Source organism: Mercenaria mercenaria, unplaced genomic scaffold, assembly GCF_021730395.1.
Source record: "Mercenaria mercenaria strain notata unplaced genomic scaffold, MADL_Memer_1 contig_4963, whole genome shotgun sequence".
NCBI lineage: Eukaryota > Metazoa > Mollusca > Bivalvia > Venerida > Veneridae > Mercenaria > Mercenaria mercenaria.
Genome location: NW_026463235.1, coordinates 1 through 70,997, shown reverse-complemented (window position 1 = coordinate 70,997; position 70,997 = coordinate 1). Strand labels below are relative to the sequence as shown.

General features: G+C 33.9%; 2 protein-coding genes across 2 annotated transcripts; both read left to right on the top strand.

The window, feature by feature from the left end:
- The first annotated feature begins 27,615 nt into the window (after nt 1-27,615).
- LOC128554352 (tyrosine-protein kinase receptor Tie-1-like) lies at nt 27,616-45,698 on the top strand. Its single transcript, XM_053535634.1, has 8 exons — nt 27,616-28,190; nt 37,510-37,731; nt 38,241-38,447; nt 40,639-40,776; nt 42,109-42,243; nt 42,432-42,566; nt 45,111-45,231; nt 45,626-45,698. The coding sequence occupies exons 1-7, from the start codon at nt 28,115-28,117 to the stop codon at nt 45,194-45,196; spliced, it is 999 nt and encodes a 332-aa protein (XP_053391609.1). The 5' UTR covers nt 27,616-28,114; the 3' UTR covers nt 45,197-45,231; nt 45,626-45,698.
- Nucleotides 45,699-46,553: 855 nt separating this feature from the next.
- LOC123535050 (ephexin-1-like) lies at nt 46,554-64,617 on the top strand. Its single transcript, XM_053535636.1, has 13 exons — nt 46,554-46,674; nt 47,270-47,464; nt 48,373-48,536; nt 49,724-49,780; nt 50,332-50,510; nt 51,244-51,396; nt 53,546-53,759; nt 54,461-54,550; nt 55,104-55,267; nt 56,393-56,596; nt 59,143-59,222; nt 59,485-59,592; nt 62,732-64,617. The coding sequence occupies exons 1-13, from the start codon at nt 46,587-46,589 to the stop codon at nt 62,875-62,877; spliced, it is 1,842 nt and encodes a 613-aa protein (XP_053391611.1). The 5' UTR covers nt 46,554-46,586; the 3' UTR covers nt 62,878-64,617.
- The last annotated feature ends 6,380 nt before the right edge of the window (nt 64,618-70,997 follow it).

The following is a 70,997-nucleotide window of genomic DNA, read 5'->3' as shown; positions in this document are numbered from 1 at the left end:
CACCCTCTTTCTTTGCTTACATTTAGAACTCCTATAGTTCCGGTAATTAAAGCGCTGCTGGCACCATTGGGATATCATTAACTCTTTTCTTCAACTCACCTCCAAAAAGATTTATACTATTGAATAAAGTTCGTAGCGAAAAGTCTGTGATTCTCGTCAAGGATCCAAAAGCCTTTGCCTTACATTTAGTCTGAAAAAGGAAAATTTATGTACTGGTCTAAAGGAGGTAAATCACAAGGGTAAGAACTATCTATTATTTAGTAAAGAATAACCACGTGACTGGGGACAAGTTCTTGCTTGGGGAATCCTTAAAGGTATACGTGTGTGTTCATTGCGAATGCTTTTAACATTTTGGTAGAAACGCATTAATAGATGTTCTAAGGTAAGAATTAAAATTACACTGTAGTATGAAAAATAGTTCCAAGTCACAGCATTTTAATTTTAATCCAAGAAAAAGTTTCTCGAAAATGGCTTTCTCGCCATTGTGCTTATAACTTGAAATTGGTCAAGCTATCTGTACATAATTTTTTTTCTTTACAACATAATATATTATAGAAAAGGAATTAGTAAATGCATGCCTTTTTCTGTTTAAAACATTATGACTACAGTGCGACCGAATTCCTGCCCTTAAATCAATACACAGGGGTTCATCAGAAGAATGATTAACTATATCAAAAAAAAAAAAAAACAAAAAAAAAAAAAAAACAAACAACAATGAATTGCTGTTCAGACTAGAAAGTTATCAGGAGACAATATTTATTGCAGTTTCTGACAGACAAACTAAGTGAAAAAAGGTACGTTTACCTTGGATATTGATGAAAACGAACACAGAAGAAAAATCCGAAGCTCCTGCGTTACTGCATTTTGCAGCCGCCGATACTTTGGCTTCTGCGTTACTGATCAGTTCAGTCATGAATCACCTTATATCGGCCTTCCAAGTAATTTAATAAATCTTTTGTAGCACTAATGTGATACATGAATGTATCAGACTGAGTGACAGTACGGAGTTGGTTATATTGTATGTTTATCAGAAAACGTGCTGGAAATAACGGATTTTCTGAGTCATGGCATTGTTTACCTGCTATTTTGGCATGGTTTCCCGAAGTATTTGGAAAAAAGGTCTTAGATTTGCTGAAAAACAAATTGCAACGTCTATTCCATAATGTTCAAAGCACACCTTGCGCTATATGCCGTCTCTGACAATAATTTCTAAATAACTGGAAACAATAATTTTATAACCAAAACCGCTCCATTTGATCCGGAGTCATACGTTGCTGATCCGATTTTTCAAAGTAACGATTGGATACTGTGGGATGACAACTGTAAAATATCAGATAATAAAATAAGTTATCCCGATAAGCTAAATGAGTAAGGCTAAGGGGAGTGAGATAGCTTTAATCCAGGACATGCCTCAAGAGGGTCCGAAAATGTTATATTAAACAGATAGGCCTACTACATAGATGAGGCCCTTAAAAGGGGGAAATTGTTTTAAAATCTCATTTATAGAATGACTTTATTTTTAAGTATAAATATCATATCATTTATATAGGCTAAACAAAAATAATTTTAGTATTTAATAACATCAAAACATCATTTATTAATTCCTTATATTTTGAGGTTCATTAAGGGTATTTTATAAAACAAGTTCACCTATACGTACATACTATAATCCTTGTAATAGTCTCACACCCCATAAACGACTGTACTCCCTCTTTTCCAGTTACGACTGATCAAAACAATAAACAGAGAGGCCGAAGGTAAGAGGTCGTCTTAAAATAAATTATTTTGCTTTACACGGTATGTATATTTAAGTTTAACGATAAGTCTAACATAAATATGTGTATATGATGATATAATAGGTAACACAGACAATGATAAAGTAATGTTTACAAAATGCTGACAAAATGTTGACTGATCATGCACTCATTGCATGAAAATTCACTCGACCAAGTCACGAAACTGATGAATAGCACGTCAAATTTATTTGCAATCCAATGATCCATGATGTTTTCTGAAATAAGCATGCATACTCCATAAAAAACATGTAAATAAAATGTTGCATATATGTTGTGTTTTTTGAAAGAAATTACGTTTTATTTAGTCGGTAAAAAAGCAGTCACTGTATGTCGACTTGCCAATTTTGGTATTTGATCTGAACTCGTATTTGCAACTGACACTGTATTCCATTTTGCAAATACAGAAGGCGATTTATGTCCTTTAAGGGAGTAAATAAAATATGTATATAATGTCATTTGATGTCGTGCCAATCATGGACTAATCCATGTTTTGATCTGTGCCTCGCTATCCTAGCTAATTATATTATGAATTGAATGCTTCAGAATCGTTTAAATTCAAGTATTCCTTATGTTTTACAGACATATACTAACATAAAATACGGAATTAGAAAATGAAACAGGGTCTCTACTATGTCAGGCAAGAAATTACAGTCTGTCTATTCCCTATGGAAGTCACGCGAACAAATTTTACCTGACAACTTCAAAATGTCGATGAGATGAGACAGGAGGGAACTATAGGTTGACCCCCGTCCGTCTGTCCGTGTGTCTGTCTGTCTGTCCGTCTGCCAACAAAATGATCCTCCGATTTTTAAAAAACTATTACACACACAAATACTTTGCGGCTGGAAATACAGCCATCATGTTTACTACCTGTCGTGATTTGACCGTTATTTCCAATGTTTGAAATAATTGACATCTGACAGTGATATAACGCTTGCAAACGCCGGGAATCTGTCCTTGCGGATTTAGTTGTTTTCATTGCTAAGCCTGACTCAATCCACTTCCGTTGGTTTAAAAATGACGTGAGTTCTGCCTCGTCTTTGTTTTAATATCATCGGCAAATTCAGAATAGTTTAAAGAAACTTTAAATCGAAAGCTATGTGTTATTTGGTAAGTATAAATGTATGAGAAATAACGGTCAAATCGCGGCGGGTAGTCAACACGACGGCTGTATGTCAAGGTGCAGCTAGGCCAGGGTACCTGTGATTGCACCTACCTTGACACTTCACACACATATAGAGGGCAATATGTATTAAACGCATGTATACTAATTTTTCGGGTGGGATTCAAGATGGCCTACTGGCAGCCATTTTGGATAAAAAATGTGTTCCTGTGATTTCTTGAAAACTATTGCACCTACCTCTTAAACGTCACGCACACATAGATGGTAGTATGTTGTTAATGTTCGTGTAATTCTTATCTGGATCAGATCCAAGATGTCCGACTGTAAAGCACATTCGCAGCATGTATTTTAGTAAAATAAGACAAGTTTCATGTTAAATTTCGTGTGTTTATATATATGACAAATACAAAGACAAAACTTAAATAGAGGAATTTACTTTGCGACGCTGTCAAGAAAGCAATCCGCTAAGGGTGTGTAGATTCAATCTGGCGCCGTTTCACTACAAATCACCCCATTTACTGTTCATGTTTGGACTGCTTATTAATTGTAGTTTGCGATGATATATCGGTTTCAACGGTTAAAATTCTAGAAAATATAGTCTTGTGCACGACACATCGTCTCATGATGGTGAACATTTGTGCAAAGTTATTTCAGAATCCCTTAATGCATAAAGACATTATGGCTAGGACACGAAATAATAGACCATGTTTTACCTATAAGTGTCACATTAAAGAGAAACGGAAAAGGATAAGACAGGCACTAACTACATATTGCTTACGTTTGTGTGTAAAGTTTGAGAGAGGTAGGTGTAATAGTATCCAAGTAATTGCACGACCAAATTTATGAGGACACACATACAAACAGACCAAACAGACAGACCTCATGGTGACTCCTATATATCACCTTCCTTCAAACTTCGTTTGCGGGTTATAATTATGAAGAAATACTACAGGAGCATGGGAACAGCCGTTATTGTATAAATAAGTCAGTTGCTAACATGCATACAGTTTCTTTTACGAAAGTCGCAAACATTTGTACAGTACTCAAACAAACATGCATACAGTCAGGAATTCACACCGAATCTTCTTACATTGACGGTTATAAACAAATTGGAGATTTTAGCAATGATTTTATTTTATTTTATTTTACCAAACTATTATTGATTGAAACAATGGGATTTACTTGTAAATCATTTTTCAAGCAAGAAAATTTGTACTTTTGACGCCGACAATGTACATTTTTTTTGACAAAATCAGTGATCAGTCGAGTGTTTTGCTATAATTTTACCTGTAATCAGACTAAATGTATATACAGAAACAAATCATGTCAGCTTCCAATAACATTTAAATATACATACCATCAAACAAATCAGTCACTTTAAAATTGTGATTTTCACTTTTAGCTGTCAGTTTATTGTTTTCATCGGTCGAAACAGGAAGAGGGGGAATACAGTCGTTTATAGGCTGTGAGTCTGCATTCCTGTTACGTACGATTTTCATTCTCACATCGATTTGACAGTACTAATACTGTACATGGGATAGCAATAGTTATGTTTCCCTATGAATATAATTATAAGCAAAATACATTTACTTTCAAAAGAGAGGCGAAATAAGGGGTGTTTTCTTTTATTGCAGCATCTAATTTAAATCTCTGTAAAACATATTACATAAAGCACAGTTTTATAAGTTTTTCAAGACAATTAATAACTTCAAGCTAAACCATACCCTCATCCTAATGCTTTCTTAATTACAAAAGAAAATGGGATGTGTACTAAATGTATTATTGTAATTATTACTGCTATTTTATACCATATTTAATAATACTAATTTATATAAAGATTCAAATTTCAAGCTCAAGAATAAGTCTAAATGCTGCTTTCTTGAAAAGAGCACTGGTATTGTATGACAGATTGACATTTGTACAATTTGAACCAACGACCTTTGTATTGATCTGGCAACACTGCCTCTCCCACTGAACCCCTCCACAGAGCCCTAGGTTTATGTTAATAATTACACTCGTTTCTAAAGTGCAGTGATTTTCTGCAGACACCCTAAGAACGCAAATACTTACATGTAAAATTTGCTACAGATGAATATGTAATACAGACATAATAAGCCATGCCAAGTAGATTTAGATGTAAATCTTTGAAAATAAAGATTACGGTAATCGATTAGTTTATAAACAATGTCTTCTTAAAATAACTGAGCCACAGTTATCCTACATAAGCCTTTGGGACAAATAACAAAACAGAGTATTTCATCTTAGGTTCCAAATCACCTTATATATTACTGCCATGTCGCAGATCATTGTACGAGCGGGTCAGCTCTACATCTTTGTGTAGCCGATGGAACTCATTCAAAACGGGTAAAATAACTATTGCAGGCCGTCCAAGTTAATTTCATAGCTGAGATGTGCTCTAGTATGTCCAATATAGTGTAAGGAATACCACTCAACAGCGCAATTATAAGGTCTAGAATAATTGCTTGTTTGATATAACGCCCCAAAAATTAATTGGAATGACAGGTAGGCTTTCTATTATTTTCTAGGACATCAGAAAAAAATCATATGCCAGACCCCAAAATTGTTATTGTTATATATTTTTTACTTTCTCAATAGAAAATATTAAGTGATTTTATTAGCAACTTAAGCGTCTATTTGCTTTTATTCCCCTTTAAAATTCGTGAACTTACAAAAGTTGAAGAAAATCTTAGGTAGGAATTTTCGCTAATTAGGACCAGGCTATCGTAAAGTTTAGGCGTATCAACCCTTTCAATATTCTGCAATAGGTTTGCTGGTATTTAACTCTCTAGCACAAGGTCTTCACAATGTTATGTCTCAGTGTATACATAAAATTTGCTTGATATATTTATATCTGTCTATGCATGTATTCTTATAGCTACATTGATGGGTTCCTCCAAATGATATTAGCTATATAGAGTGTATAACATAACTGAAGCCAAGTGCCAATCTCTTAGGGGGTTGCTTTCAATATGTCTAATTGCATAAGTTTTAGAACGCTAAATTTTTCCATCATTCAGTTTTAGCAGTACCACTTATTATTGGAAGGGGTGTTCACTTAAAAGTTACTGTCTGCAGTGGTCACTTGCCGCCTAAGAAAATATATTCTCTGTATTCATTGCGATAGTTTGTTGCATGATAGAACAATCAATCCTTCCAGCTGTCACGTGCGCTTGTCCAACATTTAAACGAGGCATAGCCGTAAATAAAGATAGCCTATGCCTACAAACGTGATTAGAAAGTACCACAACCAGACAATTCATAAAGAATTTTAGCGGTAACTGTTGTATAGGTGGCTGCATTCTTGATGTGTCTCTCCCTGTTGGATTTTTGCCCTTCATTTTATGCATCCCCCCAACCACCAGTGTGTCTGTTGTACGTAACATTATCCCTTTGCGGTTTTGCCTAAATACATCTGCGGAAAACAAATGCATACCATATACAGCTTTGCCATGTGTGTTTATGAAGTACTGCATGTATCGTAGGGCATTATGTTATTTCATGTATTATATGCAGGCATTAGCATGAAGAAAGCCTTTCTTTATTGCATTGCTTCATCGAATAGTGCACCACATGTTGTAACAGCCTTACACATTTAGAATAATACATTGTCATGTTATTAAAAAACCATCAAACTTTAAATAAATATATAGAGCCTGTCAAAATTCTAGTTTCTCAAGGAAATCATCTAAACTACCTAATGTTCACGTTTCTAATTTATCCACAGAACGATTTAATAATGGGGTCATGTTTGGGGAGAGACATTAACACTTGTACATACTAAATAGCTGGCTTTTTATGTTCTATATAAATTGACAAATTTAAAATGCTGCAGCACACAGCAGTGTCCATTTTAAATGTGTGTAACTTAAATTATCCTGAAAAATGTTGTCAGTGCTGAAAAAAAATCAAAAGAAAAGTCGGGGTCAAACACACAAACTGCAAAATCAGCTAAATATGATAACCAAAATTGTAGTGGTGGTGTATGACGTAATTTTCGATGATAAAATCTGTCATGCTATCATTTCGTTAAATGTTAAGGATATATCTGTTATGTGATTTCAGCAAAAAAAAAAAAGAAAATGCAAAGAAAGAAAGAAAACCAGCTCTACAAAGCAAAACATGGGAACTATTTGAATCCGCCACTATGTAACTACCATTTATTTTGCGCCAGTTTGATATTTAGTGTCTGTATTACCTTAACTGTGACTCTGGGTGGACCAGTAATGACACTTGAGTTCCATTATAATGTACACTTCATAGAACAATTTCAATGACAGAACAATAACACACTCATGTACACGGAATATAAATTTGTCAAACAATAATACCGGAACGCTATTACAGTTGAAATGGTGCAAATGTCAGTTTCATTTTTTTTTTATGAGTAATTTGATTTTGAAAACATGATTATGACATATACTTAACAAATAATCAAGGCCTTTGCGTTGTTTATCGTCTGATTTACCACGGTTCAGAGTTTAGATGCGTAAGAATTGAACCACGAGGGCGTTAGCCCGAGTGGTTAAATACTGAAGCATCTGAACGATGGACCGTGGTAAATGCTCATTGATATATTTTAATAAATATTATACCGGACATAAACTAAGCGAGGAGTCATAAATCGGACCGTGGTAAAATAGACGATGAATCACAAGAAGGCCTAGATTATTTTCATTCTGACATGCTCATTGATATATTTTAATAAATATTATGCTGGACTTCATTTACGCGAGGAGTAATGTATCAGACGTCATGCGGCAATTTGACGTCATAATTGACGTCATAATGCTCTCGCGCGTCAACCGTTGTTTATCGCAGAATATACAGAGCTTGATTTCCTTCTTTGTTTAACTGGAAATCAAACCGAGTCATGTTAGAATGTTTTGTAACAGACAAAAGATTAAGGGAGTTAATTTTGATGTCCCCTACAAAAACATACAAAAATTAATCGTTTAGTGGCCTCTTTTTATCCCCCGACGAAAGTCGGAGGAATATAGTTTTGGCGTTGTCCGTCCGTCCGTCCGTCCTTCCGTCCGTCTTTCCGTCCTTCCGTCCGTCCGGAGCCATATCTAGGAAATGGTTGGGAATATTTATTTAAAACTTCATATACTTGTTCATCACTATGAGTTCTTGCGGCCCGTCAAGTTTCAGTCAGATTGCCCAAGTAACACCAGAGTTATGGCCCTTAGAAGTTTCTAGTGTTAACTATATAGGGTACTATAAATATGGCAATTTCTGCATCATAACTTTTGATCTATTTGACCTAGAACTATGAAACTTAAACAGAATTTAGATCACCATAATGTGGTTGTGTACACACAATTTCGTTCGGATTTATTTGTAAATTAAGAGTTATTGCCCTTTTAAATTGTATAAAATCCACATATTTGTACATAACAAACTTACCATTTGGCAGAATTTCATTAAATTTCTTTCATTCTTTTCCATGAACATTTATTGTAACATGTGAAGTTGTGTACCCACACCTGGTCACCCCCTTACCTTGATCACACCCCTCCCCCTCCCGACCCCCCCTCCCACAAAAAAAAAAATAATTAAAAAATTCCTTATTTTAGATTTTTTTCAAACAAACTTCATATATATGTTCACCACTATGAGGTTATGGGACCCATCATGTTTCAGACAGATTGCCCCAGTAACACCAGATTTATGGCCCTTAGAAGTTTCTAGTGTTAACTATATAGGGTACTATAGATATGGCAATTTCTGCATCATAACTTTTGATATATTTGGCCTTGAACTATGAAACTTTAACAGAATTTAGAGCTCTATAATGTGGTTGTGCACACACAATTTCGTACGGATTTCTTTTGTAACCAGAGTTATTGCCCTTTAATTGTCTAAAAATCCACATATTTGTACATAACAAACTTACCATTTGGCAGAATTTCATTAAATTTCTTTCATTCTTTTCTGTGAACATTTATTATAAACATGTGAAGTTGCACACCCACACCTGGTCACCCACTTGCCCTGGTCACACACCCTCCCCCCCCCCCCCCCCCCCCCCAAAAAAAAAAACAAAAAAAAAATATTTTTTTTCATTTCTTATTTTAGATTTTTTCAAACCTTCCATGATTATTTATTAACATGCAAGTTGTACCATTCCCCCACCTCACTCCTCCACCCAGTCATGCCCACCACCATGGCATCCTCTGCTCCCCCCTCACCTTCACCCTTTTACTTCTTTTTTTTTTTCATTTTTAATTTTCCATCAATATTTATAATCAACATGTGAAAGTTTGTTTCCTCTCCCGTTTCCCCGCTCCCCCACCCTCTAAAAAAATATATATATATACATATATCTATTTCCATTCCTTTTTTATTTTTTTTACAATGTTCAAACCTTCAACATGTTAAGTTGTGACTGCACAAACCATGCCCTCAGCCATGTTCAAGATATCTTACCTGTGTTCTCTTAAGGACATCTATTCTTTTAAGTTCAAAGGTACATGTTAAACAGCAACACCTGGTGCCAAACCACTCAAAGACAATATTTCGTTCCAGTTAAACTTCAAGCTCACATTTCAGTTAACTGCATTTAATTTTAAAAGCTAAGCTTATTACAGTAAGCATATCCCATTCAAAATAAATTCTTTAGTCAGGATCAAAGTAACATACATTTATTATGTACTCTTTAATTAAACATTTGTTTTCTGTTAAAATTGATTTTGACTAATGAAAATTATTTGCTTCTTATTAACATCCTTAACTTTTTGCCGGATATATTTTTTTTGCCATTCCTCACCACAAACCCTTTCGGCGGGGGATACCAATTTATCAAATTTGCTTGTTTTAATATAATATAAATCTATTGCCCCAGTAAGTTAATATTTCTACCAAATAAAAGGTTATTATTTTTGAATAGATGTTGGAATGAAACTAGTACTGAACAAATTATAATTGAATACCCAAGAATTCATGTACATATAAGATACCGTGTGGCCCTGAAATACATTTTGATATCGTATACATGATTAACTTGATTTCAGGTTATTTATTTATGTTTCGTTCAGTTATATGATATTTAAACTATTAAAATGAATTAATTTGGCCTTTAAATGAGATTTATTTTACAACTTTCCCTTTAAGAACCTCGTATCATTTTCTTTCAGCCATGTATATTGAAAGTGTGTTAAATGTAATTTAATAAAATTTGTGTCAAGGTTTATAATTGATTTAGGCTGTGAATTAACCTTTTGGAAATTGTTTTGAAATATTTGATTCAAGCCAACAAATCGAACATGTAATCCTGTTCTGATTCACTGGCACCAGAACAGAAAGAAAATGACTCTGTACATGTTATACCTTACCCCTAGGTGTACTATAAGAACCATGGTCATGAAGGGGAAAATATACTCAAGTCTTTTAACCATCTAAAGATTATACCTCTAATGTTTATAGATTTAAGATAACTGAGAGCTCCCCCGTTCCATAATTCATCAAATGCATTACTTAGATCAAGGAAGACATCCAGTAAGTACATTTGTATTTACCCTCAATCAATGTTTTTTAAAAGTCTGCTTCTAATCTAGCTAGATTCTCTTCGCAGGAGTGATTGGCCCTAAAACCCTATTGATAAGGTTATAGAAGGTTTTCATTTTCTAGTAACGCACATTGACGCGGTATAATCATATTTTGCATTAATTTTGTAAATGTAGAAGTTGAAGGTATGGTCTATCAGAGGATAGGTCAGATAGATCTTTATTTGGGTTAAGTAGTGGGATAATGATGGCCTCATTCTAGCTACTGGGTGTTTTTCCGTCTTTCAAATATTTGTTAAATAGCTGTAGTAGTGTAACTTTCGATTCTGTTGGGAGATTATTTAGTATTTTATAGTGAATTAAATTTTTCACGGGCGCATCCGATTTGCAGTTTGAGAGAGCCCATTCTAGTTGAAAGAGTGTAAAATCAGCATTATAGTCTAAGTTTGTGTACTCATTTTCATTTTTCCAGCAACTTATAATTATCCGTTGAAACTTTACGCAGTCACTGCAATTTACACATCCTGAATAGTTTTGGCAGTGCAACATCATCTTTCGGGCAGACCCCTCATGTTCCATAAGGCATAAGACACTTTGTAATTTTCTAAAAGAAAATCTGGTGTATGTTACAAGTCATCGTATTTGCCTTCCTTCACCTCTCATACGCACCATCTTCCGTACAGTCTATCTTGCACAGTACAAGTGTGTTCCTTACCAAACCTATTAATCCTCACTACTTCGCTGTCGTGTCCTCCCTATATAAACAGACACAAGCTAAACCCTGTGCGTGCAAACCTCTGTGTGGTTCTCCAAGGTATATAATATAATGTAGGAAACGATAGGGTCTACCCTCACAGCAGGGTAGTTTTCTGAAGATTAACTAAGTAACTGCTCTGATAACCTAAATACTGTCATTTGACTTATTGCTCAGTACCTCAGCAAGTTATCCCACACAAAAGAAATAACGTGTTTTTATTATTCTTATCATTGTATAATTTTATATAGCCATGTGTTCATCACAAATAAATCATTATTTAGGAGTCGTTAAATACTCCGTCACAAATTGAAAATATTTTCTATTATACTGGGTTAATTGTATTAACTCATCTACTAGTACACACTACCACAAACCCGCGACACGTTACTTCGCCTGGCTGTCCTCCAAAACTCATACTTTAAAGGTGTTTTGTCGGCCTTAAAATTCCGGCTGCATTTTTCTCTATGCTTTTTAGCCTGTGTTCATTCGGAATTTCACTAATTTTAGGGGTTTTTAGCCTTTACTGATTTTGTTTTAGATGTTGGAATGGTTTTGTCTATAATGCTTTGTAATGTTTTCAAAAAACCTTTAAATTTTCACTAATGGACTGGTTTGTAATATCCTAATTAAGTTTCTGAATACAGAGATGCCTAAAATCTGTACACTGCTTATCATTAGCCTTATAAATTAACCACTTTTCAAGAATAATTATATCGATTCCTCTGTTTTGACCCTAGCATTAATTTCTATGATGATTGGTAGATGAGCACTACCGAAAGTTTGGTCAACTGCTAAGTATTCAGACTTGTGATGCAGTTGTGCCGAAATTATGGAAAATTAAAGAATCATTTTGAGCCGCATCGATTTGGTTTGAACATTCTGCTATTCAAGTGATCTGTCCATCATTCAAATAATTTAGATCATTATCATTAATAAAGTCTATCAAATCATCCACCTCAGCATCGCATCTAAAATCGCCCTCAGAGTTCCAACAAGTAAGTTTTAAATTAAAATTGTATTTTCGTTTACCTTTGTGAATATATTGACGAAATCGGCATAACTGTTACTTTTTTATCTTTAGCTAAGTAATTATAAATGTGATATTTTTCATTTTTACCGATAATAATTACTGCTATAGCTTCAGCCGATACATTGAATTTCAAGAGTTTCTCTTTAAATGAAATGACATTTTTTACGTAAATACACAGTTTTCCAGCTGCTGTGATTACATTTGATCAAATAGTCCGTTTTCATTCCTCTGATATTCCAAGACATGAGGCTGAGGCGGGATTTGTAACTAATACTTAATTTTGTTTTAGCCTCAACATCATTGTTAGATTAATATTTAATCAAAATGTTTAATTATTTGTTTGTTACCTCGTTAATGTATCTAGTTTTTATTACTCCTATAGGTTCTGGCCCATGAAAGTTATTCTTCTGCCATAAAGTTATCAGGTATTAACCGTGTGGGGGCTGCCTGCTTTGCTGATATTTGCTGAATCCATATGGTGGCGGTATTGGTCGTTCTGTCTGTTCTTAGGCCTGGCGTTGACTGGTTTTGGTTGGATATTTAAAATTCTGGTTGTTTTTGAAAGTTTTAATGGTTCCTGAGATTGTTTTGAAGCAGGCTGATTGGTAAATTGATCGCCTGATTATTCAAAAGTTGGCTCATCAGCAGTAACCTGTTGCTGATTGGCCGTTTCGGTCCGTGTTTCGGCCTTTCTAGGATATTGTAAGTGTTCCTGAAGACATTTTTACTTTATTTAGGATGTCTTTGCAAATTGTTGTGCTACTTTTGAAATAAGATCCTTATTAGTTTTGTCCTATGATGGGGAGGTGGGGTGGGGTGGGGGATTAGATTTGCCTTACTGCATTAAGCCTGAAAGTCCATTTCAATCTATAATTTCTGAAAAATGGGCATTTTTTTCTACTTGCCCAATGCATTTCTGTGCAATTTGCATATCTTAACATAATTATATATATACATATATTTGTTACAATTTATTACGTTGTGAGGCCCTGAGCACATTTGGTTTGGTTGTTGCACCTACTGCTTATACGGTCGGGCATTTGAAAATTATTGCACCTAATTGGTTTATGAAATGATGGTTTTATCTGAATGGGCCTCCCTCAGTACTAATCTTAATTGGTGCCTCTGCTTACTTCTGTTACTTGGTTGTTTTTGTTATTTTTGTTATTAATATATGGGAAGACATCTTTGACAATGTCATCCGAATTATTTAGTAACAGCGATCTTTTAAAGCCATCAAAAGATATATTATGTGGAATATTTGCCCGACCCTTAGCCTTACCTCTAAGTTTAGATTTTGCCTGGGTCCTTTCTGCTATTCTAAATGTATATTTACCAGAGTCAAAATTTAAGACTGCTCCTTTTTTGTGGGAGGGGATGTTAATATATATATTTCCCTTTTCTTCCCAGAATTAACTGACAGAATGATTGGCCAATGTGTCTTACAAATGCCCTACCAATTTCCTGCACCTTATTTTTTGCTATCCACCACCTACTGCACTTATTGTTATTGTGATCCAGATCACCCCACTAACGTCATTGGTTGTTTTGTTGTTCAGGTTTTCCGGGCTATCCGGTATACTCTGATCCCTGCATTTTGTAATGACTTTAGACCATGATTCTGGGTCTGTGTTTGTTATAGCTTCCCCCTTAGTTATGTTGGGGTCCCCTCTCCTTTTGGGTACTGCTCTCTATACTGTATTTACTGATTGTTCCAGAGTGCCCCAGTTTCATATTGTTATTGTCAAAGAAGTATGTAGGCCAGTCTTATAGATAACCTTTTTTGCTAGGTTTGGTAGGATTTATTATTGACAATTCTATGTTTTGTTCTAGAGACAGTTCTTCTGCTAGTAATTGGTTGTTTCTATTAGTTCTGGCATTTCTTTGCCATTTTATGTTTTTTGCTTGGAGGAGGTACCGGAGTGCTGGTCACCGGTTGTTTCATTTCTATACATTTTCATTTCTATACTTTTTCATTTCTATACTTATGGTCAAAAGTAAAAATAATATAATACTAGTGTTAATTAGTGTAATTTAATGTTGTTTTGTGTATAAACCTATCAAAAACTATATGTAATAATTATATATTCTATCTAATATTACGTTATGTTTAGAAGATCAGCCTATTGCTTGTTTTGTATAGCGCGTGTATATTTATTCAGAGAAACTTCACTATATATTATAAAATTTTAACTGATTAAATTCTATTTGCAGTTTTTTGTTTTGTTATTATTTAATTTAACAGATGCGTTATATGATTAAAAAGATCTATTTTCTAATAGAAATGTTTTTCCGTCACAGTTAAAATTAAAATTAAAGGTATACAAGACCCAGATTTCATATTCAAATACATGAACAATTACTATATATAGTTTATGTAAACATAAAATTAACAAGGTTATATGTATTAACAGTACTGTGCATTTGGTTAAAATAGGATTGGGTGTATACATATATAGCTGAACACAGGATTTCATATTTAATCAAAGTACTGAAAGTACAGAAAGACTGGCTACCACAAAACACTAAATAACTGTGTTGGAAAACTGTTTGCAAAATCTGAAATATAAACCTATGCAGACAACTATATAATGCTTTTAATTTAAGATCCAGTGGTCAAGATCGCAACTTTTCTTTTTCCGTGAAAACTTTATTTGTGTAAACAAAGTTGGATATTTAAATCACTTAGCATATCAGTCAGCATAATAATCCAGTCCTAATTATCAAAGTCAAGATAGCACTTACGGGCAAAATATTTTGTCTTTTTACTTGTCTGGTATGTAACATTTATATACATAGAAGGATATTCATATAAATTAGCACTAACTTTTAGCGTAATAAAACGATACAAATTTTGATAATTTAAAGGTGAATAAAAAAGGCGTTCGGTCATATACTTTTCCATTCCATAACTTCAAATACATGTTCCATTGTCAAAGGGCCAACAGTCATGCAGTTCAAAACTTCCATGCCAAGTAAAAACCTATCACGCAATATCAGTTATGCACACAAACACGTTCAATTCGTGTTCAGAAACCTACCATTCAATAATATTACAGTCTATGTTTTAAATAAGATATAATTTTGCTTTAAAATAGTGATCAGTTCAATTCTGCAACGAAATCGGTCTACAAACTGGACATACAAGTTTTGAAACTGTATGTGACCAATTACTTAAAGTAGCATTATGTGCATCTTACTGCACATAATGTGTTTTGGTTAATGTTTTATAAAAGCAATTCCTGACCTAAACGCAACAAAGTCGTAACTTATAATAAACTTATAATATGTTACGACTTTGTTACGTTGAGGTGACGAATTTCCGGTTGCTGTGCATTTAAATGTGTTCTATTAACGATAGTGTATTTGATGTTGATGCTTTAGAAATAAAGAGGGGCCTCCGTAGCCGAGTGGTTAAGGTCGCTGACTTCAAATCACTTGCCCCTCATCGATGTGGGTTCGAGCCTTATTCGGGGCGTTGAATTCTTCATGTGAGGAAGCCATCCAGCTGGCTTACGGAAGGTCGGTGGTTCTACCCAGGTGCCAACTCGTGATGAAATAATGCACGGAGGGGCACCTGGGGTCTTCCTCCACCATTAAAGCTGGAAAGTCGCCATATGCCCTATCATGTGTCGGTGCGACGTTAAAAAATTAAAATAAAGAAATCGGACTAATAAAATAATAGTTCTTTTCTTCAATCTTCTACGCAGTGATTTCTGAGGTTGAAGGAAAGCAACTCCTGCGTGCTTAAAATGACTGCACCAGTCAAAATAAGAAAAGTCACAATTGGAAACTTATTATTTCGTACAGGTAACAAGAAGAATTTGGTATATTGGGTTAAAAGCTGTAATTTTCTCTACCCGTTTTTACTCACACACGCACGCACGCACGCACACACATCTATTTCAGCTGGATGTTTACTTGAAAAATGCGCAAAATTTCACCTTAATATCAAGAAAATAATAATACTTTATTTCCCAATGGTGCGGAAATTCATTTCAACCATACATCTTGTCAACTGTCATATATCTTGTCACAAATGATTAGTTAGTTGCTATAGAAGACTGTTTAAACCGATACAAATATTGAAATTAGACAACACAAATCTTCTAACGCAGCAAATGATGTTTTATTAGTATCTCTTTATTACCCATTAGTTAGTGCAATTTTGAATATTGTCATTCTCTGCAGAAAAGTGCGACATTTTAATATATATATAAGAATTTTCGTTTTACGAACTTGACTTATTTAACACAGACTGATGATTATGTTGTTACTAGGAAATTGATATGGTTAGACACTAGAAAATATATATGATTTATAATTGTTTCGTTTTCATTTGCCTTAAATATGAAATTTCGTTCATTTATGACAAGAGGACAGTATGCGGTTTGTTTAACTTATGTTGAAATTGTAAGTAAATCATAACATAGCCTAATTTTGCTTTCGTTGAAATCTTAATATTCTTAAATCTATTATTCCAAAAGGTACTACTGTGACTACTTTTCTGGCAAAATACCAAACTAGTGTTATGTTATATTAGCTTTTAGCTGCTCGACTATTCGAATAATAGTAAATGAACTTCAATAACTTTCACATGAATTTGGGCTATGTACCTGTTCTTAGACAGAACAACTATTTAACTGACGAGCCTCCGAATGGTATAGTGCTTCACGTGTTTCACAAAACGACTCTTGCTAAGTTTACGATGTTGTTTGAATGGACATTCACACTAAGCTCATATTGTCTCATTAAAAAATAAAAATATGTCTTACTGAACTTGAACAGACATTGAAAAGTTACTTATTATATCATTAGTGTGAGTGTTTTGATAGAATTAACAAAGTTAATCATTTTAGTGTTATCAAATATGTTCACAATAATATCAATAATTGTGTGCAAAAGTCGTTCGGTATATTATTTTTACACTGCGTGATAAGCAGTTTTAATCTATTTATTTTTTTATTTTTTTAAAATACATATCTCCATCTTCTTGAAGCCTAGTTTTTGTTGTCTCATCCTATAGATGTTTCTATCACTCTTGTGCACCTATTTGTTTATCTTGGTTAACTTAAAAAATATTCGTGTCGCCTCAGTAAAATCCAAGTATGTTTAAATTCGCTTACTACATGGTAACCTAAAAATATGCTTAAGTTTAAATGTTGATATTGTTACTTGTCTAGGTGTGTTTTCTTTACGTAATTAAATGAACTTACGCTAATAGTAAAACACAAAAGTGTGATTTGTCACAAGTGTGTAGCTTTATTTGTTAATCAACTGACAACTTAACTAACTCCCGTTCATTTCATTCTAATACTAGATAAATAGTTTGTAGCGTATGGGTCATCTCATATAGCTTACCTGAATGGTCTAGGGGTACGGATCCATACCTCTAGAATCTGATTCTACAATAACGAATCCGCGCTTTTATACAAGCCTGTCAGTTATTGTTTGGGGGTACGGACCTCCTTTTTCCTGATATTATGCGTTTTTAAATCTATTACTTTTTTGCAAATAAACAGTCAGATTTAACCAATATTTACATAGATCTTGAATCTATATGTTTCACAGATACCAGCATTCACCCGATTGTTTACGATTTATTTTGAACCGTAATAACAGAGGAACACCAAGTAAATCATGAGGGGTTGAACCTGAACAAAATTGATTAGACAAAATAATATTAAATTAAGTTGTGACAAACCATTTTTGACAATGGTTCGGTTATCTACGTTTTCCGCATTTTAGCGTATAGTACATTTGTCATTGCTAGCCCATTTAACACTGCTCAGTAGAATTTAGTTGCGTAGGATAGTCAATAATTGTTGCTTATCCGAATTCAGATAGTGAATAAGACTTTTATAGTAACTGTCTCGTCTATAATATACTAATTATCAGAATTCAGATAGTGCTGGCAGAGTTTACCTTCGTTGTAAAATCATGCTTCTTATTTAAATTCAGAGAGGTTCGAAGCTTATTCGTATAGTGAATCGGACCTTGGTCATCGCCTATTTATTTTATTTTGCTTATCCAAACGAATAGGACGATTGCAATCACTTGCTCTTCTTGTAGTGCTATTCAGGTTTCAGATAATATGACAGCTGTCATTCACCTTTTAAGATGAATTGTTTATAAGTCAAAATATCTTATTGAGAAAACTTTCTTTGTACTTGTATTTCAAATATTTAAATAAATATCACAGATATCAAAAGCACTTGTGTTGTTTTCTTAATATCTACAAAAAATAAGTATTTTGACTGTATGGAACTGTCAAATACAAAAATGAACATTTGCAAATAACTGCACATTGTAAAAAAAAAAAAAAAAAACAACAACAACAACAACAATCCCTCCACAAAAAGAGTTCTTGAAAATCAAATAGAATTTATTTATATTCACTATTTATCTTACAGTTTTGAATGCTCCTCATAGGCTCAATAAAGTCGAGAGTTTGGATTCAGCACAAGTTTGTATGTGTGTAATATAAACATACTAGAAGCGCATGAAGTGACCTAAAAGTGTGTCTTTGGCAATGATTCCATCTCGCTGTCCTTCTCCTCTAACATGGTCTGAACAGTATCAAAGCATCCCTGCAACATGTTCTGAAATATCAATTGCATTTGCAATCAACCATGAGAACAATCTCAGAAATAAATACCATTGCGTATACCTTCTAAAATGTTAACACTGCAGGATTACTCTGATTTATCAATTATGTAAAGACTAGATATTAAACTCTCATAGCAAAAAAACATTAGATACTCCTCAAAATATGTGAGCAGCGCCATGAGGAAACCAACATGGTGCGTATGCGACCAGCATGGATCTAGACCAGTCTGCGCATCCGTGCAGTCAGGGCAGGATTCCCGCGTTTGAGCGTAACGAATTAACGGGAAAATAATTTCTCCTGATTGGACAAGAACCGGTCAGTTATTTATGATTGTATCATAGCTCGGTGTTTTTTTCTTAACAAATTTGGTGCAGGTAAATCGTATACACTGAGCGCAGGGTGCGGTAACTAAAAATGTGCAGGTATTAAATACCCGCACGCTAGTTACCGCACTGTTGGATTGAAAAGTATGCCAGCGTTTATGGGCGTGTCTCTAACAGCAGACAGCGAGGCGCATTTTATTGATTTTATGCGCTCGCATTGGTTTATTTTACCTGAGCTTTACACATTTGTAAAACAAGGATTTCAAGTACTCGCTGAACTGTTGTATATTGCAATGTGGAACGCCTACTGAACTACCATATATGGATGGCTATGATACAAACCAGCTACGCCCCCTCGTACAAATCTTTTACCCTCGAGTTAAAATGCTCTTTCTATTACTAAATGTAGTGTGGTCAGTTCAGCGTTGGGTATCACGATAGCAGCACGCGAACTTAAATTTCTTTCTTTCTACGTGTAATGGCTTCAAAAAATAATGAAGGTGAGGTAAGAACGAATGAAAGATTGGAAAAAGAAGCTTTAACTGAAATATTGCAGCAATTGAAGGAACAGAGAAGTGAGATAAATTCGTTACGGTAGGATGTTCGAGGGAATAATTTAAATGTTGCCAATGAAGTGAAAAAGTTAAAAGACAGCGAGATAAACTGGAAAAGTAGAGGTAACAAGATTCAATTTGAATTTAATTCGAAGTCGCTGACATTTGCACGCAAATTTCATGGGCAATCTCGTATAGTAAACTTGATTACGCCGAAGAACTTATTGGTGAAATAGGCGAGAAGATAAAGAAACGCAATAAACTTATTCGCATAGCCGATACTTCAGAAGGAGGGTGGCAAAAAATACAACAGTACGAAAGCAATCTAATTGCATCAAATAGCGAAGACGAGTCGAAAATCAGTAAGGCAGGAAACAGGGCGCTTCATAAGAGAAAACGTATTTCCAGTAGTTCTAGGTCCAGATCAACGAACATTATTCCTACTATTGCTAGCGGTTCTCAATGAAGTATGCCTAGGTCAAGTATATTTTCGCCATGGGGAGGATCTGGATCATCAACATCTGCAGCGAAACATACTTTTCGTGCCAACACAGCATATCAGAAAAGAGGAGCGGGATGCTGCTTCACTTGTGGAGACTGTCCCTATGTCATGTTATCTGGAAAACAACAAGAAGGCTACCAACCTGGTACAAAATGGACCCGTCCATATGCAAGATGAGTATAATTTTAGTTCGTGTAAAGCATTTAGTGACCAAGATTCAAACTGTCATGATTATAGTTTATTTAAAAATGACTTTTTTGAGTATGAGCAGGGCCAGAAGCAGATTTTGGTTAAAGACAGATTGAAAGAACATGTAGAATTTTGGAAATCTATAGGATCTAGTGAGTTTATTGTTGATGCTATTTTGAATGGGTATAAAATTCCATTTTTTCTCACTGCCAGAAAATGCTATTTTTGAAAACAATGTTTCTGCTAAAAAAGAATCAGAATTTGTATCTAAAGCTATTGAAGATTTGCTATGTAGAGGTTTGATTGAGGAATGTGAATCACCACCATATGTGATGAATCGTCTTACTGTGTCGGAACAAAGCAATGGCAAAAAGAGATTGATTTTAGATTTAAGACATGTAAACAAACACCTGTGGAAACAGTCAGTAAAATATGATGACCTTAGAATTGTGTTAGATCATTATGAGAATAGTTGTTTTATGTTCAAATTTGATATTCATTCTGCATATCATTTCATCAACATATTTTATGAACATACAAAACTTTTAGGGTTTTCATGGACTGACGCAAAAGGTCAGAGAATCTATCTCAAATTTCTTGTCCTACCATTTGGTTTGTCAACAGCACATATATTTTTACTAAAATCACTAGGCCCTTAGTAGCTATATGGCATGGAGAAGGAAAACGGGTTTTAATGTTTTTGGACAATGGTTTTGGTTGTTCGGGGACATTTGAAAATGCAACTAAAATTTCTGGAGATGTTAAATTAGATTTGTTAGAATCAGGTTTCATACCTAAAGTAGAAAAATCATGCTGGGTCCCTGTGCAGAGGTTAGAAATTTTGGATGCTGTTTTAGATTCTGAGAAGAATTGTATCTACATACCGGAGAGACGGGTTAATAAGACAGTTAAGATTTTAGGTGAAATAGAACAGGATTTGGCTAAGCACAGAAGGGTACATGTCAAAAAAGTGGCAAGTTTCATCGGACAAATCATTTAAATGTCTGTTGTGTCGGTGGTGCTCTTTAGAAATTTCAAAGACATGGATACGAATACATTTTCAAGCGATCTGGGAAAAATGACAATCGAAAGTGATAATGTCGACCTTTTTGTTGAAGAATTTCAGACAGCAGTAGAAAAGATTATGAACTCACACGCACCATTTATAGAAAAAAAATCATCCGTCGCGCTCCAAAATCCTGGTTCACAAAAACTTCTTCACGTTAAAAGAGTGGCTCGCAAATCTGAACGTTTGTGGAAGAAACACAGACAATCACATCTGCATGAAGCCTTCAAAACAGCACGTAAAAACTACGAGAAAGAACTCAAACATGAGAAAAAGTCATCTCTGAGTGAAAAAGTTCTTAATGCAAAAGGTGACTCGAAAAAGCTTTATAGATTTGTATCTGAGACAACAGGCACTTGGTCTGAGAACCCTATGCCAACTGGACATGACAGTACACTGGCTGAGAAATTTGCAGATCATTTCATGAATAACATCGAAAAAATTCGAGAATCGTTGAAACATTCCGATACGTTTCAACCATGCGAAAAAGATATTCCTTGTTTTGACAGTTTTAAAGATCTGAGCGAGGAAGAAGTTAGAAAACTTAAAAACCAACTACAGACAAAATCATGTGAACTTGATATTCTACCAACAAAAGTGCTAAAATCATACTTGGATGAGCTGTTGCCTGTTATTACCAAATTGGTTAATTTGTCGTTGCGCGACGGCATCTTTCCAACAAAATGGAAACAGGCAATTGTAAGACCTTTGTTGAAGAAAATGGGACTGGAACTTGAATTCGCAAACTACAGGCCTGTTAGTAATCTATCGTTTCTGTCAAAATTAATTGAAAAAGCAGCTCTGTTCAGGCTCAATGATCATGTAAAGAAACACAATCTTCTACCAAAAAACCAATCTGCTTACAGGAAAAACCATTCTTGCGAATCAACACTGTTACGTCTTGTAAATGATTTACTGGATGCTATGGAGAAGAAAGAAGCTACGGCGCTAATTGCCATCGATCTCAGTGCCGCTTTTGATACTATGGATCATGGCATTCTTGTTGATGTGTTAAACAAGCAGTATGGCGTTCGTGGAACAGCACTGAGATGGGTTGATTCCTATCTGCGCCCCAGAAGTTGTCGTGTAAGTGTCAATTCAGCCATGTCATTTCCACGCCAATTAAATTGTAGCGTTCCACAAGGGAGCTGCTTAGGACCGTGGCTATATTTGACATATGTGGGGACACTGTTTGATGTTATTCCGCCGTCGATTTCAGTTTACGGCTTTGCGGATGACCACACTGCTAATAAACGCTTTAAACCATCATCTCCAACAGTAGAATCCCAGGCAATACGAGAACTTGAACAATGTGCTAAAACAATCAACAACTGGATGAATGAAAATAAGCTTAAAATGAACATTTCCAAAACCGAGTTCATCATGTTTGGTAGTAGGCAACAGCTCTCTAAGTGTTCAACTGACAAAGTATGCATTGTAGGTGATGAAGTGAAATCAGTGAGCTTAATTCGATATATAGGTGCATTCCTGGATGAAAACTTGAATCTAAAAGAGCATGTAAAACGAAAGTGTAGAACAGCAATGCTCAACTACTGCAGAATAAAATGTATCCGGAAATATCTTACCAAAGAGGCTACCGAAACCCTTGTCCTGTCATTGGTGATATCCCATTTAGATTATTGTAATGTCATTCTGTATGGTATTGCTCAAAGCGAAGTAAACAAAATGCAACGAATTCAGAACATGTGTGCAAAACTTGTCCTAAATCGAAGAAAATATGACAGTTCCAAGCAAGCGCTGTATGACCTTCACTGGCTACCAATCAAAGCCAGAATCACATTCAAAATGCTCACCTACATGTATAATTGTTCAGTTGGAAACTCTCCAGAATATCTTTCTGAACTTCTCATAAAACAAACACAGACAAGGAACTTGCGTTCTTCAAATTCCGTTACTGGGTGTTTCGTTGTTCCTTTCAACAAGCGCAAAACGTTCAGCGACAGAAGTTTTGGTACTGTTGGACCTAAACTCTGGAATGAATTGCCTCTTGAAATAATTTGTTTGCTTGTTTTGGGTTTAACGCCGTTTTTCAACAGTATTTCAGTCATGTAACGGCGGGTCTTGAAATAAGGAACTCAGACACAATAGATGTTTTCAAAAACAAGTTGAAAACTCATTATTTTGGAAATTACTTTGCACTCTTTTAGAGACTGTGACTCTAATTTTTAAGAGATTGAAGTAACGTGAACTGGATGATTTTATTGTGTAAATACATTCGAATATGAACTATATTATAAAAAATACAAAATACAGTTGTTTGTAATAACTTCTGGACATGTCGCAATAACCCACTTGTTCCTACTTTATAACAAACGGCTGTCTTACTGTATCTTAATAATATTCTAATATTTTATTAATCTTATCTGATGTCTGATCTTTTTTTAATGCTTACTAAATAGTTTATTCACAATGATATTTATGCTCATTTATGTTATATGTCATTAAATATCTTAATTTTTGTCGTATTTTTATGTATTTGTAAAACGCCATTGAATATGTTTTACGTAAAAATAGGCGTTAAATCAAATAAAACAGTTTCAGTTTCAGTTTTTGTGATACGAAATATTTCCCAAATTATGACGAGATATCTTAGCATGGATATTGTTGCAGCTCATTCTTGGGCAATCAAGAATGAGTTAGGAGAGGAGGACATTTTGCCAGCAAGGCCTTCGATATTTGCTCTGTATTTGTGTTCATTAATTCAGTCAGCAAATTCATCGAGTACAGTTATAAATGCTTTTTTACAGTATGAAATTTATACATGACATATATGGTAAAAATCGCCTACTGATTTTACATTAGTTGTAAACGTACTTGAAGCCGCCAAGAGAAGACTTGCTTAGTCTGTTGTGTAAAAAAGAGCCCATAACTATAGATATATTAAGTAGAATGTATGAGGATCTGTATAAAGAGGGAGATGTTAAAAATCAGAGAATTATTTGCTTTTGTTTATTAGGTTATGCAGGATTTATGAGAAGTAGTGAATTACTTGAAATTAAAATGTCCGACATCATTTTTGATCAGGGATTCACGAGCATTTTTATCGAATCTAGTAAAACAGATCAGTACATAGATGGGGCTTGGTTAATCATTGCAAATACAGGGACTAACTTATGTCCTAATTTGAAAACATATTTACAATGGGCAGATATAAGGGATGATTCAGATTCATATCTTTTTTGCAGATTGTCTAAAGTAGGGTCTGGTTATGTGTTAAGGAACTTTAACAAACATATTTCATATACAACATTAAGAGAGCTTTTCATAGACGCTTTAAAAAAGCATGTTCATGATATTCATGCTTATGAGTTACATTCATTACGTTCAGGTGGGGCAACTTCAGCAGCTTATTTTGGGATGAAAGATAGATGATTATTTAAAAGGCATGGTAGGTGATTAAGTGATAAGGCTAAGGATGGGTATGTGAAGGACAGTTTAGAAGAAAGGTTGAAAGTGTCATTAAGTTTAGGTCTATAGTTTATATATTTTAAATATAGTATTTAAAAGTTCTGTAAACGGATGAGTTATTCCCGTGTTATTTAGTAACAAAGGAGGAGGTATGCCCATGGTATGAAGTGTATTGGTTATTACTTAATACAAACACGGAAGAGTTATTGCCCGTGAACTTTTGCTTTAATTTTAGCAATGGAACAGTAAGATTACCGTTTATGAACTGACCTAAGCAATGTTTACATATTTGAAGTTTAAGAGGCAGAAGAGTTTGCCTGCCTGATATTCTGAGATGTATTACTGAGATAGATGAGATTATGCCTATTTGGTTATATTGTGCTTTTGTGTTATTGATGATGAAATATAGAATAAGTTTAGTCAGTGTGAATAATGACAAAGCCCGTTCTTGTAGTTCAGTTTACCCAATCGCTTCAACATATTAAACATATTTATAGAAACTGTATATGTTTTTTATGTTTATAGATAGGGTGTTGTCAAGGTCAGAGTCAGTATAGGTATAATATACTGACCTAAGTTGTGGTCACTTGTGTTCGGGTTCTGAAGAAGTTAGGGGAAATATATTTTCCCGCGTTTGAGCGTAACGAATTAGCGGGAAAATAATTTCCCCTGATTGGACAAGAACCGGTCAGTTATTTATGATAAATGTAGTGTGGTCAGTTCAGCGTTGGGTATACGATAGCAGCACGCTAACTTTTTTTTTAATTTGGCATTTGTTTTGAAATCTAGAAATTCACACTGACTAAAAGTATTTAATATTGTGAACTACATTTGAAAAAAATGTTTGAAAGTTGAAAGCATAAATTTTATACTTTGTTATAAATAGGAAATGTTGCATTGTTATTAATATAAAGAGACTATTATAGAAATGTGATAGTTCTCTTGAATTTATTCATGAAAGGTGACTTATTGTGAAATTGATAATTACTTCATGATTATGTGGGATAAGTGATTTAACGTATAATTACTGAATTTATTGACAATCGGATATATAGGGACTGAATTAGATCATTCGATTATATCATTATATAAAATGTCATATTGTGCATAATATTGTTGAAAGTTGTGTTGTAAAGTTTACCCAATCGCTTCAACATATTAAACATATTTATAGAAACTGTATATGTTTTTTGTGCCCCCCCATGAGTGGTAGGGACATATAGATTTGCTCTTGTCCGTGCATCCGTGCGTCCGTCCGTCTGTCCGTGCGTCCGTCCGTCCGTGCCCGCGAAATGATGGTTAAGTGACTGCATAACGGTACTTTCTCTTTGATGTCATTCATTCCGTTCTGTTTATGTGACTATTTTCTTTTTATGTGACTGTTAGAACAATAGAGAGAACAATGGGGGTGTCACATAAAGACCGTTTCGTTAGAACGTCCGTCCATCCGTCCGTCCGTCCGTCCGAAGTTCGTGACGCGCCTAGCTCGAAAAGAATTTGATATAAATTGATGAAACCTTGCATGAGTCTTTATCATGATATGAACTTGCGCACCTCCTATTTTTCGTCTGGCTCCATCCCCTATTTTCAGAGTTATGTCCCCTGAAATAGTCAAAAATGCACATTTTGACCTTGTGACACGCCTAGCTCAAAAAGTATTTGATATAGATTCATGAATCCTTGCATGAGTCTTAATCATGATATGAACTTGCGCACCTCTTATTTTTCATCTGGCTCCGCCCTCTATTTTCAGAGTTATGGCCCCTGAAATAGTCAAAAATGCACATTTTCACCTTGTGACATGCCTAGCTCAAAAAGTATTTGATATAGATTCATGAAACCTTGCATGAGTCTTAATCATGATATGAACATGCGCACCTCCTATTTTTCATTTGGGTCTGCCCCCAATTTCAGAGTTATGGCCCCTGAAGTAGTCAAAAATGCACATTTTCACCTTCTGACATGCCTAGCTCAAAAAGTATTTGATATAGATTCATGAAACCTTGCATGAGTCTTAATCATGATATGAACTTGTGCACCTCCCTTTTTTTCATTTGGGTCCGCCCCCTATTTTTAGAGTTATGGCCCCTGAAATAGTCAAAAATGTACATTTTCACCTTGTGACACACCTAGCTCAAAAAGTATTTAATATAAATGGTTGAAAACTCGCATAAGTCTTTATCATGATATAAACTTGCACACCTCTAATTTTTTGTCTGGCTTCACCCCTTATTTTTAAAGTTATGGCCCCTGAAATAGTAAAAAAATGCACTTTTTCACCTAATTATATATCTAGCTCAAAAAGTATTTGATGTAAATTCAGGAAACCTTGCTGGAGTCTTTATCGTGATGTGACCTTGCACACTTGGCATTCTTCTTGAGAACCTTAGCTCTTATTACTGAGTTATGGCCCTTGAAATAGCCAAAATAGTGGATTTTTTGTTTGTGATGCTCACAGCTCAAAAAGTATAGCGCCTAGAATAATGAATCCTTTTCATAAAATGTTTGTTGAGTTTATACCCCATTAAGACTGCAAACATTTGAATTATTGCCACTTATTTGTGACAAATGTACCAGTTGGGGGCACACCCTGTGTCCTACAGACACATTCTAGTTTATATTTATAGATAGGTTGTTGTCAAGGTCAGAGTCAGTAAAGGTATAATACTTGTGTCCGGGTTCTGAAGAAGTTAGGGGAATTATAATTTGCATTAGCGGTGTGGATTTACAAGTATTGTGTAGAAAGCCGAGTTGAAAACACTTCAGTTGTCTTTATCGCGTTTTAAAAGTATTCATTAAAATGAACATTACAATAAGATACGATACGCATGTTTATAAATTCGTGTCTAAGAATAATAACAGATCATACTTTCGAGTATTGGATCACACAATGTTTTACTGTCAATCATTATTTTTGCGCGAGGTATGCAAATATTTAAGTTTGACGGTTATAAAAGACGTTTAAAGATAGATAGTTTGGTATGAATAGCAGTAGATATATAAAGCACTTCCTATAACGAAATACACGACTCAAGTAAAATGACTGTAATGGCGGCGTCAGGTGAAATTATGTGAAATAGTAATAAATTTTACATTCGATTATCAATTACTGGAGTATTAAATTGAAACATGTGCATATAGTAAAATCATTACAGTATAATATTTATTCTTTTTTAATTTCATAACTGGTCTTGTATTCAAAGTAGATCATGCGTGAACGGTGCTTTGGAAAAATTTTCAACTACGTCATTTTATGTATGAGTTTGGTGTCGGGAAAGGATGCTGGTAAGTTATCTCTACTTAGACATATTTTTCTAACCATGTACACAGAAAATACAGTGAAACTATCATGGCTCTGAGTTATGAATAAAGAAGTCTGTTGAAATTCTATCTTGTTTGTTAATTATCTTAAGATAGGTCAAACCATTCCGACCATTTCACTTAATATTCCCGAGTGACGACATAAAATACTACAGTAGATTTTTCGAAATACTACGAGTAATTGACAAAGTCTTAATTTATCATGAAAGTCCTTTCAAGTTCCATTAAATACTTATTAGTTGAATATCTAAATATCTTACTCATATACTCTGCTAAAATGATTTGCTATATATATCGCTGGTAAAAAGCAGAATGAGTTTGAAGATTATCAGATAGGTAAGTTTTGATCTTACGTGCATTCATCTGTATTTACAAGCAGACTCAAACTATTATACTGTGAATAAAATATCAAATTTTATATCACTTGTCTCTACTGACAAAGGAATGTATACTGCGTTTTTTGGTTTGATCGCATTATTTACGCCTTATTCAGACTAACATTAGTAACTATATAATGCACGGTGTCAATTACTCGTAGTATTTCGAAAATCAGAATATATTAAAATATCATTTGCCTCATGACATCATTGAGGCAAGGCAGTGATTGAATATGACCACATTTTAAGAATGCAGCATGTTCGAAAGAAGCGTATGCATTCATTTTATCCTTTTTCATATGAAAATTGCAATGACCCAGAATTTTACGAGATTTGAGTTTTTGGTATAACATTCATATCTTGTTGCAGATATTTAATGTATCTAAATTACTAATAGCTATCAAATAAAAAAATGCTAATAAATTGATTACGTTCATTTAAGTGTTCAGTTCGAACACACGTTCTAGTAAATTGTTTGAGAAATTTTAATCCCGTAAGATGTATTCCACGTTGGGATTCTTTTGCAAAGCAGCATTCCAGAAATGTTGTCATTTGCCTTCAGAAGACTGTTGAAAAAAAAAGAGAAAATGCTTGCGTTGCTAAAGAAAGCAAAATATATCATATTTTTATTATATATGTTTTTTATCAAACTACAGTATTATCTACAATATCTTTCATTCAAAATTGATTTTTCAGTGGTATTTATTTCTAATCATTTAATAGATGTGCTTTGACCCTTTGTTAACGTTACGCTCACAAGTACTCGTGGAATGTTATCTTTCTCGGTCGCGCTTAAAAGGCAATATCAGTGTTATATTTCATTGATTCATACAATATATTCTTAAAGATATTTTAAAGTATGTGCATGATTGAATGGCTCCCGCTAATTCGGGTATCGGATGACAACTAGTGTGCTGATTATATTGTCTAGGCATGGTCTTTAATATATTTTTTTATTTCATTTTCACTTCCTTGATTAAAATCGATATACTTCATAATAGAATATAATTGACGAGACATACAAGAGAAGAGTGTCGTTTTAGATAGCGTATATGTTAGAACACACAATAAGGTCAACTTACTGTCTACTTAAACTAGACTGAAATAAGGTTCTTCTACCATTTTCCGTTTTAACTTTCTAGTGGTGAATTGCCATTGTTTGTTCCATTTCACGCTTATTTAGTTGTTTTGTTCTCGTTGTACTCGTGTTTTACATTGTCTATGTAGGTTTGAGTACATTTTCATGAACTTTTCATTTAAATAAAAGGAGTAATTTACCTTATATTTCCTTATTGTATAGTACGATTCACTTTCTAATTTAAACAAAGCATCACTTTTTTATAACATCCAACTGTCCGATCTTTCTGATCACTTAATGATCACTCACAATTACAAAATAAAACCAAAGTGTCATCAAAATTATCACTTTACACGGCTTACTAACATTAAATTTGTAAACATGCGCCAACCAAACAAGTGATGGAAGATCGGGATTTTCTCAAATATATGATTTTATTTCATTTCCTGTAATTTTCTGATATTCTAACTTTTAAACAACCAAACTGTATGTACAGAAATAACGAAGAAGTTATGGAATATAGCTTTAAGTTTAAATTTTTGACCTATCTTTTTCCAGCCCAACAACAGACATGTATGTGTCACAAATCCGGCTTGTCTTCAAAATCAGTGTTAAAGGTTACTAGAACATAAATACAATAAAAAAAACAATTGCTTATTATGCTCCTGTAAGTCCTCTAATTAAAAGCAAACATAGTCCTGGTGTATAAAAGGTAAAGCTAAAGGTCTTGTTTATTATAGTGTCACCCCTATTGAAAAAGCCAGTCAATTTTTTTCTTTATAAGATACCTTTATTGTGCCAATTACCTCCCAGCTCCTACCACTATGCCAGGCGCCATGTGGACAGAAGTCGGTAACCATTCATTCAACAAGCTCGCGGCTCAAGAACCGACCTTTTTGGAAAGAGTCCTCTGACAACTCCCACCACCCTTATATATATATATATGTGTATGTACTTGTGGAATTAAATGTGAAGTGTAAAACGTATGTAAGTATGCATTCACAGTGCAAAATCATCCATGCTAAATAAGTACGTTTGCTTTCTCAATGTCTAACATGTCCGAAACGATCTAGTCGATTTTTATCATAGAGTTCTAGTTTATTTTTCACCTTAAATTAAAACAAAAGTGTTCAATATAATTTTAAACATAACCTTTGAAGTTTAGTAGGTTGTAGCATTTTCCAGGTCAAGGGTATTTTTATTACGGTGCTATTCCTTCTGTAGTCAGTCATTATCTATAAAATAATTGTAAAATACCTTTTTAAGAAATGGTGTCAGAGGTGTTTGACGGACTCATGCGGTGTGCATGGAATATCATTCTGGAGAGCTGGTAAGCTCTGAAAAGTAAAGGGGGAGAAGTGTAGTGATAGTAGGTTTATAGGCCACTTCCAACAGCCTTGCTGTTTGGTTAACCCTTTAGCGACGTGGTTGAGTGTCCGCCTACAGATCTCGAGGTCCGGGGTTCGAGCCCCAGTAGGTACCTTGGTATTTTCTCTCCCAGGGTTTACTTTAATGGTATAACTGGTCTTGTGTTCAAAGTAGATCATGCATGAACGGTGCTGTGGAAACATTTTCAATTACGTGATTTTATGTCTAAGTTTGATGTCGGCTAAAGCTGCTGTTAAGTCATTTATATGTACATGTATCCTTTTAAACCGTGTACACAGATTGAAGATATTGTGCATCTACCACGACTCTAAGTTTGTTAATTATCTTAAACAGAGATAATTCTTACCGTTACGACCATTTTACCTTATAGTACCAAAACCGAAACAGTGACTATAGAAATTATTACAGTAAATATTTCTAAATGGTACGAGTAATTGACACTGTGCATCATATAGACACAGTATGTTACCGTTACTGTTAGATACAAAATATTATATTTTAGTATAATAGTTTGTCTCTTCTTGGAGATACTGAATGATTATGCACAAGATCAAAACTTACCTGTCTTATTAACCAGGTTTGCTTAGAAAACCGGTTATTAGATTGAGGGTATGTCGTTGGATGGGGAGGGCGTCAAACTTGTTTCTGCATGATAACTTTAGTTTAGAACAAGCTTTAGACACCTAACATGGTCTGTAGATAGATGGTAAGGAGGCAAACTCTGGGATTTAATTTGGGTGATTTGGGTCAAGGTCACTGTTGCTAACAATAGAGAAAAAAATGGTTTCCGCTCAATGACTTTAGTTTGCATTGATGTATTGAAATTAAACTTGGCCCATTGGTAGCTTATAGAACATTCAAGCCTGAGATTATATATGGGGTCATTGGGATCAAGAACAAGGTCAGCATAACTTATTTAATCTTCACATTTAGAAACGTTCCACGGTGGCGCAGTGGTCTAGAGCTTTGGGCAAAAAGCTACTTTTAGTAAGAGGGACGGAAGTACGTTAATGCCGTCTGGTCAAGGCCAATGTACAGTTACTAAAAACAGATTTTGTTCTTTAAATATAGATTTTTTTCTCGATGTGATCATCAAAAAGTTGGTTTCCACCTTTTAATTTTATCTTGGACTTACTTACTGCCATAAAAATTTGTGTACAGCAATCTTATCTAAAAATTGGCTTTGAATGATATTTGGCATCACTATGACTAAAAATAGAAAATTGGATTCCATTCAGTATCTTTAGTTTGGATACACTTATTGTCAACATGCTTGGTGTGTAGATATTTGTTTGTTTATTTTTTGTTTGTTTTGGGTTTAACGCCATTTTTCAACAGTATTTCAGTCATGTAACGGCGGGCAGTTAACCTAACCAGTGTTCCTGGATTCTGTACCAGTACAAACCTGTTCTCCGCAAGTAACTGCCAACTTCCCCACATGAATTATCAGAGGTGGAGGACTAATGATTTCAGACACAATGTAGTTTATCAAATAGTCCCGGAGAACATACGCCCCGCCCGAGGATCGAACTCGCGACCCCGCGATCCGTAGACCAACGCTCTTACCTACTGAGCTAAGCGGGCGGGCTGTGTAGATATTTATCAAACACAAAAAGTTGGGAATGTATTTGAGGCCACTTGGATCAGTGTCAATGTCAGTATAGCTTAGAATAGAAAAATGTGGTCATATTTGAAATAAAAAAATAGATTTTTGTGCTATGGAATGTAAGGGCGTTGGTTCAAATCTCACTGAGATCCATTTTTTAAAATCTTTTTTCGTTTCTTTGCGACAGAAAGGTCATTTTTATGCCATTGGGTAACTAAGCATAGAAAAACATGGTCATAGTAATAATAAAAAATAGACTTTTTTCAGTTTGATCATCAAAAAGTTGGTTTTGAATTTATATCTTTAAATATAAGAATCGGCTTTGGATTGTATTTTGGGTCACTGTAATCAAAAATAGAAAAATGGTTTATGCTCAATATCTTTAGTTTTGGCACACTTATTGTTAGCAAACTTTGTGTATAGTTAGCTATTATCGAAGAATCATAAATTACATAGGTAAATGACACAAATACTTTTCTTATGCCCGTACTTCTGAATGGCATGATCAGATGCAGTCAGATATGTATAATAGAATATGACCATTTTTTAAATAACCTGTTGGCCTGATGCAAAAAAGAAAACCTGCTTTTCGTGGAACTTCCAAGTTTTCTGTTATCTTCAAACTTATTTCATTTTATTCTTTAGTAGTTGAACAAATTTTTGTTTTGAAACAAGAATCAGGAATATACACATAGCTGTCTTTCGCATAGACGTGAACCTTCTCATTGACCCGGTATTTTGAAGATGTTTGCAGAATTAGATAAGTTGCATGTTTTGTTTTAAAAAATTGGCATATTATGACAATCTGATTTCAAAAGAGACAGACATCTTATTTAAGGGCACTTTTAGCAATAAAGGGCTGACTTGCTTTACATGATTTTACTCCACATTTCTGAAGAAAAACTCGCTGTTTAGCATACCAAATTGAAGAAGAAAGATTAAAGTATACAAAGGTGCTATTTTGATAAAATATTATGCACCAAAGTTCTTTTAAGATAACAAAATATGTAAAACTCTATTGATATGTTCAAACAGATTCAACTCTTTCATGAAGACTTCAGACTGGCATAATGTTGGTATGCAGTATGGAAGGCCCATAAATTCAGGAATAGAATAACATTAAACACTTGACCAAATTGTGAAATTCTATTTAGGAAAGTATACAGTTGGAAATTTTGGTTTTTATCGTGCCCAATTTATAAAATGGTTTGAGGTTTTTTTTAACTTAAGAACAAATTCATCAGTCTACATTTGGTTATACCAAGTTCCATTTCCTTTGATATTTGTCATTGTCAGATATTCTTTCACCCAAAACTGCAATCAAGTATTTATATTTGTCATTTTGTATGGGTTGTATAAGCGTATCTATACTGGGTGTCATTGAAAAGTTACCACTTAATATATATCTCTTTATTTTTATACAATATCGACGTCACTTTTTCATGGCCTGTGCGCGGTGTATTTATTACTCATGGACCCTGTCTGATCATGTCTCCTAACCCATTTCATGACTGTCAGGTGAGAACAGCACATACGACGTGCAATTTCACGACATGAAACCATGCCAATGGCCTGATGGCGTTGATCGTGCCTTAAACGTGACATTCTTAGCAAAGATATTCTATTTTTTTAACGTATTCCTTTTAGTCTGTCGACTAACTTTCAAGTGCGATGAATGATTTGCGATAGAATTTTCGTACATGTCGACATTGCTCGAAAAAGTCATTTTGCACGTGCAGCCCGTGCCTCAAATGGAGTTCATCGAACTTGACAAATCTTTACACTAGTGATGTCTTAGTTGCGTCAGAAATGTAGTCGAGTTATGCTTACACAGTCCAATGCGATTTTTAAAATATAAGGGCCATTAGGGAGCTAACTTTTCAGTGACGCTGAATACATATGTTTGCTAATTTTAGGACAAAAACAGAATGAATTCATTAATTCATTACTATAGTCATGCACGGATTTTAAGGCAAGTTTTTTATTGAAGGACAACAAGGTAATACGAGGATAATTTAATAAAGGATTGCATTGAATATTTAAGTTTTTGCAGCACCAATAGGCAATTCAGCCAGAATTTAATCTTAGGTTATAGTAAAATTTGCTTTCAATATTTCAATCCCAAACTCAGCTAAGGGAGAAATGTTCACTTGTTTTGTTCAATGTTTGTATGTCATTTTACTTTTAAGAAGGCTGTGGTAAAATAAACTAATTTTAGAAAAGCTGTGGAAGTTTCTTCCCAGTTAACCGTGAAACCAATGTTTTCACAAATTATTTAACTAACCATTGTAAAGAATACGGGCTGACATATTGACTGGTTTAAACCATATACATTGTACAGATATTCTGTATCACGTTAGACTTTCCATTCGAAATATATGTATATTATCTATAGTCAGCCCAAACACCAGCAGGTATCGCCAACTCCGATAAAGCTTTTCAATGTTACCAAATGAACTCATATTTTGTGCTTATCATGTCATTTACTGTGGTAAAGCTGCAATGACAAAGATGAAAAAATTAGCCAGAAGCATGTCCGAAAGCAGTATATGTAAACATGTTTTTTTTTATTATTTTAACTTTTAAGTATAATATGGAAATTGCAATGACCCAGAATTTGACGAGATTTGAGTTTCTGGTCCTTTGGGATCATGGGATCCATTTAACATGTGTAATAGAGTTCCGCTTAAGACGGTGCCAGGGGGCGTGAGAGGTGTTGCATATTTCATTACCTCTCACGAACAGACTCAGTCAAACCAATTCCGCTATTATTCGTCTTGGTTGCGTTCTATGCTTCCAAAGGATCGTGTTACATATTTCATTAACTATAAAAACAGCAATCTTTAAGTGCCGTGTGGCGGCTGTAAAAAGTCTCATAGTACTTGGATTCAGTGTTGTTATATTTTCCGGTCCTTTGGAATCATGGGGTCTATTCAACATTTGTAAGAGTTCTGCTTAAGCCGGTGCTAGGGGACATGAGAGGTGTTGCATATTTCATTACCTCTCATGAACAGACTCAATCAAACCGAGTCAGCTATTCTTCGTTTTGGTTGCATTCTATGTTTCCAAAGCATTTTTTTACAGATTTTATTTGATATACATTCGTATTTTGTTGCAGATTTTAATGTATTTAAATTGCCGATAACAAAGTTAAAAAAACTAATAAATTGATTACGTTCATTAAAGTGTTCAGTACGACCACCCGCTCTAGCAAATTAATTGAGAAATATAAATCCCGTAAGATGTTTCTCTCGAACGAATGCTTTTGCAAAGCAACATTCTAGAAAAGTTGTCATCTGCTATCGAAGAAGGTTAAAGAAAATGCTTGCGTCGCAAAACAAAGCAAAGTATTTAGCACATTTTATCATAAACGTTTTTAAGAAAACTACAATATTATCTACAACATCTTTTATCAAAAATTGGTTCTGCAGTGGCCTACATTTTTAATCATTAAATAGATGTGCTTGGACATACTAGTGTTTGTGTTACGCTTACAAGTACAGGTGGAATGCTGTCTTTCTCGGTCGCGCTTAAAAGGCAATGCCCGTGTTGTACTTTATTGATCCATACAATACCTTTTTTTAAGTTATTTTCATTGACTGAATTGCTCACGCTAATGCAGGTATCGGGTGACAACTAATGAGCTGATACTATTGTCTGGGCATGGCCTTTAATAGGACTTTTTATTTCATTTTCACTTCCTTGATACCGCGTAATAAAATCTACTTGACAAGGTATACAAGAGAAGAATGTTGTTTAAGGTAACGCATATGTGAGAACACATACGTATTGCACGCCAATAATTATAATTACGTGAACTTCACGTTCGAAAAACTAGGAACTAGAAACCTAATCCTTGTTTTTCAACCGTGTGACAATTAGCGTGCCATACACAAGTAGGTCAACTTGCTGTCATGTTGTTCCTGTAGTAGCATAAGCTTGCTCAGTGATTTCTTATACATGCACTAGACTGTAGTGAGGTTTTTCTATGCAAAATTGCCCGGTTTTACTGCATAGCCCTCACCCGCGGACTTAACTAACGACCCTGCGATCTGTAGATCTACGCTTTCTTCAATTAGCGGGCGGACCCATAAAATTACAGTCATGTGTAAATCAGACAAGAATATATAACTACAAAAAGCTATTTTTTAAATAAGATTCTTTATTTTTAGAAAGAGAAGTCATATCTAATTTACTTTTATTTTATTTTCTCTGAATCACCGGATCGCCAGACATTCTTAATGTTTGCTCTTTCTTTTAAACGCATGACAATATGATGGATTTCTCTTCTCTTTCTTCTAGAATTGATACTGCTTCGTGAATGATGATAATAAATTCAGTTTTATGGGTTGTTTTTTTAAACAGCTATAACATAATTGACAAATATGCTGTGGAAATAGTTCAACAACGGTTTTGGTCTACAGTTATCTATGCAGAAAATAAATATTTGTGGCTGTTTTGTGCAAACTTTGTATGTAGCTAGCAAAAGCTTTATTCAAACAAACAAATTAAATCGTTATCTCATATACCTTTAACGGTATTTAGACAGCAAACTACCCGGGACTTTGTTGTTTTTTTTTGGTGTAATTAGGCAAGGGATAGAATTATATTCCGTACTGTGACTTAGTCTTTTGTATTTGCAAACTTTATGACTAGTTTTGATGTTTCTGTGTGCTGTTTTAGAACACCTTTTCGACATTTGTACAGTTATATATACTTTATAATAAAAATGAACAAACTTTTAATATTCTAGCGAAGAAATTTCGTAAAGCGTGAAGCCTAACCTAAAATATTTATGACGTAAGAATAGTAATTTTTAGTATTTTATTTCAGACACGAACTTGATCACAAAACTTGAAGGAGTTTTGAAAACAAATATGTCTTCCGTTGCATTTAACTGGACATCAGAGAACGCTGTTGACGGAAATGTTGGTCCCGATCCTGAACAGTGTCTCTGTTGTAGCGGCACAACATATAATACTATATCATGGTGGACAGTAGATCTTGGAAAGAAGTATCCCATAGAAAAAGCGACTATTTATAGCAGAGAAACAGGTATTTGCCATGTTCTCGCGAGACTGACAATTGTTATCAAGTTACACTACAAATCAACTTAATTAAGCATCAGCTGAATGTCTCTCTTCTAATAGGAAACGTCCTTAAAGTTTACATCTCTGTATGCTTATCATGAAACAGCGAAAGGTAGCCTTTATCTGTTGAGTACAATGATTGGCAATTTTGCACAACCTATTGTTTTAACTTCTTTGACAAGTTCGTTATAAAGTCTCTTGCAAATTTTTCAATAGCAAAAAATGTGTAGAGTTAACTTGAAACCTACTGAAGTGGAACAATTTTCTATGTACTAGATACATTTACGAAGAATTCATATTCAATGCCGGAACAAAGCTTTAAAAATGCATTTACGCAAATTTTTCCGTAGTCATCGTTCACTTTTGTTCACCATCTGTTATTTATTTGTAATTATATTTTCATAATAATACTTTTTTTACATGTTTTTGTATTTCTCTAATTCAAAATATGTATAACCTTAAATATTTTCATAGAAAATAAGTTTGGACAGTTACAAGGATTCCAATTATTCCTGCGAAACTCTTCAGAACAGACAAATCAATTGTATTATGATGATAGCACCACAACTGAAACAAACACTAGTGTGTTTGATATTTTCTTGTCAAATGTGCTGGCAAGATATCTTACAATACAAAAGGCTGGCATACTGACGATATGTGAGATTGAAGTATTTGAAGGAGGTTTGTTTGTTTTTGTTTTTTTTAATATACAAATGTAACATAATTACATATTGTTTTACTGCAGTATTTCAAAAAGCACATACTAACACAACTGACATTAAATTTTCATCTAATATATGCTTTATTCTTTTGAAATACAAATTCAATACTAACTACTGTCAAAATGCGAAATGAGACGATCTACTGCTGGTAATATCATATCTAATACACATTTAATAAAGTCTAGAAATTGGTTTCTTCAAGTAACCAAATATTATTTCACAAATGTGAATTTTATAAGGATTTGTTTATATCAATGATATAAATAACTTGTGTTTGCAAAGAATGACAACTCACGTCTCAAGCAAGTACTTACAAACATAGATGTATCAGTTAACTCCCCTGGAACTTTCAAAATTGAGCGGAAAATGAATGAAAATGAAAATGACACACTGTACAAGTCTTTTCACAACAAAGATAATAGGGATGTTAAACTGAATAAATATTTTGACAACGAAGTATTAAATTTCTTTCTTGTAACAAAATTTCGCATTTATGAACAGGCCCAAATTTCACGAAAAATCTTAAGTAATTGCTTAGCTAAGTCTGTTATTTCAAATGCTTGTTTTTGCCCTTTATGCGTCTTCAATGTTTTCATTTATATCAGACCCGTACATGACTATTTCATAGATCAAAGAACAACATTTCTGAATTTTACAGAAAATGAAGTATTAAAATAAGAAATATACTTAAGCAAATACTTAAGTTCGTTATATCGTGCTTAAATAGAAATACATGTATCATATTTATGTGATTGAAATTAGTACTGCAAACAAATACTATTAATCATAGTTCAATTTAGCTATAAATACATTGGTATACTAGAAAAAATCAACATTACATTACAAAAGCTTAAGCAATAGCATGATTTTAAAATAACAGACTTAACTAAGTAATAACTTAAGTTTTTTTCGTGAAATTGGGGCCACGTTTTACAATACATGGCAGGTAGGATTAATAATCGTGTTATTATATTGATCTATGTTTAGTACAAATAAAATAAAACCGACGGTGTATCTTGATAGTACTCAGAGGTAATGAGAGGGGGAGTTGGGCTGCCTCCCCTTGATTTTTTTTTCTGTGAACGGCTAATGGTCCACTTTGGCGTGTATTTGAAGCAAACACATTGCACAAAACCTTATTCTTTCTTTTGCTTTTAAATAAAATGTATTATTTTACTAGGTATGCGCGTAACATTGCACGTTCAATCTACGGTTCATTGATCCATGTTATATGTGAGCAAGTACTTATTCAAAACAGATGGGTGATAGTAACACACTTACAAAACATCGTTATGATTGGATATATCATTCAAGAGATATGTCTATAAGTACATATACTGTAGTTGTTAAAAGGAATTTTGCCATAACTTCAATCTAAATACTAGTCAACAAAGACATGCTAAGTTTCATGATACTGTTACAAATGTACAAAAATATGAAATAATTACCTTGCATACGGAAAGAATTCCGGCAAATGACAGCGACGCCATCGTTACGACAACTTAGTTAAGGGTATTTCCCTTACCTATTTTTCAACTAAAACAGTATTTTGCAATCACTTAGCGGATCATCTGCGCACATGAGCTATGCAAGAAGTGCGAAATCACAAAAGCTAAGCGCAAGATCAAGATACCGAAGTGAAAAATTAAGAAAAAGTCTCGATTTTGCGCTTTGTCATCGTGATTTGAGCTTCGCCATCATGCTTTACAACTTTGCCATCATGATCCCGTGCTTCGCATATCGCCTGCCCATGATGGAGAAGCGTGAAACATAAAATCACAAAGGCGAAGTACAATTATAAGATTTATCTATGATATCTGAAAGTAAAGTAATAATTGTTATGCGTGACAAATTACGTCTGCAGTGTTATACAAAAATATCCTATTCAAAAGCCTTTAGACTTGAAAATGTAACTTTGCCGATTTCTCAACCAATATTTAATCAAGTTTTTGATTTTGTGTTATAATTTTGTTACAGAAATACCTCCTTAAACCGTTTGCACAGACTTCTTCTTGCAGCCAATTAACAGCTGCGTATCTGCGTAAAGGCAACTACGTGCCTAATAAAATAACAGACACGTTTTTATCAGAGCGAACTTTGTAATTTCAGAGTTAACTGTTTATGAATGTCTGTATAAATCTTTACTGTAGATTGCATGATTGGGACATTTGGAGAGGAATGTTCTAAACAATGTCACTGCGCTGATAACAGAATATGCGACAGATTTACCGGCCAGTGCTCTACACCTGTTTGTAAAATAGGATGGATTGGAACAGCGTGTGACACAAGTACCTACACATATTATTTCTGAGAAATTATGGAAACGAACTATATAGAAACTCTATTATCATTGTTGAGGCTAAGATAAAATGCATTTAATCCTATTTTTCCATCACGTTTCCTAGATGCACTAAGGTCAATAGGTTCTACCATTTCATAAATATGTTTCTTACGTATTTTTCAAGCACACAATGTGTTCATTTTGTCGATAAATTTGCCAATTCAAAAGCTTAAATGCAATTGCGTAAATGGTCACAAATGTTAAAGTTAAGCTTAGCGAGTAATTATTTCATTTAGACCGTCTCGTGTAAAATGTGCTGTACCTACTAATAAATTTGACTTGTCTGCTTATCTGTGACAGACACCAGTTACATTTGGTGTGCTGAATGATTCCATATTGTTCGCTCTTACTTTTTCATGTTATAATGTTTTGTTTGAAACTTTCTAGTAATGACGACACCAAGGTTGTACATAAATTGAAAGTATAGAGTCAGTTATTCTTGACATTTAGTTTTTGCTTTGAAACATCACAATTACATTAGTTGTAACAGATTTACTGATTTGACATTTGGATATTCTGAAGTACATCTAATCTTAACGTGTAGATTATTGGAGCAAAGCAAATACATTATGTGTATTGTATCATGTGGTCCAAATCAACTGTTATGCCTGGTCATATTTCTTCTACAATATTTCCAAATGTTGAAAAGTATTTCAGATAAATGTATTGCATATTATAAATTCAAGCAGAATAACAATACAGCTCAAAATTACCGACAAAGTCAAACAAAGAAGTTTGGGATATAATATTTGTTAAACATGTTTCCAGTAAAAGAATTCCCACCAAACTAGTTCTGCATGAATTAAATCAAATACAAGTATTATAAAAGAAAGGTATCATGTTTACAACAGGAAATAGAGTAGCACAGAAGTATATATGAGATATCGTAATGCTTCAAAAGTTCATTTAAATATTTAACTATTGAATGCTCTTCGCGACTGTCTCAACAGCACCCGTAGAGCGTTCAATTACTATTTATCGTAAAGTTTCAAATAAATGCATAAGTTACTTATTTTGTTTCTATGATGACAGCATTTATTCCATATCAAATTATAATCAAGGGGTTTCTACACTAAGCTAATGCAATGACATGCTTAAAATATAACATTACAAAAGTAGATGATTTTCGAACCTACACCGAGTACTGACAAAATGGAACAATACGTCACTTTGCAAAGTTCATATTAAATGCACACATCTGGAAAACTTTTTGAACACGTTTTGGTTAAAGTCTGCTATGCTTTGATATTTAGTATATCACTAAAGTTGGATTTTACAGAATGTGAAGTTGATGCTTTCGGTGAAAATTGTGGAGAGAAATGCTACTGTGCTGGCAACACAACTTGCACCATTGATTATGGCATATGTCCAGATAATTGCAGGAAAGGTTACTTTGGAACTCATTGCAATAAAGGTAAGAACGCAGAAGTAATATATGATGACCGTTATTTTAGATGTGTACTACAAAAAAAGTAATATATATATATATAAATACAAAGTAATTGTCAAAGTATGTCTTTAAACAGAAACTTGGTTTTCAAATTTCTTCGAACTTCACTTACCCTCATTGCTATAATAACACAAAAGAGTTTTATGGTGCAGTTTGCCCAGATGGTGCGTTTGGTACAAACTGTAATGACAAATGTTTTTGTGATGGTAACGGAACCTGTTCAAAAGACGAAGGAATATGTCCAGGGGCATGTTTAGCAGGGTACATGGGCGTACATTGTAATATAGGTAAGTGCTGTTATGATCATAGAATACATCATTTGAATGCTACGTACACAAAGTAGCAACACAAATATGAATGAAGGTAAAATACGTACCATATGACGAATATTATAGGGAAAATCACAACAACAAAAAATGAGTAATATAATATTTGCATATAAAAACACAATACTTTTAAATTGGACATCTACACATCACAATAATAAAAGTATGTGCTGTAGCCTTCAAGTCTGTATATACATTTCAGACTTCGGCACTATAAAGCGAACTTTGAAGATCTAATTACATGTATTGAGTTTGCCAAAATTATGTCTCCCACCACACAGTGGTGTGGGAGACATATTGATTTACTCCAGTCTGTGTGTCCGTGTGTCTGTCTGTCACAAAGCTTGTCCGCACTCTAAGTCAAACATTTCTCATCCGATTTTCACCAAACTTAATCAAAATGTGTTTGACCATAAGACCTTGGCCAAGTTCGATAACTAGCCAAATCGGTCCAGGCATATAGGCGTTATGGCCCTTGAATTAACAAAAATTGACCTTTTTACTCTTGTCCGCACTCTAAGTCAAATAATTCTTATCCGATCTTCACCAAACTTGAATAAAATGTGTTTGATAATGAGACCTCAGCCAAGTTCGATAACTAGCCAAATCGGTCGAAGTATTTTGGAGTTACGGCCCTTAAATTTCCAAAATAATAGGCCTTTTTACTCTTGTCCGCACTCTAAGTCGAAGATTTCTCATCCAATCTTCACTAAACTTGAACAAAATGTGTTTGACCATAACACCTTGGCCAAGTTCGATAACTAGCCAAATCGGTCCAGGCGTTTTGGAGTTACGTCCCTTGAATTACCGAAAAAATGGCCTTTTTGCCCTTTTCTGCACTCTTAAATCGATCATTTTTCATCCGATCGTCAGCAAACATGAACGAAATGTATTTGATTATAAGATCTCGGCCAAGTTCGATAACTAGCCATAACAGGCATTTTGGAGTTACGACCCTTGAATTTGTGAAACATCGGCCTGTTTACTCTTGTCCGCACTCTAAGTTGAACATTTCTCATCCTATCTTAACCAAACTTAAACAAAATGTGTTTGACCATAAGACCTCGGACTAGTTCGATAATGGTCAAGGCATTTTGGAGTTCTGGCCCTTGAAGTGTAGTGAGTAAATAGTATATAAAGACTGACTTGCTATTTAGATGATTAGAAAGTTGTGGGAGACATTCGCTTTTCTCAAAAGCAGCTCTAGTTTATTACTGCTTTTAAGCACAATTTCGTATTGTCTTTATTCTTAATGCAGTTATACACAATTCTATAGATATTTACAAGGTAGTAGAATATATAACACTTTAAAAAAATGAATAATGTGCAAATTTTACTCAAGGCAACAAGTAAAATTGTGAAAATGTCACTAAATCATAAATGCTTAAAATAGATTTCCCAAAACACAATAAAATAGTACAAGTACATTTGTAGCAATGAAATCATCACAGGGAAACAAAAATTTCGACAGTTTTTAAATAGTGAATAAAATGTCTTACTCATCTTCAGTATTTCAACAAGACCTACTGGTAACAACCTACATCCAAAAGTAGTATTGTATTATACACACTATTCCCCTGCTTAAAGGAACCTCGCAAAAGAATTTGTTTCGATTTTTATTACATTTTCAATGATCAAGGGGATATAACCCTCTGTCAAGGCACATACCAGTACATAAAACTAATTATTTTAGACATACATAGCAAAGTTCATGTCACAAACTGTTTTGAACAGCAAACTTTCAATGTGCTATAATACAGAAAGCACATAACGGACACCAGAAGACAGTCACTTGCCTTTCTTTACTGCACATTTATTGAAAAAGTCATTATTACGTACTTTCCAATCTGATTAAAATAAAATCCTAAGACGTTAAGCATGGGATCTGAGGGTAGCAAATCCAGCCAGCCAATCAAAGCCTCACTTTCAAGGTTTTGAAAGTGAAAGTAGAAGTATATATATTCTGTATATATCTGTATTTAGCTAGGATCTTCCTGACAAAACACTGACAAAATCTCAATTAACTATACAGCATGGTTGTATGTGCATACAAATCAATAAGTAAAAATGAAGATGTAACAAACAAATACAAACATGTATGAAGTCTTGAAGAAGAAAGCTTTAAATATCCAAAAGGTATTTCAAGACCCGTAAAACAGTTTTTACATTAAACGAAGTTATCCGGATACTTAATTTCCATGTATTTCATTAAAACATTTATTACTGGTCTTTTAAGGAAGCTGCCGAGGCCTGATTGTCAATTGGTTGAAATAAAAATAGCGATATTGTAAATCCTCTGTTTTTCAAAAACTTACCTTAGTACATGTAGTAAGAGAGGGTACTTGAGTCAGACTGACGTAATTTTGGGAACTGACTCTGTTATGAATATATTACGATGTTATAAAAAAATTAAGTATTACTATTCAAAATTCAATAATTTATAGACCGCACCTATTGATAAGTACTTGCACATGGGAATATAAAACATTTTATATTGTTCTACAGCCGAAAAAGAAGATAAGCTGAACCTATTGCTGGTTATAGGTGTGTCTGCTGGCGGAGGAGTGTTGGTCATTGTAGCAATTGTTTGATGTATATTCTTCTACTGGAGATGTGTACAAAGCAGGTATATTACACACTTACCCCTCAGCAATGCGAGTTTTAGCTTCACTTTTGGCGTAGAATTCCTTATGTGAGGATACCATCTAGCTAGCCTACAGAAGGTCGGTGGTTGTACCCAGCAATATTTTTTTATTACTGGTACGAATCCAATTATATCCAATACTGGAAACTGATACTTACAGTTGAATATGAATACTGTAAAATTTAACTACTTGGACAATATATTCAAATTTGTCAACTTTACAAAAATACATATGAATTAGAATGCAGAAAGGTCATCCAATGAAATTTATGTTAAAGTGCTGAACAGCTAATTAAATAGCAGATCTGTAGAGTTTATATTACATGTTTGTTTAAAGTTAATTGTATATTTAAAAAATACCCTTTAAACACATTAGGAATGAAAAGGTAGAATATAATCAAGGGAGCCAAGGAAAAAGTAAACCAAATGACAGAATTGACAAAGAACATGTAAGTATGATTATAAATGACGTTACAGTCTACAGTGTTGCCTGATTCGTTAAACGTATTGTATGTAATCTTTAATTATTCCGAACATCAGGATAAATTTGTAGCAAGCACGTGATCTTTGTGTGGGCATATATATGCCAAGCAAACTTTGCTGGGTTCAAATATGAAAATAAAAGTAAATTATTATAAGTAAAAATTATTTTTTTAAAAAGCGGGGATAAATGTGTAGCAAGCATGTAATCTTTGTGTGGGCGTGTATATGCTAAGCAAATTTTGCTGGGTTCAAGTATGAAAATAAAAGTTTATTTTTATAAGTATAAAATATTTTTTAAAAGGTGGGGATAAATGTGTAGCAAGCATGTGATCTTCATGTGGTCGTATATATGCCAAATACACTATACTGGGTTCAAGTTGGTAGTCAGCAGAAATATTTCTTCCAAATATTGTAATGAAATAAATAGAATTTAAGCGAAAATATAGCATGTATCGAAGGAATATCTGTGATAATGAAATAGGTTTTCATTAGAAATTGATACACACATATAAGGTTTGTTTTGATTTAGTTATGAAAGGACATATTGTGTGACATAAGAAAAAAAACCAACAAATTTTATGTAATCGATATAATGTTATATAACTTTGATGAACAGCCAGCAGATCTCATATCAATTGGTATATTTCATTTAATATATGAAATGTATTTAATGAAGAATATACTTCAATAATGGTGGTAATTTACGAAAACATATTGTTCCAATCTTGTCCATCTCAACACAGTTGCGATATTTTACTAGCTGACATTTACAAAAATCAACTGTATAATTACTATTTTATAATTACTATTTTAAGATTGAAATAAGGTTGGATAGTATAACTAGTACACATTCAATGGATTCAAATGCAGACAAAAATGAAAGTGCAGAAGACGGAAGCAGTAATTCTACATCCTCTAAGGAGTCCTCAATTACCAATCCAGGTACTGCAAATGGTGTTTAAGGTTTTGGTCAACTAATTGTGTCCATGTTGCCCAACCAATACAGCGTTATTGTAGCATAAGTATAAATAAAAACAAAATATATTTTGCTAAAGGAATAACGAATATAAGCATTTTTGTATCAAAAATGCCAAAGATTGCATTGGCAAGTACATATTTTGCTAAAATTAATTAGAAAGTCAAGTTTATGAAATTATTATTAACTCCCTTTGTGTATCTCGGTCGCGCAATCAATATATATTTGAAATAGATGAATTACGATGTTAAAGTTTTAAAACTTTGCGGGGTTTTTTTTTGTTAGTTGAAGTAACCCAATATTTATCAAATGCAAATTTAAAACTAGAAATTTTATTGAAATCAAAAGAAATGGATCACTTTTTAAATTAGGTTATTATCTTTTTTTTATAAAAGTAATAAAATATACAGTTGGGGAGATAACTGCGATGGGTCTTTTTGTTCCTTGACTAAATCTCTGACAGAACATATGAAAACTGAAAACTCTCATACAATGTTGCTCAAATGTGATTGACCACAAAGATATAGATTAAAGCAAATAACTTGCCTAAAACATCCACAGATTCGCGGGGTGATGATGTTCAAATCCATACCCAAGAGACTGGCACAAGTGATATATCAAAGCCAGGTTCAGCTTTTGAACCAGAACAGCTTCCGGACGATAGATACACATCTGTGTTGAAACCAGATAATCTTTACCAGTACTACAACTTCGAAATAAAAAGACGAATGGAAAAATATGTGGTTGACGAATCAGGTATTGTTATAAAATGTAACAGTACATTTTCATAATAGAGGTACACAATTTAGATTTCATATCTTATGAGTAACTGTAATACGATGTATTCTTCAACTAAGTTTCCCTCGGTTTGAAACAAATAATTGCCATTATTTCAAGAGTTCCATGATTTAAGAAACAACTTCGAAGTTTAAGTTGTTGTTATGATAAGCTGCTTAGTAAGTACTAAGATTTTCTCGCGAAAACCCAATTATTTGACCCATTTCCGCACGCCCGTTGATTATTTGTCATCTAATAATGCATTCAGTGACATTTGCACGCCTTTTAAAGTAGTGTTTATTTGGGATATGAATTTAACCTCAAATATTTTGTACATGAATGCGTATATTTATTTATTTAATTATATGCTTGATTGTTTGAGGGAAATGTGTATTCGTTAATATTATTTAACTTAACATATTCTTTTATTTAAGAAGTCTACATATTTTGCTGTAAAATCAAGTCATAGTAAGTTAAATATTATTATGAAACTTGAGGAGTAAAATTGTCATCTTTAATGTTTTTGCATTATAACATCTGCAAACTTGTGCGGTTTTGCATTGAGTTGCAAACGCTCATATGTTAAAGAACAACAGAAGGACAAATGTTCAAATTGTCTTTTCAAATGGGGAAGGTAATAAAATATAAATATATTTTCGGTAAAACTGAAATGTCTTTGGTTCATGAGAGCAAAGGAAGAATAAACAACAACTTTTTTAGCCCTTGCCTACCTATTTAGTTTTACTTAAATAACATAACAGCTGTGTACGTACAGTTTTTGTTACACCGAGTACTTGCAATTTTCTATCCAAGACATTGTCTTGTCTTGAAAGATAAACGTTAATCATACTTATAAAGATCGAACTCTTCTTTTCATAACTAAAAAGAGCTAGAAGATGAAAACTATTATGATACCGTCGGTGAACCAGAAGGAGAAGGATTTGATCAAAAGGAAAGGAAAGCAGACGAAAAAGTAACAAAGCATAATGTCGTGATTCAGCGTGACAAAATGAACAAAGTTCTTGGGAAACTGTGGGGAGATACTGATGAAGTACGTTCTTTACCATGTTTTCTATGTATCTAAGCATGAATTTCAACAATGTTTCTTTTCAGTTAGGCAAACGCTGTTTAGAAAGAACAAATGTATGAGAACTTTTTATTTGCTTATAGAGTATGTTTAATTTTAACACGCAAGACGTATATTTGTAATAATAAGTGTACCTATTTGAGAATGTTTGTCCAACTCGACGGGTCAGAATTACTATAGGGTGTTTGTTTGTTTGAAAATAATGAAACATACTTAAATTTTCAAATGAAGTGAGCATTAAACCTTGCTTTCTTACAAGCAACTGGGCTAAACTATCGCAAGTAACCCAAAGATACGTTTTTCAAAATTGTTCGCGGAGTGAATTGGTGGTATATCAGTCTAAGCACCATGATATATGTTTTGACTTTGTAATTTATCTATTCGCAATGCAGTAGTGTTTTTTGCTCATTCAGCATAGTATGCAGAAAGTTATAGGAAAGAGACTTATTGAAGAAAATAATCTAACTAAAACTTAAACTAAGATTCTTGTTACAAATAGTTTATCTATTCGCAATGCACAAGTGTTTTTTGCTCATTCAGCATAGTATGCAGAAAGTTATAGGAAATATTAAAGAAAATAATCTAACTAAAACTTAAACTAAGATTCTTGTTACAAATAGGTTTAATTGGTCTTTTAAAACAATGGTCGAGAAATATAAAACATGTAGTATTTTTCTCTTTTCCCCTTGTCAGATTTGATGTGATTGCTGATACCTCATAATCGCAGATCACTGTCTCGTTTATATTTAATAATAGCATGATAAACGGGTTAAAGACTAAATTTTATACAAAAGACTAACATAGCAATACATATATATTATTATTGTATATTGTACGTATCTAATGGAATTAAAACACAGCAATACTCTGAAATTTGTTACAAAATATAGCCGAAGCCAACGTACATCGTACAATTAATCACAATTTTGCCCCTCTGTGGCGAATTTTAACCAAAACATGTGGTCACCAAAGGCTTATGCTAAAAAATTATATACACAGCAATGAGACATATATAATGTGTATCAATGCAGTATTAGAGAAAAAGCATTGTCTTTAGTGTAAATGTCTATGACACATTACATTTTGTCTAATTTAAGCTATTTCTGCTACGAGTTTCACAGGTCTGGATCTGCTATATTTAATAATTACAGGTAATTAAAAGTGGTGTTTTGAAAACAATAACAAAAGAAAAGAGATATTTACTAGAGGTGAGAAAGTTGTACCATATAGTAGATGTTTTGGCTCGAATAATAGGTGTTTTGTATGTAAGCTGGTATCTTAGTATCCATAATACGATTTTGCATTTTACAAAGTTATGTCCTTGCATTATAACGACATTTTGTCGTTTGTAAATACTAAAGATTTGTATTTTATAACACTTTTCGGGAAATTTAGAGATTATGATGAATATCGAGCGTTGTCATTACGTAACATTTTGTTTTACACTAATACCGTCATGAAAAGATCCAAAACAGAATCTGATTATGTTACTTACTGAAACATGTAACGCCACCTCCTCACCACCTCCCTCAATATTTTCGCAATATCTTTCATCTTTCTAATATAAGGGCGATTGTGATGGAAGTCCAATATGTTATTGACGATATACTTTCTAAATGTGTTAGAAATGTTATATATGTATGTATAACATTTTGACATTAGTAATCAACCGAGTAATGTTATAGAATTATTTATCAATCTAACAAAGTCAACCCAATTAAATTATGTATCAAAATCACATGTTTTTATATGTTTACAGAAAAAGTTTGAAATAATTGCATCAGAAGCGTCGTATTTGAAAAGCATCAATGTTCTCATAGATGTGTTTATGATGTCTGACATGTTCCGGTATAAATCACCGACTCGGTCTAAGGTTAACAAGCAGAAACACGACTTAATCTTTTCAAACATACTTGAAATACGTGAAACAAGTGAAAGGTAAGGCCATACAGACATCTTATCCTCTCGTGTAGTCATATAGTTCCAACACGCAGATGTAAAATTGACACTTTCTGCCTAAATATGAAAATATTGGATGTTGTAGGGCAATTAGAATTGATAAGATTATAAAGGTTATTTAACTACAGACAGGATATGTGTTATATAGCAGACATAGATGCGTTTAGTGGCCTTTTGTCATTTTTTTCTTTAAATATATTAAACCTATTTTGACTATTTTATCAAATAATAAGGTGAACAAGATTTTAAGAATTGTCAATTTTGCAAGAACTTAACATAAGCTAACCTTGCTGAAACGGTCTAAATAACTATCATCTGGGATTTTGTAGATATACAATTAGTTCATGTAAATGGCCTTAAAGGTGTTCATCTTATTTTGGGCACTAAATACATGTCAAATCTTAAATTGAGGAATTGTGAAAGTACTTTTCTTATTTGACTGCCGAACTAAGACAGCGCTTTTGACACAAGTATAAATTTGAGAAGCATGTTTTGTATAAGAAATGTTTTGCGAACTAGTTTTATCAATCACAGTTGTTAATGATTTGAATTTGCAGTTATATCTCCATCAGACATTCACAAAATAGCAAGTTTGTAAATTTAGCGCAGCTGACATAGATGTAAAATTATAAGATATTACCCTTTAGTTTCAAATTGTTAAAATGTACAAGTCAAGAATGCAATACTGATCGTTTTTTACTAAATATTTCAGATTTCTGCAAGAATTAGAATCCAACTGGGAGAGCAATATTTTTTTGTCCGATGTCTGTAAAATTGTGGCCGACCATGCCGAGCAAAAGTTTGAATGTTACGTTGCCTACTGTAGTACTCAGCATGTACAAAGTAGAACAATACAAGAATTGAGGTATTGTGATGATTGTTTTGTTTTCATTTTCTCACATTTTTCCTTGATCAAATATTCGTTTCCGATGTCGAAACATAAGCATTTCACTTAAAGAGAAGAAGTACTTTTGAATTAGAATACCGTCGCCTAATAATTATTAAAGGACAAGAAAATAGGAATTGTTTCTAATTTCGGTCAAATAATCATGGAACACACACACACACACACACACACACACACACACACACACACACACAACATTAAATAAGGCAACTTAGCTGGGTTTTTATCCTCAAAGAAGAGGTAGCGTATAGTCGCCGCTTCATCCGTCTGTCCGTCCCGCTTTTATTGTCCACAGCAACCACACGTTGGAATTTAGAGAAACTTCATAAGAGGCTTATATTTCAAGAGGAAATGCGCATATTATCTTCGTGTTCCGGTCGGATGTTTCTATACCGAGTTATTACCCTTTGATTATTCAATATTTGTATACTATAGTGCAATTCTTGTCCAAAGTATTTTTCAGCAAACACTGGTTGGACTTCAGCCAAACTTAATAGGAAACTTTACTATCAAAACTATTGCCCTTTGATTATTCAACTTTAGTACACTAGAGTACCATTTCTGGAACAGTGTATTTTTCAGCAATGGCGGCTGGAATTAAACTAAACTTTATGGAAAGCCTACTCCTAAGAGGAGATGCGCATATTGTCTTTATGTTCTTGTCGCATGATTTTCACCAAGTGATTGCCCTTTTAGTTTTCAACATAGTTTACTACAGTACTATTTCTACTCCAAAGCAACCATCGACTAGAATTAATCAAAGCTTAATCGGAAGTTTCAGTCCGAATGGGAGATGCAAATATTGTCTTCTTGTTCGGTCGAATGATTTTTCACAAAGTTATTGCCTGCTGATCTTTCAACATTAGTTTACTTGTACGGTAGTACCTTTCCTCGTCCGGAGTATTCCTCAGCAACAAATAACTGGAATAGAGCGAAAATTCATATAGGATACTTTACTCTTAGGAGGAGGTGCGCACATTTCCTTCGTAATCCGGTGAAATGATTTTTTCAAAGAGATTATTCAACATTTGCAATCTGTATGTGCCCAGACAGGATAGTGAACTTCACTCCACTTAATATGTTCTTTTAATATGCAATAATCATATCTCGGGGAGCATCGATCGGTTTTACCAATATTTTCCTATTGTTGTTTTTTTCTGGACAGAGTGTATTGACAACATTTTGAAATTTGGATAAAATAACATTTAGATAGTACTAGATATGTCAATAAAGTTTATTATCTACTTAAACATGTTTTCAGAAAGCTAAACGGCGCTCCTTATTGAAATATCTTTTGTTTTCTGTTGTGTTCTAAGTTTCCTTGCTTATAAATGCTATAATATAAAGATACGTTAAAAACATCTCGTAAACAACCGGTCTAGAAATTTTGATGCTTCTATTGTACTTGTAGTTTTTACTTTTACTTTTCAAATTATAGCGATATCTTAATTTAATCACTTTTGGAATATTATTGTGTTCTAGGTAAGGTTTTGAGTTTCGTGTTACATTACAGATTGTCTTAACCAGAAGGTATTACTTTAAATGACAAAAAGCGTGATGGATGTGGTATTTTAGAAGATGAATTTTATTTTGTAGTATAGACGAACTGAACAAGTCCATTCATATCAACCTTATTTGTTCTGTAAATGGCTCTAAATTTTCATGTTAAAACCAAACGAGCGAATGTGTCATCCGACGGTTTGCAATTAACTTAACAACTTTTCAGCATGTTACATGAAATCTCTTATATATTGATGAGCTACCAAAATAATTTACGCTTTTGTTTGTTTCTATTTGTTTACTGGTGTTTAAAATTGTATTTAAGACATGAAATGGGATTAATTGAATATATCATATTCTAACAAGAATGTACTATCGTTCTTCATAAGTACAAGTACAAGAAAGTAACACAAAGTATAATTAATAGTAAAAAGTGAATTACCTAAGACGCCGTGCAGTTAAATCTTCACATTAGCCAAACATAAGAAGCCACATCTATCGAGAAATCCCGATACAAACAATCGAAATAATAACACGAAATGTTTGTTTGTTACATGTAGAATGACATGACTGAAACATCATCAATAATTTAAACACACATTTACAGACAAAATTCAGGTGACTTTGATAAAGCGCTGAAACAATTAGAGGAGAGACCTGAATGTCAGAGAATGGATATGCTGTCGTTTTTACTTCTTCCTATGCAGAGAATCACGCGTCTTCGTTTGCTGACGAATGATGTGTATAAAAAGATTGCCGAAAAAGAGAACAAGGATGACGTAAGAAAGGAAGCCAATCGTGTACACAGATATGTTTCAAAAGTAATTCTTTATTAGTTAACAACCATTACGTTTTTTCTTCTTCGGTAAATGTCTATATCAGAAATGCGTCTTCCTCATGTTATATAGGACCCTAGAAGTTAGCCAATCCACATATACGCTATAAAAGTCTACAAGGAACTATTTCGTTTTCTTTGTCAGCATGTTTCTTAAAAGACTTGCCTAAGGGTTTTGTATAAATTTTGGTATATGTTTATTAATGGTTATTTGCTAATGTAGTGTAGGACACCTTATGGGTTCATATATGTACATGTACGCAAGAATAAGCTGCAGTGATCGGCCTTTTCCGTCGCGTAAATCAAACATTTAAGTATTAACACAATGGAGAGCAGTCTTCGTATGTCTATAGGTTTATATATTGTTCAATGAAATTATTGGTAAAGCAATTTAAATTGTGATAAAATGAATTCTGGTAATGGTTAAATTTGCTTAAATAGCTTTTAGGTTATGGCCTTAAACATTATCGGAATTGCAATATTTCAAATCTTCTTGAAATGTAAGCAGAAGTCATATAGCCACAAATTCACAGACACCTAAAGTTTTCTTTCATGTTTATTGTTAATAAAATAACAATTATTGTAACATGTACATATGAAAGTTGACTGTACCTATTTCATCACATCAAACAGTCTTTTATTTTGTTGAAATCCATTTCATTTCTGGATTACTTATTTTATGAACAGGTTAACAAGAGGTGTAATAGAGCTGCTTTAATGAAACAAGGTGAGGACGACATGAAACGTGTGGCTAAAACAATTGCATTTTCAGACAAAGTAGGGTTGCCTGTCCTTTATTACGAAATAGGTTCTTGGTGTTTAAATGGGACATTTCCTCTTTATAAATCTTACTGCAATACCATCAGATGACTTATATTCAACAATTAAATTATATGTACGACATACATCTTACTTAGTCTCAATTAAGCAAGGTCTTATTAAACATTTGTTTAGCCGATTAAATGGGACAAGGTGTGTTACACTGCTTTACGAAGATATTTCATAGCCAGAGAAACTTTGTTCCACATAAATGTAGAAGATAAAGGAGCACAGCTCCGAATAAAGTGTGTCTTCTTTTTTAATAAAAACTTTGCAGCAAAAAAAGAACTTGTAATATACTTTATACAGGGTAGGTTTTGAAAGTAATTTATGTACGTAGGAATTTTTGAAGATGTTATTAAAGTCCATTTTTGTGAAAAGTTAACTAGTTATTAGAAATTCCTACATTTCCAAAAGCAAGCTTTGAGCAATTTCGTTTCTGAGATAAAGTTGTCAGATATACAACAACCATTAATTAGTGTATTCTCAAGTTATTAACATTTTTTTTCAGAAAATAGAAAAGATTCAAATAGAAGAAAAGTCAAGGTATCTTGTTCGGGAAAAAGAAGTAATAAGACTTGGCTTTGGAAAAGGAGGTAAAGCTCAATTAGAAAGTCTTTACCTGTACATTTTCAGTGATCTAGCTGTATTCACCAAGAAAAAGAAAATGAAAGGGTAAGCAATCACTGCATTTTACCAGAAAAAACCGTCAAATCGATTCTGGTTGATCTAGAGAACATAATCTATTTTGAATATTTTGAATGTTTAAGTATGCGACTAAGGTACAAAGGGAGAAGGTGATATATACATTGACCTAACATGGCATTTTGCTATTTTATTTTTATATTACATATACCTCACTTTAAAATGCAAAAGTATTTATCTCCAGTGCAGGTTTGCTATAACAGTTCAGCCTGGAAGTGATGGCTTTAATACTATTAGATACATATATAATTGAAAAGAAAATAAAGGAAGGTAAACGCACCATTGATTTGTTTTCTGAAAATAAAATGTATCCTTTTGTAAGGTACTCACTACTCGGTAACTAGAATTTGTGTTTGCTGCTTTTGTCAAATTCGTCCTGTCCGTCTGTTATCACAAATCGATATAACAACATTTCTGTTTTTTTTTCTATATTACACTTGGTTGTATTTCCCCATATCAGAAATTATGGAACGACATTTTGCTTGTTCCTCTCTGCCACTGCTTTGTTTTGTCACTGTCACACACAAGTGTAATAAGATGGAATGAAACGAAATTAAAACTGATGTCTTTTAGGCGGATGCGAAAAAGCCATAGGACACAACAAAACGTTGCAAACTACCGTTCCCTCAGACGCCAATTTTAAATGTGTCGGCTCACCATTAGAAAATTAGAAGAAAATTTTGTTTTGCTTTCAGTTGTGTTCGATAAGCATTCTTTACTACACTGTTTGATTAGCCAATGCCCTAATTTTCAAAGAAAAAAACTGACTGATTTCCAAGAATATTTTCAGCGCACAAACTGTCTAGTTTTCATTTTGGGCATCTCAATTTTTTCTCACTTAAAACGCTTTGTTATATAAAAACGCTGCTAAAGAAAAAAAATCACTTGTTTGAGGTTCTTTAACTGTACTTCATTTCACGACTTCTTTACTTTGAATTTTGCATTAAGACCATATTAATTTTAACAAATTTGTTTCGAACGGATATAATCGCAATATCAAAAACAATATGAAAAAAGCATTACCGTCATATCTACTCGTACGTCGGTATTTAAACTGTACATTTCCTCTGCTGGTTAAGATATTTCATATTTTAGTTCGAGGCAGGTATATACAGTCCTTGACCACTGCAAGTTGTTGGCTTTGAAAGCTGAAAACATAGTTGACATCAGAGATGAAAAATATAAGAAAATGCTGCCAAGTGACATACCAGAAGGACATGAGAAGTTTTTACTTCGTCTCATCATCTTGGAAAATCATAATAAGAAATCTGTTGAATGGATACTTTCCTGCAAGGACAAGTATGTATTTAATACTTTTCCGTACCCTATAGAATTCTTTAAACTACTGATTGTGTTCTTATATCAAAGTACAATAGCATTTGGTAATTACATCAAAGCAATGATTGTAAGCATTTATCAACGTTTATTGGTTTTCGGAAGTTACCGTTTGTTATCTATTGTCGTTGAACAAATTAAAAAAGATGTCTTAAAACCCGATTCACCCAGAATTCAATAGCACGTTTTTTCCCACTTAATGTTTCAATGTAAGAAATTCAAAGGTGTATATAAGATATGAATAAAATAAGACAGTAACTTTTATTAATTAAAATGCTTTTTAATTCTACACGAAGAATTCAAGTTTATAGATACCGGTATTTCATCTTTACTATACTAAAGAGAGCGCTGTTATCATTCACAGCTATCTAGCTGGTCTTTAAATAAAACAATACAAAATGTGTGAAATAGAAGAAGAAAATATACGTGTAACGGATTATTAACTTTGTTAATTTTGAACTTTCCTGAAATCTGTAACTACTTTTTACTCCTTACTCGTGTTAAGAACATAATATCCGCGTTCTTTTGTATTTATATACTATTTTGTATGCATTCTTGAATTTATACTATTTTGAAATACGTCATCTCTTCTAAATCAAACAAGAGCTCGTAGAACACGGTCCCACCCTCGCCTCGATGCAGACCTGGGTCCAATTACAATTATAATTGAATTAATTATAATTAATTACAGTTTTTCAATTAATTGAAAATAATTAATACCTGAGACAAAAATCAAATATTTTTATTGCAATTAATTAATTAAAATTCAAAGAAATGCAAAATGATTGTCAATTAAGTTCAGTTACTCTTCAATTACATGTCACAAACATTTGGCGATTAAATATTGGCAAAAATACAGTTTATTGTGCAGTAGCTGGTATCACCTAGGGGTATAATTTTCACACTTGATGGTCATCCGAAGGGGTATTAAATAAATGTAAGCTGTATAGAACCTGAAACAACTGCTGCTAGACAATTGATGAATATTAAGCCATTTAATTACAATAAATGGTAGTATAATCAGCCTGAAGGAAGAGCATTTAATGCCACCAATTGTACAGAGCGGGTAAGTTAGAAGTGTTCGCAAGCTCTGTGTTCAATGTAGGTTATAAAACTGACAGAGTAGGGCACTAACAGACAGTAACTTTGAAGCATTAATGCTTTTTAAATGCAATAAGGACTTATAAACAAGCTATTGCATCATGAATCTGTAAATGATGTTCACTGACAGACAGTAAACTTTGAGGTGTTCATGCTTTTGAAATTTAATAAGCATAAATAAATCTGAATCATTAATATGTCTTTGATAGTAACATCATGATTCTGTTTGTGAATATATTGCCACATAGTTTAATATAATTAATTATTTTCCTTAAAATAATTGTAATTAATTAATTACTTCTGTAAAAAGCAAGTAATTATAATTGTAATTTAATTGAAGCATTTCTATTTTAATTGTAATTAATTAATTACTTTTGAAAATAATTAAACCCAGGTCTGCATCGATGCATTGAGTAACTGCGCTAGGAACAGAAAGTACATGGTCATTGTGAACTGGACGTTTGACGTACTAACTCAAATAAATGATTGTGGTCATTTTACAAGTCATAAATGACCTTCGTATCAAATGTAATCTTAGACCAAAGCATTCTCTACTTATTTGACAAAAGAAATCATCTGTTGTTGGTCAGTGCGACCTTTACCTTGACCTACTGGCCTCAACATCAATAGGGCTCCATCTGTTGGTCATGACAAATATGACTATTAAATTAGATAATGCTAGGCCAAATGAGTTATTGTATGTAATTTGTTTTATTGGTTTAGGTTACTGTGACATTGACTTTTGACCTACTGGATCTCAAAATCAATCAGATTTATTTGCTGGTCATGATCATCCTCCCTATTAAGTTTCGTGATTCTAGGTCGAAGCATTCTCAAGTTATTTCCCGAAAAGTGTTTAACTGCTCTGGGACACTGAGACCTTTGCCTTTTACCTACTAATCTCAAAATCAATGAGAGTCATCTGCCATCTTGTCATGATCAAACTGAAAAAGTTTCATGATTCTAGGCCGAAACGTTCTCAAGTTATCGTCCAAGTTACTGTGACATTGACCTTTGGCCTACTAATGTCAAGATAAGTAGGGTCATCTGCTGGTCATGCTCAACTTTCATGATCCTAGGCTCAAGCCTTCTTGAGTTATCACCCGGAAACCGATTTGTCTACGGACTGACAAACTGACCAACTGACATCAGCATAACAGTATACCCCACCTCCTTCGAAGGATTAGGGACATAATTATGAGGTCATAATAACATTAACTCTCTGTATTAGAAACCATCAAGGTTAGTTCTTTCTAAATGGCATAAACTTTGACTCCTAACGACATGTTTCCTTTTAGGTTTATTATTGAGTCATGACAAATACGATGTAAATATGACCCAAATTACAATAAACTCACATGCTCGAAAAAGTACCACTAAAATGATTAAATGTTGATAATATCTTAAAGAACTGAAAAAGATAACTGGATGGAGATAATAGCACCAATTGCAGGTTTTGAAGATGATGAAAAGATTTATACAGATTTAGGTAAATATACTTACTTTCTCATAAATTACATCTTCTAGAATTGTAAAAAAGCGCTTAATATTGTTTTTGATTATACATTTGTAATGAAACTTTTCAAGTAACTAAAATTCGATTTATATATACAGAAGTCACATAAAGTTACTAAAAGGCGCTTAAAAAACAATGCATGTTCCGGTAGCAATACCCGGTACCTTTATCATTGTTAGCATTGTTCCACCTGTCCCTTCACATATATTATAAATACAACTATTATGATTTTCAGACTTTCCTCTTGTACAGTGTATCGAGAAATACACAGCTCAGGATGATGAGGAATTGTCATTAGACGAATCAGATGAAGTGAGAGTAACGAAAAAGGATGAAAGATCAGGTAAAATAGATGGAATAAGATACTCCCCACTTTAAGATATATACTCGCCGTCATAAGAAGGTCACCACTCTGAAAATTCTTTTATTTGACCTAAGCAATTGTGCTTAAAATTTAAATGGTATAAACTGGTTTAAGGGTCAACACTTGATGATATCAATGTTTAATATACGGAATATTACGGCCGATTGGCTTTCTCTTGTTATACATGCAAATTGAGCCTTTTGCGAATAACTATAGCAAAAGAGTCCATTGCAAAAAGTTTTGTGTCACCAATTAGTGTAAAGGTGTAAATATATTACAGAAAAAACGCTATAGGTTTTGTTGATCAATGACGTTCAACGTAACAAAGCTATTTGCTTGGTCGAGGGTGGTATGTTATATCGGGAGGTGGCACGTCGAATGAATTGCACACATCATACAATAACAAAACTTGTTGAACAGCACAATACAACCGGATCTGTGTGTGAAGGAGAATTTTATGGACGTTTGAGAAATACTTCATTTCATGAGAACCGGTTTATTATGGTTTCGCAATTGTGTAACAGGTTTTGCACTGCAGTGAAGGTTGCTAAAGAGACTGTAAGTGTCAGAGGACAACGTGTCAGTGAGTCAACGATACGTCTCCGCTTCCATGAAATAGGATTATGTAGCTATGGCGCATATCGAGGCAATATGTTAACATCAGAAGGTCAGAGAAATTGCGTCATTTGGTATCATAATCATCTGCGAAGGATGCAGCGGCAATGGCAATCATCACTGATGATTCACGTTTCTGCTTGGATATGCTGGATAAACGTCTTAAAGTTAGGCGTCGGCGCAGCGAGCGCTATGCCGAATGTTTTGTTCACCAGGCATCACGGAGGGGAGAAGAGAATGTTATGGTATTGGGCGGGATCTCATGGAACAATAGGACACCACTCATCGTCGTAGACGGAGGTGTTACGGTACGGCGCGGCGTTACGTCGATGATATGTTTCAATCACGTCTTACCTTTTTTGTTGATCAGCCCGATGTTACTTTGTTCCAACAAAATAACGCAAGACTACACTCAGCCGGACTGACCTAAGAAGTCTGCAGCAAACTACGTTAACGCGTTACAATGGCCTGCGATTTCACTGACCCTTACTCCAATTGAGCACTTGTGGGACCAACTTGGTCACAGGGTATATACAATAGCGGGAATCCCATCTAAAACCGTCAACAGCTGATTTAAGTGCTCGTAAATGAATTGAATGCCATTCCACAGTATCGTATACAATGTCTAATTTGCAGTATGCGCAGAAGATGCCAGGCATGCATTGCCTTAAGAGGTGGACACACTTGCTAAAAGATCTTTGACTTTTTGTTTTCACCTTGTACACGTTTCAATACAGAGAAAAATTTAGTATTGATTCAATTCACTTTTTGATTCTAAACCATATTCTGAAACGTTTGATCTGTTTCCCGAATAAAACCAACTTTACTAAGAGGGTACACATATACCGTGTAGGTATTCATGAAATGCATATTCAATCAATTAATATTTAACTCGAAGGTCAGGAATACAAGAAAGAATCGACAGCCCTTCACAAATAAAGACCCTCATAAATACATACCCTCACAAATGAAGTCCCCCATAAATACATACCCTCACAAATGAAGACCCTCATAAATACATACCCTAACAAATAAAGACCCTCATAAATACATACTCTCATAGATAAAGACCCTCATAAATACATACTCTCATAAATAAAGACCCTCATAAATACATACCCTCACAAATGAAAACCTCATAACCACTTACACTCACAAAAGACCGATGACGACCGATGACTAATAATTATCTACCTAGTGAAAGACAAATAAATAAAGAAACCGTGGCTTTAGTGCACAACGAATATTCCACTTAAATAACCAAGACCAGTTATGTATTTCATTAAGACAAAAAATGTCATTTATGTAAGAATGATATTGAACTGCTGCCATTTCTTGTCCAGTACTATGCTGTAGTTGACATATCTGGTGTTATTAAAGTCATTTGTTTGTTACATTTGACATTTAACATATCTTTTATGCTGATATGTGACATTTCAATCTTTACAGTTTAATAATAGAAAGAACCAGCATTGAAACAAAAGATAATTCACGTGAAGTTCTGCCAACTTAGACACTCTGATACACATGTATATTTACGCTACATAAGACAATCACATGCATTGAAAGGAAAATACATTTACGTGTATTTCTGCCATCTTAGATATATACATAAGTTATAATTTCGCGGGAAGTGAGTTAAAAGTATCTTTAAATATAGGGTACATTCTTAAATATAGGGTACGTTCTTAAAATTACTATTCTTTATTCTTTTGGATGACTGTTCTTCAACATAGTAATACACAAAAGCACCAATATTTTCCAGAAAGCATTTAGCGCAATAGATTATTACAATCGTCCTAAAAGTTAAAAGTTTGTAATTTCTAGCAAATTGTGTTTCTTTATATTACATTATGCAGGATTTGTATTTTATCTGTGGTTATTTATGCGCGTCCATGTTTGTACACGTACGTGCAGAAAATTTCTATATATCAGCAGTTCGATCCTGCTTGACACAAGTATCAACCAAAAATTAGTCTTTTACGCGTTTTCATGAATTTGTAACCAAATGTCTATTTGAGAAAGATTGTAAAACACTACCCCTGGTTATACCGGCACATGATAGATATTACAGTAATATATTATTTTTGTTAAAAAATTTAGGGAAGCATAAATGGTCAAGGTATAACTGAAGTAGATAATTGATATGGTACATAATAATGGCAATATATAATATACATGTATAGATGCTATTTCAGAATTTATACGTATTATATATGTAATAATTTAGAGGACATTTTTCTGTGTTTAATCTAGTTCAAGACAACCTATTTCATATAAAAATGTTTACGATGGATTTTGTGTAACCCCTTAAGTTAATATAACACAAAGGTCCGTTTTTGAGAAACCAAATTATGCAACATAGCGTCAAATGGTGGATTTATCACCACATGACCTGATTACCATTTATTATATCTTACCAACTTCATTCTAGGATACGGTATTCGATCACAATACTCTTTCAAGAAATGCATTGTTATAAAAAGCATCATTAAATTTTCAGGTATGTACTACGGAGAAAGACTTAAAGATCAAGAGGAAGGCTGGTTCCCCAAAAATCACACCAAAGAAATTGATGACGAACATGTTCTCCAGAGAAATCATCTGATGCGTTATCTGCTAAAACATGACTATGGCGAAGACGAATGAAGTTTAATACCAAGATAATACACAGTTTTGAAAATGCTAATACAATTAATTGTGTTATGTACATTCTGTTTGGACTTATTCCATACTTTTTTTGTTAAATGTTTATGTTTATTTCAGTACTTTAACATTTTTTGTTTGTAAGCTCTTTTGAATCAATTTTAATTGGTAATCTGATTTATTCAGTCATAACAGTCATAACAGTTTTCCAAAATGCGATTTCTGGCACTTGCTCTTTGTTGGTTTGTGTAGTGTCCACTGATTATTCTTTCAATTTTGAAACTCTGCTCCATAATTTTGATATTCATCATCTCTACGCCGGTAGATTCACTTTTGAAATCATAAAAGAAATGGATTTATAAACTGAAGCTGTTGCCGCTTTAAATTAATTTGGGACGTTTCCTGAATTTTACTAATGATAGATTTGTTGCACTGTATCCAGTTTTTAAGAATTTATTTTGTAAACAAGAAACATTTTTATCCGAGTCCACTTTTTCCATACTGCTATATCAATGGTTACTCTTAAAAAGTCCATTCACTATCCTCCGTAATTTTATACCCTTTTCCTTGAATACAGTCTAGAAGTTTTCGAGTCAAAGTATACGTATCTAGAAGTTATTGTAAAATGGGTCAAATTATGCCCCTCCCAGAGGTGCAAAGAGGCATTACCGAAGGGATGCCAACTTTTACATAGACTTATATAGGAAAATAAAACTGTGAAGATCTTCTTGTCATGAAGTTAAAGGCGTAGGTCTTTGATATTTGTTATGTAGCACTATCTGGTAGTTCTCTAACAAGAATGTTCACATTTGCCCCTGGGGTGAAAAGAAAACCCGCCCGAGTGTCACGTGTTATATTATTTATATTCCTCCAGTGAATGTACACAAGTATTGAATTTTCTCAAACAAATGTCGACAAATAAAAATTTGAATTAAATCAGAATAAACTTGAAAAGATTGTAAAATCTTTAGTTTATAGATGAAAAGTTTAAAGATTTTGACATAAACCAGACAGAACTTGTAAACTGAAAACATGCTTTCTTTCAAGAAAGACGTACAATCTGAAATATTTTCTACATTTGTTTTTTTTTCTGTTAATAGCACACATTTCTACATTTCTATTTTGACGAAACAGTTCCAAAAATAGATATATCTTTTAGAATAATAAATACACGATATCACATGATAGAGGAAAGTTCACGTATTGATAAAGTAGCAGTTGTGTAGATGACTTACCTTCAAAACAATCAATGAAATCATTAGCCCCAAAAGATGAGAATGTATGTCACCTGTTTCAAAATGCAAAGCTCAAACTTATTAATTACCTCATCACATTCAAAACATTTGATAAATTTCCTTCCACAATTAAGATTTTATGACTTTGTTTATAGTAGGTACAACTACATGAACTATCCAGATCAGGTTTACACGATAATTACGTGTCCGCGGTTTGTGGTAATGAAAGAAATGCATGATGCATAATGTCTGCATAAAACAGAGGTATAGTCTCTATAATGTAGAAGCAACATAATTAGTGGAGAATGAGATGATCTGTAGACTAGTGTCGTCTATGATACGAAGATGTGTGGCTCTTGTAAAAACAAATGGTGGCACAGACCATATAAAATGATAACAATCAATTAACACGTTTATCTGATTATGACAGTGGCGTTACAAAATGTGCATTTTTATTTATGTATCTTTGAAATGTTGTTTCTTAATATATAGATTTCAATTCAGTCAATATGCACTTTTGTTTCTTATGTTTTCTTTTTGATTTTCCAAACGTTTGATCTAAAGTATATGGTGGCTAATTAATGTCATTTCGTTCTGTCGTACCGACAGAAAAATAAACGTCATTATGGCGCCCCGCCGAACGCCGCCTCGTCGAATGTCGCCCCGCCGAACGTCACCCCGCCTTATGTCCACCCGCCGACGTCGTTAAGTACGGATCCTCTAAATCGGCGGGGTTTTCGATTGTCCATAATTACTATATAATTAATATTGAATCAGCGGGGGTCGTCGAAATCAACTTTTTTCCGAAGTTTCGCAATTACTATATCACTATATGAAAAACGAGGGGGCTATGTGCTGAGTTGCAGAAACGTGGGATTTCCCGTATATATTTTCTGTATAATTCATATTGAATAAGTGAGAGTCCTCTACAGCTTTCGATAGAAGGTCGACCCGCCGAACGTAGCCCAAACGAATATCGCCTTCCCGAACGTCGTCTGGCCGAATGACGCCCCGCAGAACGTCGCCCAACTGAACGTCGCTCCACCGAACGTCGCCCCACCAAACGTCATTTAATTCAATTTAAGATAAAACAATAACTGTATTTTGTATATATAATTGTACGATACAATAGGTGATGATTTCCCGACCCCTGTTTCACCTATTTATATGGAGAATAAATGGGCACCTAAAGGTGGCTGAAATATGGAGATAAGAGGTGTTAATAGTTTTGAATAAATATGTTGTATAATGTTTACTGGAGGAAATTGCGCTCTTACCCCCGCCCCGAACAACCTAACCTGCTTCCAACCCTAACCATAAATCCACCATTGAGTCCATCAGTGACACGATGTGTAAAGATGTGCAACTTTTAAATAACGAGCTTTTTATAACATATAGATACAAGGCAATATGCATATGTGTGTCCGTCCGTCCGACCGTACGTCCGTCCATTCGTCAGAGTATAACTTTGTAGTACATTAGGGAAATACATTATGCTTGCCTCAGTTAGATTGATTATCGTGAACAAACATAAGATCTCCATTTGAAAGATAAATGTCATACTTGCCTGAGGGGTTTGGGCAAGGGTCATGCTCCAAGTGTCCATCTCACATAAGAAAGCATATAGTATTACATGTATTAGACGAACGGACGGACGGACTATCTTTCAATATGTCATAAAACATTAAAAAATCCTGTAATTTTAAAGAATCACTGATAGAATCACTGGTGGATTTAACGTTGGGGTAGGTGTAAGAGGGTGAAGGTAAGAGTGAGCAATTTCTTCTGGTTACACTACATTAGGGACTAACATACAACAACTATTAAATCGTTTTAACTTTTCACTCCAATATGATTCATGCTATAATATTTTTTGGAAGACAAAAAAGACGACGTTCGGCAGGGCAACATTCTGCGGGGGTCTTACGTGTATTTTGTGTTTGATATTTCTGATTTATAACGAATACAAAAAATACGTTTGACATTCCTAGACATTGTCATTCAGACGTAAGTTTTCTGTTGAGTTAAGTAGAAAGTCCTCGACATAGATCCTTTAACTAGCATATTAAAAAAATGTGAAACCGCCCGCTTAGGTCTGTAGGGATAGCGTTTGTCTACGGATCGCTAGTTCGATCCTCGAGCGGAGAGTATGTCTTCCGTGACGAGTTGATAATGTTGATAAAGACATAGACTAAGTGTCATTCGTCCTCCATAATGATAATTCATGTTAGAAAGTTGGCAGTTACTTGTGTGGAGAACAGGTTTTTGCTGGTGCAGAATCCAGGAAAACTGGATAGGTGAATTGCCCGCCGTTACATGACTGAAATACTGTTAAAAACGGTGTTAAACAATGTGACACAAATTAACACGGTTACATGATAATCATTGAAACATATTGTGCCAGTCGTACTTTGGGGTATGATAATCAAGGAAATCGCAAAATATAAAACGAGTAATAAGTTATCTTTTGCAATAATCTTGTAACAATCCTACTATCTATTCTGGACATAATTATGTCACTGATAAGAATCTATATTGATTTAAAAATATGGTCATATGAGGCTCCGATAAAGTTTATGTTCAACAGTAAGTTTTCATAACTTCTGCAACTACATCATTTGCATTTAACGCCGACTGAATAGTTGTAAATGTTGGCATTGGTATCAGTGCGAAACCGATTCAGTATTATGTAAGTTGATAAAGAGTCTATTTACTAATGTTTATAAGACCATCCAGAATAAAATATTAACGTGTAATAGCTGTTTACTTTCCTTTTTCTTATGATGTTGAAATTAACAATCATCTAACTTTATGAGGTATTTTGTATGGTAAAATTGTAATTAGCAACTGCCTTTACCTCGTCAGACAAAAGAGTTAGAAGCAATGCACTATGCCGCACTTGGGTAGGGTGTTCTATATGTTCCATAGACATGTGTACCCATATCTTGGAGATGTACTTACCCGAACCTATTACTGTACTTAACTGGAAAGATTCTCAGGAAGGAATGTACTAGTAGAAATAAAATTGGTTATAACAAGTTATACTTAATTTCACCTATAGCTAAATGGTTAAATCAAGACACTCGAGTGATTTTCTAATGTTCTGTTTTTTTCCCTCGCCTCGAGCGGTGGGGGGTTATAGATATGGTCTCCGTCCGTCCGTTCGTCCATCTGTCCGTAACAATTCTGCCTACTCCGTATAACTTAAACCAATGAAAGGGTTCTTTTAGAAAGTTGGGTCAAATGATTGCCTTATCAAGACAATGTGCAGAAGTCATGAGTCAGCCATGTCGATTCAAGATCAATGTTAAACTTGGATCAAAATATACCTCAAGAAGACAACGTACAGAACTCATGAGTCAGCCATTTCGGCTCTAGGTCAAGGTCACAACTCAACGTCAAATGTTTGACCCTTTCATTTTTTTGTGTGTACTTTGTATCTCCTGAATCCCTTGAATGATTTTCTTGACTCTTGGGCCAAATGATCATCTCATCAAAATAATGTACAGAACTTATGAGTGCCATGTCGGTTTAAGGTCAACCCCTAAGTCTTGGAAAAGTTTTGAGACTTCACTTCTATTTAGTGTCCACTCAGTATCTCCTAATCTCCCTGAAGGATATCCAAGAAACATTGGTGAAATGATCACCTAATCCAAACCATGTGCAGAACTCATGAGGCCGCCATGTTGGCACAAGTCAAGGTCACAACGTCAATGCTTCCACCGAATACCATCAACCCTTTCACTATCCATAACACCGGCTGTGATATAGCTATCTGTCAGTCTGAAACTGATTTGCTTATAAAACACACTTACCAGCACTGACTAATATAGCAGAATCCAAACTGATCGGTTTACTTACATGTTCATGCGATATCACGGGAGCTCTTGACATAACTGGATGTTCTGTTACTAGTAGAGACTCGTTGACAACCTGTCAGATCTGTGGAGAAAATCAGGAAATATATAAATAAAGTTTATTTATATACGACAAAGTTCGTATGTTGATGTCCGTGATTATGCTGGGTAGGCATTTACTTGAATAGTAATAAGAGCTGTCTGTTGACTGTCGACTATTCAAAGAATTGGAAGTATAGGGTCAAAATATTACAAGATTTTCTGACAAAAGATGAAAAATAAATAAAACAAACAACGTAACTGTATTTGCGGATTTAGATGAAACTTCCACTATATGGCAATGTGTGAACACGATGGTAAGCAAGTGTTGAACGTTTCAAAATCATACATCAAACAGTTTAGACAAAATATTGTATGTCAAACTTATCTAATTTCTATGTCAAAAACTATAACTGAGCTAAAGACGTAGTCTTGCCTACTTATGTAGACTATGACGGTAAATATGTGGTCAAAGTTTCAAAGCCATATATCAAACAGGTTAGACAAAATATGGACTGGTATGAAAATTTTGACCGATTTCCGAGTCAAAAACGGCTATAACTTCGCCAAAATAGTTATGAACGCTTGCTTACAGAGCGAGATCATGATGATAACAAGTGTTTAAAATTTCAAAGACACATGGCAAATGGTTATGAAAAACGCTGAGTTGTACGAACACTGAGCAAATTTTCTAGTCCAAAAGTGACATAATTCAGCAAAACAGTTGACAGAGCTAGTTTCTCTTGCCTACAGATGGAGATCATGATGATAAGCTATTGCTCAAAGTTTGAAAGGCACATATCAAATAGTTTTGACAAAACGTGAAATTGTACGAAAACTGAACACATTTCTAAGTCCATAAAGTCCATAAAGGGCTATAATTCAGTCAAACTTGATGACAGAGTTATGTACTCTTTCTTATTATATTAAACAAGTGATTAAAGTTTCAAAGCATATGTCAAACAATTTACGCAATTAAATGAACTGTTGAGAAATAACTTAAACAAGATTTGTAAGTTAAAAGGGGTCATATTTAGATAAAATCCATATTGGAGTTCTGTTGTCTAACCTAAAACTAGACAAGGTAATGGTACATAAGTGCTAAAAGTTTCAAAGCTTTATTTAAAATATTTTGTCAAAATGTGTATTGGATCAAAAAGCTTTTCTTAGGTGTTACATCGACGCAGGCGCCGACGCCATGGTGAGTAGGATAGCTCTTAAGACTACTTAATATTCTTCAAATAGCCGAGCTAAAATGGACCTTCTCTCAATGTGACATTACAGATATAAACACCATGTTTTGTACAGTGTATACCACATTGAATAAAGGTTACAAATTTATGTAAATAAGAACTGTAAACTAAAAACAACCCAAAACATAATATAAACGCATGTCAAACAAGTTAAAGAAAAAAGTTTAATCATTCCTGACATATGTCCATATTAAAGAATATTCTTTCATTTGTAAACCATGCATAGTTATGCCGATAAAATTTCAACATCTAGAAGTCCCTTACTTACATCGAAAAATAAGCAGAGATACCCTAACGTAAATGGTATTGTTGATCCATATGGTCATCAAATGATCAGTTGATCAATCATGATTAGTCTTACACATGTTAAAATAATCGTTTTGTGATAAGACAAGGTAAGTTTTATTTCAAGTGATCAAGACATTTATAACGATACAAATTATATAAACCCTTCATGAACATTTTAACGGCTGTAGATAGCAAGTACAAACAAATTAACAGAAATAGTGCATGCAAAATTAATATTTCAAAATTCTCATATAACTAGTGTTTCTTTATCTTTATTTTGAGGTTGAACTTTACACTATGTTATAGTGCATATTTTCTGACCTGACAGGGATATTTATAGAAAGGTCATCAATGGGCCATTCTATCGTTTAGTTAAGGGAAATCGGCTACATCATTAGATTTGGTTTCATTCCGTACGAATAAATCAGATTGCACTAAGTTACCTATAGATTTTAATGGTACAACCTGTACTAAAAATATCTCCGCCAGGTCAGAAAATATGCACTATAACCATTATCATTTGTTAAGTAGTTCAGTCTTCCAAAAGTGGCTCGTGGAGAGGAAACGATGTCGTTTGCAACATTACCGAGGTGGACGGATAGCTCAGTGCCTTCCAATCCTGAGGTTGGTTGTTCGATACCCGGCAGCTACTCGGGAATTTTCAAAAACGCTTTTCAGTGTTTCCCACCCAACTAGTGGTGTACTGGTCAGGAACCCAGGCAATCCTTGCGTGTATCAGTGCTATACACTGGGCACGTTAAAGAACCAGGCTGTCTATTCGCTAGGCTAAGTTAGCCGGACATGCCTGTATCAGATTTCTGATCTCTCTGTCGTGGGGTCTTTGTCTAACTCTGTCCCTCTGGTCAGATCGTTCTGTGTCTGTACTGACGTTTTTAATGCCTCTGGCTCTAAACATGGGGACTGGTGAAAGTTGGCTACCAGTGTCTCACAAATTTGTGAGATTAATTCCCATTAATTTCTTTTAGTGACATCCAGCTAATATTACTGTGACCTGTTACCTAAGGGTTCATGTGCTGACCATCATTTAATGGGCCGCGGCTAAATTACTGATTTATGGCCTGTCCTCAGCTTGTTTTGGCTTATTAGGCAACAGGAATTTGTCTTTATATATTTATCAGAGGAGTTGTGAATTAAATGTTGTTTTTTTTCATTTTAAACTTCATTTTTAATGATAAAGCGGATGAAGCTATACTTAAAAGCTTTAAGATATGAACAAATAAGACCAAACGAAGAGCATGTTGTAAAAGAATATTTAAAAGGAAATTATGTTTTATTCTGTTGATCAGCTGGCAGTAGTGAAAGCTTAACTTTTGAAATTGCCCCATTTGCATTTCTTTTTTCTCCATTATGACAACAAACGATGTACAGTTATTGTTAAGTCACCTCTTGTATCTGAAGTGGCTAATGCATTGATCAAATTATGTCCCCTT

Excerpts from the sequence above, each read along its gene's own strand:
- LOC128554352 (XM_053535634.1), top strand. The coding sequence starts at position 28,115 with ATGCGTGAACGGTGCTTTGGAAAAATTTTCAACTACGTCATTTTATGT. Across the intron at positions 40,777-42,108 it reads TGGAACAGCGTGTGACACAA|AATGTGAAGTTGATGCTTTC; the intron begins GTACCTACACAT and ends TGGATTTTACAG. Across the intron at positions 42,244-42,431 it reads TGGAACTCATTGCAATAAAG|TTTGCCCAGATGGTGCGTTT; the intron begins GTAAGAACGCAG and ends TTTATGGTGCAG.
- LOC123535050 (XM_053535636.1), top strand. The coding sequence starts at position 46,587 with ATGGATTCAAATGCAGACAAAAATGAAAGTGCAGAAGACGGAAGCAGT. Across the intron at positions 47,465-48,372 it reads ATATGTGGTTGACGAATCAG|AGCTAGAAGATGAAAACTAT; the intron begins GTATTGTTATAA and ends ATAACTAAAAAG. Across the intron at positions 50,511-51,243 it reads ATACGTGAAACAAGTGAAAG|ATTTCTGCAAGAATTAGAAT; the intron begins GTAAGGCCATAC and ends TAAATATTTCAG.